Source organism: Phragmites australis, chromosome 1 (assembly GCF_958298935.1).
Source record: "Phragmites australis chromosome 1, lpPhrAust1.1, whole genome shotgun sequence".
Taxonomy (NCBI): domain Eukaryota; kingdom Viridiplantae; phylum Streptophyta; class Magnoliopsida; order Poales; family Poaceae; genus Phragmites; species Phragmites australis.
Genome location: NC_084921.1, coordinates 16,505,517 through 16,575,617, shown reverse-complemented (window position 1 = coordinate 16,575,617; position 70,101 = coordinate 16,505,517). Strand labels below are relative to the sequence as shown.

The 70,101-nt window shown below is 43.7% G+C and overlaps 6 protein-coding genes across 8 annotated transcripts; 3 read left to right on the top strand and 3 right to left on the bottom strand.

The window, feature by feature from the left end:
• Positions 1-30: 30 nt before the first annotated feature.
• Positions 31-8,465, bottom strand: LOC133888109 (polygalacturonase At1g48100-like). The gene is made up of 6 exons (XM_062328238.1): positions 7,196-8,465; positions 6,956-7,123; positions 6,831-6,875; positions 6,547-6,754; positions 6,368-6,449; positions 31-587 (listed from the first exon to the last, which is right to left on the bottom strand). Exons 1-6 carry the CDS (start codon positions 8,435-8,437, stop codon positions 68-70), a joined length of 2,265 nt encoding a protein of 754 aa, XP_062184222.1. The 5' UTR covers positions 8,438-8,465; the 3' UTR covers positions 31-67.
• Positions 8,466-32,390: 23,925 nt separating this feature from the next.
• Positions 32,391-46,627, top strand: LOC133911486 (hydroxyproline O-galactosyltransferase GALT3-like). Of its 2 annotated transcripts, none has more exons than XM_062353753.1 (7): positions 32,391-33,080; positions 36,239-36,488; positions 36,573-36,848; positions 37,752-37,880; positions 45,693-45,869; positions 45,946-46,053; positions 46,150-46,627. In XM_062353753.1, the coding sequence occupies exons 1-7, from the start codon at positions 32,446-32,448 to the stop codon at positions 46,354-46,356; spliced, it is 1,782 nt and encodes a 593-aa protein (XP_062209737.1). In that variant the 5' UTR covers positions 32,391-32,445; the 3' UTR covers positions 46,357-46,627. The 2 variants fall into 2 exon arrangements, with proteins under 2 accessions (XP_062209737.1, XP_062209728.1); XM_062353744.1 differs by having other exon boundaries at positions 36,230-36,488.
• Positions 46,628-47,934: 1,307 nt separating this feature from the next.
• On the top strand, positions 47,935-51,444 carry LOC133911446 (dihydrolipoyl dehydrogenase 1, mitochondrial-like). The gene is made up of 2 exons (XM_062353690.1): positions 47,935-48,347; positions 50,031-51,444. The coding sequence occupies exons 1-2, from the start codon at positions 48,081-48,083 to the stop codon at positions 51,279-51,281; spliced, it is 1,518 nt and encodes a 505-aa protein (XP_062209674.1). The 5' UTR covers positions 47,935-48,080; the 3' UTR covers positions 51,282-51,444.
• Positions 51,445-51,938: 494 nt separating this feature from the next.
• LOC133911470 (uncharacterized) lies at positions 51,939-57,485 on the bottom strand. The gene is made up of 7 exons (XM_062353722.1): positions 57,049-57,485; positions 56,006-56,105; positions 52,741-52,836; positions 52,609-52,661; positions 52,439-52,487; positions 52,304-52,351; positions 51,939-52,206 (listed from the first exon to the last, which is right to left on the bottom strand). Exons 1-7 carry the CDS (start codon positions 57,303-57,305, stop codon positions 52,111-52,113), a joined length of 699 nt encoding a protein of 232 aa, XP_062209706.1. The 5' UTR covers positions 57,306-57,485; the 3' UTR covers positions 51,939-52,110.
• A 407-nt stretch (positions 57,486-57,892) lies between these two features.
• On the bottom strand, positions 57,893-60,847 carry LOC133911455 (uncharacterized). 2 transcript variants are annotated; one of them, XM_062353702.1, is made up of 5 exons: positions 60,668-60,846; positions 59,618-59,686; positions 58,985-59,109; positions 58,664-58,843; positions 57,893-58,355 (listed from the first exon to the last, which is right to left on the bottom strand). In XM_062353702.1, exons 1-5 carry the CDS (start codon positions 60,705-60,707, stop codon positions 57,981-57,983), a joined length of 789 nt encoding a protein of 262 aa, XP_062209686.1. In that variant the 5' UTR covers positions 60,708-60,846; the 3' UTR covers positions 57,893-57,980. The 2 variants fall into 2 exon arrangements, with proteins under 2 accessions (XP_062209686.1, XP_062209694.1); XM_062353710.1 differs by lacking the exon at positions 59,618-59,686 and having other exon boundaries at positions 60,668-60,847.
• Positions 60,848-60,971: 124 nt separating this feature from the next.
• Positions 60,972-61,753, top strand: LOC133911477 (ubiquitin-ribosomal protein eS31z fusion protein). Its single transcript, XM_062353733.1, has one exon. It carries the CDS (start codon positions 61,098-61,100, stop codon positions 61,563-61,565), a length of 468 nt encoding a protein of 155 aa, XP_062209717.1. The 5' UTR covers positions 60,972-61,097; the 3' UTR covers positions 61,566-61,753.
• The last annotated feature ends 8,348 nt before the right edge of the window (positions 61,754-70,101 follow it).

Here is a 70,101-nt window from a genome sequence, read left to right as displayed (position 1 = left end):
CAAAATTGTTAAATTACATGTACAATTCGAAAGAACACCTTTTTTAAAACAGAGAAATTTTGGTTGCTCAGCAGCTCGTGAGCTGATCCTGCAGGGACTCGGGCCGTCCTTCCTGCAAGCAGTACACCGGCGGCAGCGTGAGCGTCTCCATCACCCCGTACGCGTTCCAGCAGTAAGGGTCCGCGAGCAGGGCCCCCGCGCCGCCTCCGCCTCCGCCGGCCGGCAGGAGCTCGACGCCAGACATCGTGATGTCGGTGCAGGCGACGGCGTCGCTGCAGGCGAGGCGGATGGGCGCGACGGCCTGCGGGTTGTACGTGCCGCTGATGTTCCGGTACGTGACCCCGGAGACGCGCACCGCGGAGGACTGGTTGGCGCATCCGCTGCCGAGGCAGTAGTATTGGTCGATGATGATGCAGTTCTTGACGTTCTGCATCTGCACGCCAGCGAACTCGACCGCCGACACCGCGCCCGTGCCACCCTGCCACGTCTTGATGCGGACTCCGTTGTCGGAGTCGAGGATCCGCGCGTTCCGGACCGTGATGTTGGACACGCACGCGCGCGTGTTGTGCACGCCCAGGCTGCCGATGCTGCCGGACACGAAGACCTTGTGTTAGTTAGAATTATAGGAGCAGAGTCTATATAATAATTTTTAATAATTTTTAAAAGTTTATATTGTGGAGAGACAGTTCGTAACAAGTCATACCTTGTATTAATACCATATTACTAATGAAAGTAGAGGTATGAGGTTTTCTACCTATATATATATGCAATGATCTTATCTACTTGGGTGAGAAAAATAAATAGACTGCTAATTAAGAGTAACCTATAAATTAAGATTTAGGGTTTTGCCTCTTTCTCTTTATGTTGCGTTGCCACTATAGTCTACTCTATTCAGACGCCGGCGTGCACTGGCAATCGAGAGAGCAGGTCTCCAAAATTCTCGCTCTTGAGATCCTGCACCGAGAGATGACGAATAAGATTTTTAGAAGCGCTCCACACGACTGCTCAAGTTCTTCACCGCGGCTCGTCTTCCTGGTTGCTTGGGTGCCGCCTGCTGTCATCATCAATAAATTTGGTGCGTCATCAGCAAGATCGATCGTGTCGTCAATATGGTGCAACCAGCATCTTTAGCAACCTCCACAGCGTAGGACCAGTACATAAAACCATGTTACTCGTACTTTATTTTCTGTGATTTATAATTTTGAGTATAGTAGATATAGGCGTATATAGTGCTTTTATACACATGATTAGATTATGCTCTGGTATATAAATATGTTAGTTTATCAGTTTACGTTCATGAATTATTTATGGATTAAATTAAACCTAAAAGTGACATATATTTCAATAAAAAAAAATCTTATTGTAGGCACTTAGATTTATCAATGGCTGGATTTATCGATGCACTGAGATCACACAAGTTTTCTAGTGTGCACTTTAAAATATGGTAAGTTAAGGTCACTCTGTGGCTGATAGCTATGAATGTCTACTGGGTGGCTAATGGCAACACCCGGATGGAATTCTTACTACTGAGTAGGAAAAAGACGTTTACGGATGCCAATACACTCTTTGTAGGATGCGTTCTTAGCATTCTAGGTGACCATCGTTGTGATGTGTACGTGCACATACAAAACACGAAGGAGTTGTGGGATACACTGAATGCTAAATCTGGTGCATCAGATGCAAGAAGTGAACTGTATATTATAGAGCAGTATCATGATTATAAGATGGTTGAAAATCACTCTATAGTCGAGCAGGCTCATGAGGTTCAGTGTATCGTGGTGAAACTCGAACTCCTCAAGATCAATACGGGTTTGTGGCTGTAGACATAGTTGCCAAGTTTCTTCCTTCGTGGAGAAACTTTACCACTACTCTAAAGCACAAGAGATAAGAGATTACTGTTGCAAGTTTGATCACGTCTCTTGATGTTGAGGAGAAAGCTCGAGCTAAGGATGCGAGTCTAAAAGAAGGCAAGGGATAGACTAATGCCAAGCAAAAGCTCTTCCACAACAAGAACAAAGGAAAAGATAATAGGCCAAACAAAACTATCATCTTTAAGAAAAAGAAGATGAACACAATAAAACTACCTTGCCTTGTGTGTGGTGAGATTGGATACTTCTCCAATGATTGTCTAGACCGCAAGGGAAGAAAGGCTCTACAAAAGCAGAACTCAAAGACTGCTAATGTGGTGACCATTGGCGAAGTTGGAAACGGAGCTGCAAGGTATGAAAATTTACCTTCAATGTTTTCAATATTTCAGTCTACTAATTGGTGGATTGATATAGGTGCCGATGTTTATATGTGTGTTGATATCTCAATGTTCTCTTCTTATCAGGTCACCCATAATTCCTCTGTTCTAATGAGAAATGAGTCACATGCTTCGGACCGTGGTGTTGGTATGGTAGATCTGAAGTTTATTCTGAGAAAGATCATGAAGCTAAGGAACGTGCAGCATGGCCCTACTATAAACAAAAATCTATTTAGCGGCTCCCTGCTCTATAGAGATGGGTTTAAGGGTTTAGGTAGTGTTCGAGTCTAATAAAATAGTAGTGTCAAAGTCAATGTACCAATAAAATAGCACTTGGGGAACCTTGGCGAAAGTCAATGTACCAATAACTAAAATGTGCAAGCTCAGACCTAAAATAGTAGATTGTGCCTTTTAGGATATGCTCATCGGAGCATTGCTTATAGGTTTTTAGTGGTTAAATCTGAGGTACCTGATATGCATGTCTATACAATGATAGAGTCTTGTGATGCAATATTTTTTGAGCACATATTTCTTATGAAAGATTTACATAGTATGTTTAGAGATAATTCTTGAACCCACTACACCTTTTGAGATTATTGAACAAACACATGAACAAGATCCTGAGGAGCATGATAGTGATGCTCCTATCAAGAGTAAGAGACAAAGGACTGCAAAGTCCTTTGGTGATTATTTCATTGTATACCTTATGGATGACACTTTCAAGTCTATTTCATAAGCGTTTGCATCTCCAGATGCAGACTACTGAAAGGAGGTTGTTCAGAGTGAAATGAATTTCATCCTCGTAAACGAGACTTGGGAGGTCATAGAATGACCCGATGGTTGCAAACCTATAGGTTGCAAGTAGGTGTTCAAGAAGAAGCTTAGCTTAGGCCCGATGATACTATTGAAAAGTACAAGGCTTGCCTTGTGGCTAAGGGTTATACCTAAAAGGTAGGCGAAGACTTCTTTGATACTTATTCACCTGTTGCGAGATTGATTACTATCCGAGTGCTACTTTTCTTAGTTGCCTCACATGGTCTTATCGTTTATCAGATAGACATTAAGACAACTGTCCTTAATGGAGAGTTGAACGAGAAAATTTATATAGAACAGCCTGATGGGTTTGTAGTAAAAGGTCAAGAAGGTATGGTGTGTAAGTTGTTGAAGTCCTTGTATGGTCTTAAACAAGCTCCTAAGTAATGGCATGAGAAGTTCTATATAACTTTAACATCTGCAGACTTTTCAGTCAATAAGGTAGATAAATGTGTGTACTATCGCCATGGTAGGGGTGAGAGAATTATATTGTGCTTGTATGTTGATGACATACTGATATTTGGATAAACATTGATGTGGTTGATGTGGTCAAATCTTTCATATCTCAAAGCTTTGATATGAAATATCTAAGTGAGGATGATGTAATCTTGAACATCAAGTTAATCAAAGGAGTGAATGATATTACTCTTACACAATCTCATTATGTTGAGAAGGTCTTGAGCCACTTTGGCTACCAGGACAGCAAGCATTCTCCAACACCTTATGATCCCAGTATGATACATCGAAAGAATAAGAAAAGTGGCAGGGATCAACTGAGATACACTCAGATTATTGGGTCGCTCATGTACTTAGCTGGTGCTATAAGGCTTGACATCTCATTTGCTGTGAGCAAATTGAGCAAGTTTACTTTTAACCCAGGTGATGAACATTGACGTGCGCTTAAGCGAGTCATGCGCTATTTACTTGGTACAATGAGTTATGGTCTTCACTATTCTGGGTACTCATCGGTACTAGAGGGTTATAGTGATTCAAACTGGATATCTGATACTGATGAGATTTATGCCACAAGTGGATATGTATTCAATCTAGGTGGTACTGTTGTCTCATAGAGGTCTTGCAAAGACCATCTTGATAAGATCAACTATGAAAGCAAAACTCACTGCGTTAGATACAACCACTGTTGAGGCAGAATGGTTGTGTGAGTTGTTGATGGACTTGCCTGTGGTTGAGAAATCGGTACCGGCTATCCTTATGAACTGTGATAATCAGATGATTATTATCAAAGTAAATAGTTCTAAGGATAATGACAAGTCCATAAGGCACGTAAAGAAATAATTGAAGTCTGTTAGGAAACTAAGAAACTCCGAAGTGATAACCTTGTATTATATCCAAACAGCTAAGAACCTAGCAGACCCCTTTACAAAGGGACTATCACGGAATGTGATAAATAATACATCAAAGGAGGTGGATTTGAGACCTATGTGAGTTATACCATAGTGGTAATCCAACTTATGTGATCGGAGATCCTGTGAATTATGACTTAGGAAGAACAAGCTATTGGTCTAATTGGAGGAGAGTACCTTTGTTTTTGATCCACTCGAGTGAAGATGCAATACTCTTAGAGATCTATAAGGCAGCTTGGCTATTGCCTTAATGTGTTCTATTGACTTTAAGTAGCGAAGATGCTAATCTACATGGCATTCTTAAAAGAACACACCTATACTAGCCTGACTGTTGGTCGTAGTTTATGAGATTTGGGTGATCTTTAGTAAACTCATGAAGAGACCATGAAGTACGACTTATATGATGCACCTGCGGGGTAGCCTACTGGCAGTCAAGTATCAGTTATGACTTTAAGTAAAACTTGTTTGTACAAAACTTACAATTTAAGACGTAGTCCATTGTTCAAGTTGTGAATGAGTGTAGCTTGATGTTCTTGATAGATGTTTAACTTAACAGTCTTCACTGAAATACTGGTATATCAAACAACAATGGGAAATTGGCAATTTTCTATAGGACTTTGAGATTTGGTGGGAGATTGTTAGAATTATAGGGACGGAGCCTGTATAATAATTCTTAATAAATCTCAAAGGTCCATATTATGGAGAGGTAGCCCATGATAAGATCCATCTTCTATTAGTATCATATTACCAATAAAGGTGAAGATGTGGAGTTCTCCCTACATACATGCAAGGACTCCCACCTCATTGGGTGAGAAAAATAAATAGACTGCTCATTGAGAGTTGCCCTTAAATTAGGAACGCTCTCATTATGTGAGTTTGTATAAAAGTTAGAGTTTTGCCTCTTTCTATTCCTGTTGCGCTGCCGCTGTAGTCTATTTCATCCCAGCGTCAGCGTTCACCGACAATCGGGAGAGCTGGTCTCTGAAACTCTCGCTCTTGAGATCCTACACCGGAACAGGGCAAATAAGGTTTTTGAGAAGCACTCTACACGATTGCTCAAGTTCTTCACCACGGTTCGTCTTCCTAGTCGCTTAGGTGTCGTCCACTGTCATCATCAACAAATTTGGTACGTCATCAGCAGGATCGATTGTGCCATCAACACGATGCAACCAAAATCTTCAGCAACCTCCATAGCGCAGGACCAATACGTAAAAACTACGTTACTTGTACTTTATTTCCCGCGGTTTCTAACTTCGAGTATAATAGATCTAGGCATATGTAATGCTTTCATACACACGACTAGATTATGCTTTGGTAATATGAACATGTTAATTTATTAGTTTGCGCTCATAAATTATTTATAGATAAATCTATTACATATATTACAGTGCTAAGATTTGGAGCAATTCTAGGGGTAAAATTGTTGTAGCTACTGTTCATGTGGGTCCCACGTATATGTACACATGTATACAGATATGTATACATATACATATATATACTTGTATATATACATATACATACTTTTTTGTGAAATTCTAGAAAATAGCGAAAGTAATAATAGTTATATTGATAAATCGGCTAAAATAATCTAAAATGCATAGAAAAATATCTAAAACTCCAAAAAAATATGAAACAAATTTAGTTAGGTTCGTATTACTATCGTTTATATGTTAAAATTATATACATAAATGAAAGTATCATTATTTTTATAATTAAATAAATGTTTTAATATTGATAAATTTATAAATAAATTTTGAGATGTCTAAAATTGATAAATCTAATTTTTCTCTTTTTACCATGATCTGTAAATAAATAGACGCGATGTAAACGCGCCAATCCACCTATTAAAACCAAAAATGCCATATATTCCAACGGCGTCAGACATTCTACAAACACTACAGCCATAGAAGACATTGAGCGAAGTGCCTGCTGCGTTGACAAGTACCTTATGCCATGGCCGTGGCCGCATGTTACGTTGTCGATGTGGACGTCGGAGCAGCCGGCGCCGATGGAGACGCAATCGTCGCCTGAAGTGACAGATCGAGCTCAGAGATTAATGCCACTTGATAATACTTGGATTCTTGCCGATGCAGAGCATGTGTGGCCGATCAGTAGCAACTGTACCGTTGTAGATCCTGGAGTTGAGAATCTGGACTGACTTGGTGTTCTCGACGTGGATGCCGTCGGTGTTGGGGCTGAACGCCGGCGAGCTGACGAAGAGGCCGTCGACGCGCACCCTCTGGCAGGCATCGAACTTGAGGTGGAACTGCGGGCTGTTCTCGATCCGCAGGCCTTGCACCGTCACGTCGTTGCTCAGGAAGAACCGTATGAGCTGTAGAGCAAAGCAGAGTGAGGTGATGGGGCTCAAGAAAGAAACAGAGTGCAATCCAAGTGGTCGGCGTACTTACAGCAGGGCTGTCACATGGCCCGGGCAGCGTCGATCCGTTCGGTCCCTGAACATGCACGAACATGAATGTTACGACATGTTCGAGGTAAACCGTGACAAGCGATGTACTATTTTGTAGGACGGTACCCTGTGAGGCTTGCATGGGAGCTCCCACCACTCCTCCCCGTTGCCTTCGATGGTGCCTTTCCCCGCCAGCATCATGTCGTCGACCCTGTAGAACACTATCCACTGCTTCCGTCCGTCGGCCACCGGCCAGCTTGCCGGTCCGTCCGGCGGCATCAGCACGCCGTCAATCTGCAGCGATACGATTAACGATCACACGTAGAAGAAAGAAATGGGTGTAATTGTGGGGCAGCGAAAATTTACTTGGAAGGTCAGCCTCGGCTTGCATGGCCCGGCGAAGATGGTGGAGGTGATGGTGAAAACGCCGTCTGACGGCACCAGCAGCGTCGCGGAGTCGGACGAGCACGCCGCCTTCCACGCCGAGCGGAACGCGCGCGTGTCGTCGCACGAGCCGTTTCCCGACGCCCCGAACGCCCTAACGTCGAACACGTTGCCGCAGGCCGCTGAGCTGTTGTTGCCAACTGGAGCTGCCGGTGGGAGCGGCGGTGGAGGAGCCTTTGACATGGTCGGAGGGAGCGCTGGTGGCTTTGCTGACACGGTAGGAGCTGCCCGTGGATTTTCCGGGGGGAGCCGCGGTGGCTGGGTTGGCGATGGCAATGGCAATGGCGGCGTGGCCGGGGCCAGCCGCGGTGGCTTGACCGTCGTAGGCATTGGTGGCTGTGGCTTGGCCGCAGCGACTCTCGGTGGCAGGGCCTGTGGTGGCTTAGCCGGGGTGCACGGTGGCTGTTTGGCATGAATGGGTGGCGACGACGGTGGCTTGGAAGAGGAGAACGATGGTGCCGGCGCCTTTCTAGGGGAGAGTGACGGTGGCCTCGCCGGAGTTGACGACGGTGACTTGGACCGAGAAAGTGTGGGCGGCTCAGCCGGCTGGAGGGACGGTGACTTGGCATGAGGACGAGATGGTGCCTTGGCTGGCGCAGGCGACGGCGGCTTCGTCAAGGAGGAAGTCGGTGGCCAGGCCGGAGACAATGATGGTGCTTTGGCGCGAGGAAGTGTGGGCGGCTCCGCCGGCGAGGGTGACGGCTGCTTGGCATGAGAACGAGATGGTGCATTAGCCGGCGTGGGTGGCGGCGACTTGGCAAAGGTGGAAGCCGGTGGCTTGGCTGGAGCTGGCGTGGGCTTTGGCGCGCCGATCGGTGCCATTATTAAGGGAGGACGCGGCACTGGGCACGGCTTGTCGTGGCGAGGGCGCGGCGGGGGCGGGTCGCCGACGTCCGGAGGGAAAGCCGGTGGTTCGGCGGGCGAATCGCCGTCGACATCGGGAGGGAGTGCGGCGGGGGGCAGAGAGATGTGGCCATTGTTGGCCGTGTGGTGGTGCCTGTGGTGCCTCCGGTGCTTCCGGTGGTAGTGCAGCGTCCTTGCATCTGCGGCGATAGGAAGGCACAGCAATGAGAGGAGCGACATGGAAACGACCACCGTTACCAATGTCACCCTACGACGCAGCTGTGGTCGCGTGCTTGCCGGCGGCCTCGTCAACGACGACATTGCCAATGCCAGTGTATGTTAGGCTCTAGAGATCTAGCTTGCTATAGTGTTTGGATCAAGGGAAATGAAGACGCTATATATACGTGAGTCGTAGTCGGGCGTACTGTACAAGAGTTTAGCGCATGGAGAGGGATCTAACATCTATGTATGTACGGGTGTGGTCTTTTGTATCTAAGCTTCAACTACCATTGTTGCATCAACGTGAGACACTAGCCTCTCTCACTCCATGACATGTTCGGAAAAGATTGTGTTAGGTAATGAACCTGCGGTAGGAGTTAGAGGAAGGTTTAGGGTTAGCTAAAAAAAATGTGTCGTTTGTTTATGCTTTACTGTGGCTTTAGTACCGCAAAGTGGATCTCGCTAGGCTACCATTTATGTACCAAATGAAGGACACGCTAGTAGCTACCCTGCCATTTGGTTCTTAATTACCTTGCTACTACTAATAAACCAGTGACGGATGCAGGATTTTAGAGATGGATGGTCGGAGTCATCGATGATGACATCGAAACATTGTTCCATATTAAAATTATGGCCGATAATAACAGATATCAAATACAAATCGTTACATACAACATAATGATCTAGATGTATATCAAACAATGAACTAGAAAACGAATTTTACATCAAATATCCATGTTTTTCCTCACTAATATATGTATATATAATATAGCTTCCTAATCAACGTTTTTTTGGCCAAAATTCATGGGTGACCCAATGTAGATCCGCTCCTGTAATCAACTGTTAAAAGCCTCGAACTGATGGTTAACTTGGTCCATATATGAATACCGTACGATTATAACTATGACGTACTGGTCTTTGTTCACATCACTACTAGTTCACGTGAGTCTAAGATCTATCTCAAAGCATCTTGTCACTTGATTATTAATTCTTTGACTCAGTGAGACTGTCACATGAAAACAAAAGACATTAACCGGCTCAGGATTACTTTACTATTGCCAATAAATTCAGTGCAAGTCGAAAAGGAAGCTTCTAGTTGTTCACGAGATCTTCATATAGTGGGGTGCAATATGCGCTTTCAATTCCCTGAACTGAAGAATATATTTTTTTTTATTCCCTGACCCGGAGAATATATATTTTTTAAGGAATCTGTGAAGAACATAAGAATGGAATTCACAATAATGTACTCGCCGGTTGAAATTCAAGTTTGTTGTACTTCATTATACTATGCTGATTCAAATGTCTAACAAACTATATCACGATTCACGCCTAACAGTATCAGTAATTCAGTATCCCTCGTTGTTTTAGAAGTTTTCGGGGTTTGCAAGTACCTGTAGATAGGTTTGGCGTTGGCGTTCCTTTTGCTCAGAATAAACATCTTCCTGTCAGTGAAGGGGAAAAAAACTCTTCCCGTCAGAAAGATTAAAGTGCCCTTCTTGTTGCGGATGAAGCCTCCACGCAAAACGTCACGCGAAAAAGGAAGGCAGTGCAGCCTAGCTATGTGCATGCATGTGACCATCAAGCTAGTGCGACTGCCATCCATCTGCCTCCTGCTCCTGGCTAGCTGAACGCGACACGAGACGGTCCGCTCTCCTGAAAGCAAGAGAATATATTTCACTTTGCACACACCCACGTAGCTCGATCCCGGCCATCTCTGCTGTCTCTGCAATGCTAGTATTTGACAGCAGGCAGACCATACGTGTCCATTTATCAACTTGAGAGTGTAACCATCGTCACCTATATCTAAAGTGAGATGCTGAGAGGCCACCCGTGAACCCTCAACCCTTTTGTGATTGGAGCCGACACCCTTTTCTTAAGTGGAATTATGCGATTCCATTGACCAAAAGACACAGCAAAATTGCTCGCCGCCAAGTCTTGTATACAACTCGGCACCTATCAGGCGTTTACGCCCATACGCCGTCATTGTGTGCGCTACTTTATTACCACTTCTTGGGACAGAATTAACTGAAAAACGAATAAAAATTTGCTGAAGTAGGTTGTTGAGTTCGCATACAATGCCGCCCACCGTAGAAAGATCGTACTCTGAACTCGCCGGTGCCTGTTTGATCAGCTATGCATGGGTCTCCACTCTGCACCACAATATGGCCCATACCACGTTCGATAGCTGCCCTGACCCCTTTCATACATGCCATAAGTTCTACATGGAAAGGATCCAAAGCAAAATCCACTCGTGTCATGGGAGAAAGCTCCATCAGAATTGGTTTTGAGCTGATCATTCACAGGTATTTCCGAACTCTGAATTTTTGCTTCCTTTTCTTGCTAATTCGGCCACTTCCACAGCCTGGACATTAATGATATATGCAAGATCTGCTACTGTCCTTCGCCTATCACCATCCCTGATTTTGTTTCTTTCGCTCCACCAATGCCACGACAAAATGATTACCTTCAACTGCAGATCAAAAGTCTGTCATAACATGGCCCCAACGGCCTCTCTTGCAGACTGTATAGAAGCCAATCCATATTAATGGTCCGTTTAGTAGAGCTCCGGGCTGAGATCTAATTTTTTTTAGAGTTTTTACAATGAAATTAAAGGTCAATTACACATGAAATATACAATCAAATAGGTGAATCGTTACGAAAGCCAAATTCGAAGTTTAAGTCACCCTAACAAAATATTCAATTTAATCTCGAAACCAGTTCGGGATAGATTGCTATCATGTCATTAAAACCAATGTACAGAAAGATCCAACAGACCAATTACCCTCAAATTTTTATTGTAGAAACTAGACAACCATGCAAAACTATTATAATAAAAGTCAAGTCAATCAGATATATAAATCAAGAGTTATGAAATTCACAAGTAGACTAAGATAGATGGTGACAAAAATAAATTAAACACCAAATTTATGATTATGCAAGAATTAAATAAATCAACCAATCAAACTTCTCACAACGTTACCTTGATGCTCTAGAATGATTCTGGATAGATCAAATCAAGATAAATTGTGAAGTACGCACATAAATTAAAAATTGGTATGTAAAATTACAAATCTCAACATCATTTAGCTCAACACTATCACTGTAGAATTTGTGCATGAAGTTACATACATAATACACACATAAATTAGTGCCCTAGTCCTGCCTTGCACACGGGAAGTCTATTCGAACATAGAAATCCTTTTGAATGGGGCGTGTTAGAACACTACTTTTATGATATCGTGCGAACACCTTGTGCGTGATTATGAATAGCAATTAAACTTAGATTCAATCAAATGGAAGATTACTAGAGTAAAAACAAAATGATCAAGTTTACCATTTTAGCAAGTTTATTACGCCTTTAAATTTTTCTGTTGGTTTCCTTAGCGAGTCGAAGACAATGATATTTCCTTCTAATATTTAACTAGATGATAAGGAGGATTCAGTGAAAACTGCACATAGATGTAACCATAGCTAATTAATCGTAACATAATATACACATAATGAGTAGAACAAGCAGGTAGGAAAACACATACTCAAGTTTATAGAGTAAAAGTATGAAGGCCTTGTATTGCAGTTTTAGCATATCGAAATACGTATTTCTCAATCTCTATTGGACTTTTTGGACAAGTTTCACCTTTACAAGTCTCGGGTCGAGGAATACTACTGTGCCAATTGTAACATCCTGAGTTTTAAACATATAGTTTATAGCAAAATTCACTCCAAAATTAATTTTTTTTATAATTAATTAAACTAACTAAAATCAAGAAATATACAATTGAATGTGTATATACCTTGGTGTATATATACAAATACAATTGTATTATTTTGGCTAAGTATTCCAAAGTGCACTAAATTTATTCTAAATTAATCCATGCATTGAATTGTTTCATATGCATTTGGTTTATTGCTCTTATGATTCTTTGAGTGGAGATTTGAAATTGAATGTCTCTCAATTTCAAATCTATTCTTAGATTCTATTTAGCTCAAATCCAATTTGAATTCAAATATTTTTATTCAGATCACCTTCCAAATCTCAAAGCCTTACTATCTGTTCATAATTCAAATATGCTTATTTGAATCTATGCCAAGACCAAAGTCAAATCCAAATTCAAATACTTCATTTGAATCTACCCCCAATCCTTTATCTTTTTCTTTTTCCTTTTCCTCTCGGGCCACCTTCTTCCCTTCTCTTATGTTCGGCCCACACACAACTAGCCGGGCTCCCATTCCCCCCCCCCCCCCGCACCTCATCGGCGTGCATGCACCACGATCTCTCTGGCCCAACCCGCGCGAGCCCAGCAAACCAGCCCGGCTGACCTCCCGGGCAGGCCATCCAACAGTCCGCCCTCGTTCTTCTCTGGGCGCCACGCGACTTTGGCGAGCGCCACCTCCCTCCTCCAGCGTGACGACGTCTCACTATCCCTGCCAAGCCACCACGTCCGGTGCATTTAATGAGTCGGCAACTTGTCTGGCAACTTGTCTGTGCTCTCGCTCTCTCTCCCTTTCTCAGATCTCTCTCTCTCCCGCTACCCAAGCATCTGACGCTGCGACTTACGCGCCCACACACTCTTGATCGGCGTAGAACCGCCATGCCACGGGAAAAAGGGTGGGCACCATCACGCCGCAGGAAATATCGCCACCAAGGACAGTGTAACATGAGTGCCGCACCGCCTGACTGCTCCCTCTCCCTCTATAAATAGAGCATCAACCACCTTTTTCCCGTTTTCCCCATCTCACCGTCGTCGCCCAAATTTTTACAGCCACCACCAAAATCCGATGAACTCAAGCACAAATTGACCGAGCCTGAGTGCGTGGAGCAAGGAGAGGAGTCGCGGACGCCATCCCCAACTGGATTGGCGTGCCTTCCCCACCGGATTGGAGCTTGCGCCGCTTTCTTCCCCATCTCTGACCACCACCCAAAGCAGGCGCACATCAAACCGCTGTTGCAGCATCCCTCCCTGCCAGACAAACACGCGGTAAGCTTCCTCTCACCCTTCTCCTTGTTATTCACGTGCTACTTTCCCTTCGGCCCGTCGCCAGCACGGCTCTTCACGATGACCAAGCACCTCCGCGCCTCGACCGTACGCTGCAGTTAGGCCGTGGCCAGGCTATTGGCCCCTGAACCCTCTATATAGACTCCCCACGACGTGCCACACCTGTAGGAACCCTTAGCCAGTCGAATCCCCCTCTCCTCCGCCGTCGATCGAGCCGTCACCCTTATGGCCGCCTTCGACCATTGACTGGACCCGCTCCAGTGGTCGCTTGCCTTCACCAACCTCTAATATGGATTCATGCGCCCGCATAGACCATCGGTCCTAATACTTTGACCCGAGCTGCAGCCCTACTGAATCGATGATGAGTTTTTCGGCGCTTATCTGTTGCCCTTGCTCGCTACCGCTCCTCGCCTTCGCTGCTCTGCCCAACCGGCGATCCCACGTGCACATACGCACGTGGTTGGGCTCGGCCTCACCCATACGACCGGCAAAATCCGCCGTAGCTCGGCCCACAGACCGCTGGCCCGTTAAGGCTAGCCCGGCCGTCAAAGGCCATGCCCCAGTGGTCCGGCCCAGCTTCAATAGCCTGTTAAAACTAGCCTGCCCGGCCGAGATACCCGAGTACTATGCAACCCAAGCCCAGGCCCAATCTAAACCCATTCGGCCCAACCTGAGTACTGTACACGTGGGTCCCACCTATGAATAGTATCATTTTATATTTTCTTGATTTAATTTTATATTAAATCTTCTGGGAGTCATAACTTCTCCATTCTAGTTCTGATTTCGGCAATTCTTCCACCAAATTAATCTAAATTTGACATGTACCTATCTATCACATTGTGGTATCCATTAGGACTCTTATGGCTTTCCATTTGGAGTTATTTAATTCTTCTCTAGTATAGTTTGTTATTAATCATAGTCGTGTTTACATAACCAACGTAGTTTTGTGAGTGTTGCATAGGAAGTATCAGAAATCCGGAGGATCCTGATTACGACCAAGGCTTGGAGGAGAACTTCAGAGAAGGAAAGTCCTATTTCCTTGATCATATTTAACTCATGTTTTCAGATAATCTACATGATCAACTAAAACTTGACTTATTATTGCATGTGCTATGTATTGTACTTTTACAAACTACTTATGGTAGTTACGCCTATCAAATACTTGCCATACCTTAAATATCATCATCCAGAATACATATCACCCTAGGATTTACCTGTCATTATCTATATTAACGTTGGATGACACGTTGATATCTAGTATGCTTAGGATTGAATACATCTCCTCGGAGATGTCGCTTTTAAAAATACATCTATTTGGAGATAACAATTTATTGTTATCAATGTTAACTCATATACCATGAATCTTTGATGAAAAAAAATCTTTAATGCCGTGTGGGATATGGTAGGAGAGGTGTAAAAAATGGATGAAAACTACTTTGGTGGGGGTAGGTAGAGTAGTACTCTGGTCATGGACGCTTTTGGGGGTTTGAGTTACCTTTGTGGTATTCATTGCAAAAAGATACCTGCCCTGACCGTTTAAGCACCGAATCCTGCATTGTCATGCTTAGCCACCCCAGTGCAACCATGCGTTCTAAATGGGCAGGTCTTGGCTTTCCTTCTCCCAACCGCACACTACTACAGAAATGGTCATCAATGTCGGCTCAAAAATATTATCAGTGGTGCTTTTTTAAACCGACACTGATAGTCTCAGACTAACAATATCAGTGCCAGCTCATGACAAAAAACCAGCACTGATACTCTACTATCAATGCCAATTTTTGGTACAAGCCGGCACTGATAGTCTTCATATCAATGACGGTCTTTTGTCATGAGCCAGCACTGATACCCCACTTCTACTACAAAAACTATTTCTAGAGGCGGTTCATAACCAGTTTTCACAGGCATTTAGCGCAACCGCCTATGATCAAAGATATGTGAAAATGAACGATTTTCACAGGTGCAAATAGACCGCTTGTGAAAATAAATTTTCACATGCGGTTCCTTAAGGGAACCATATGTGGAAATGGTTTTTACAGGCAGCGCACTTTAGTGTCTGCCTATAGATAGATAGATTTCGACAGCGGGTAACATAAGGACCCGCCTGTGGTACTTATTTCATTCAAAATTAATAATGAGCATATATTTTATTCCATCCAGATTTCAACACATTTTCAAGACATATTTCAAACATCAAGGATTTCAACAGCATTTGAATCAACACAAGTCCAATATTCACAAATACAATAGTTTTACATCACAAGCCAACATTGCTAAGAGTCTTTCCTCTCCTACTCACAAAGCCTCGGATGGCTAGCTAATTTGCCTCCAAAATCAAAGAATATGCCACTTTTGTTGATGACTTCATGCATAATGAACCGGCACATGTCACGTTGGGTATTTTGGATATCTTCGTCTGTGAGAGAGGTGTTGGTACGTTCGATCGTCCATGCCTGAAATGAAAACACAACTAAAAGAGTTAAAACACTACTGACAACAGAAATAGAACCAAAAAAATGTGCAAGTGCAATGATGGCTTACGTCCTCAGGGTTCATTTTATACCTCCCGTTTACCCAAAGAAACTCGCAAACATAATATCCACAAAGAACGGTATCGAAACCTTGCTTATGGGACTTAAAAAAAATGCAACATATTTGTTAGTTTAATAAGACTCTTCATCATAAATAGTGAGATACAAGCATTAGAGGTGTGTTATTACCAAAAAGTGTGTACGAACGACCATCGTATCTGACTTGGTCGTGTATCCCATCTTTCGTGGCGTACCACTTGTAGGCCCTATTCGAATGCCAATAAGTAATTATGAATTCATAAATAATTTATAAGAATTTAATATATGGGAATTTCTTTACCTCTGTATAACGTTGATAAGATCTTGGTAGGACGTAGGTGTCGGTGTATCAAGAAAAGGGGTACCTCGGCTAACAGGCCCCACGAAGGGTGTAAACAGTCAAGGGAACATGCTTCCTAAAAAGCTAATAGGTCGATGGGTTGCCACGACCAGTGCAAGGCCTCCAGCGACCAATCTCGCTACGCCTTCACACAAACCCACGACCAACCCCCCTGGTCGTGGGACCGGATTGGGCGTAACCCATCCGAAGCGCCTTTATTGGGCACTCGCTCGAACGCTTCCCTTCACCCGGCATCGGCTCCGACGGATAAAGTCATGGGCGGTGCAGGGGCGTTGTCCCATCCTGTAGCATTAAAGGCTATGGAGTGAGACTCTACAGGCCAGCGCAGCGCCGCACGACAGATAAGACGTTGCCAGCCACCCGGCAGGGCAAGTGGACGGAGATGGCGCAGAGAGGAAGGTGGACGGAGACGGCGCAGAGGCAAGTGGATGGAGACGGCACAGAGGCAAGTGGACGGGGACGACGCGGAGAGGCAAGCGGACGGGGACGGTGCAGAAGGGCATCATTCCGTCCCGTCGCATTAAATGTAGCAAAATAAGGCTCTACGAGCTAAGCAAAGACGATGCATGGCAGCACGATATACAATGTCGTCAGAGCAAGTTGGCATGCCTGGTACTCCGTAATGATAATTTGAGTTAGATATTAGAATGAGCAGATGCCATCTGTGTAGGGCCCGCATGTAAGTTCTCCCTCTCCCTACTATATAAAGGGATGAGAACCCCGTCTATATCCAGAGAGAGATCAATTCTGGCAAACTGCTAGAACACCGTCTGCGACCAAGTGAGATCTACGATAACACAAACACAGGACGTAGGGTTGTTATCCTCCGAGAGACCTGAATCTGTATAACACCTGGTGTCCTGAATCCATCATATACACACAGACACACCCAGTCTCTGAAACACCGTTCACGCACCCACTGTCCAACATACCCCGGAATCACTGTCAGGGATTTACCCTCGACATACCCCGGAAGTCATCTAGCTTCTTCTCGAGAATCTGTCCCGGTCGGAGTCTTTGAAGAAAGACTCTCACGGCCATCCACCGCGGTCTCGGGCCAAGGTGAAGGGGATGCTCCGCTCAAAAATGGAGCACTCGAGGCAACACCTTTGGAGGCAATGACTCCTTCGGTGCCGTCGACCTTGGGCAACCATCATGTGGTCGCCCTGCTCGATTCGGGTACGACCTGGATGGATCAGATCTTGGACTACCTTCAAAACTGAGCAGTCCCTGACGATGATGCGTCAGTAGAAAAAGGTCTCGCGGTAAGCCTGCAGATACTCCCTGGTAGAGGGACGCCTCTACTGCTGAGGGAGCAACAACCTCTTATTGAAATGCATCACTCAGGAAGAGGGGAGCACAGTGCTCTCTGATATCCATGGAGGCATATGTGGTAGCCACACTTCATACCGCACCTTGGTCGAAAAAGCGTTCCGGCAAGGATTCTATTGGCCCACTTCCCTCCAGGATGCCCGCGATCTGATGAAACGGTGCGAGTCGTGTCAGTACCACAGTCGAAATACCTACCTACTAGCCAAGGCACTGCAAACCATATCACTCTCTTGGCCTTTCACTGTCTGAGAGCTCGATATCGTGGGATCGTTCCCTAAAGCCCCAGGCTGTTTTGAGTTCCTGTTCGTGGTAATAGACAAGTTCACTAAGTGGATCGAGGCCGAACCCGTCAGGAAGATCACTGCCGCAGTAGCGATTAAGTTCATACAAGGGCTAGTAGTGCGGTTTGGCAGTCCAAACCGCATAATCACGGACAACGAAACTCAATTTGCCAGTAGTGCTTTCCAAGACTACTGCGAGAAAATTGGGACCAAAGTTAGCTATGCGTCTGTGGCTCACCCCCAAAGCAACGGACAAGTCAAGAGGGCAAATGGGATTATACTGCAAGGGATCAAAACCTGGGTCTTTGATCGGCTTAAAAGCTATTCAAGACATTGGGTGGACGAACTTCCCACGGTACTCTGGTCGCTGCGGACAACCCCCAGCCAGGCCACGATCGAAACCCCCTTTCTTCTTGGTCTTTGGCGTGGAAGCCATGCTCCCCTCTAAAATCGCCCTCTAGTCACCCCGAGTCAACAAATACTCGGGCGACGACCAAGTGGTGCAACGAGAGAACGACATAAACCTAATCGAAGAGTTCCGCAATCATGCTCTGATTCGAGCTGCCTGGTACCAGCAGAACCTTAGACACTACCACGAATGAAGGATACGACAACAAACACTGGTCGTAGGCGACCTCGTCCTTAGGCAAATTCAGAATAAGGCCTGTTGAAATAAACTCTCCCCCAAATGGGAGGGACCCTACAAAGTGGTCGATGTCACTCGACCTGGTGCGGTCAAGTTAGACATGGAGGACGGCCATGAATTATACAACTCCTAGAACATTGCCCTGTTGCGCAAATTCTATGTGTAGGGCCGCTCGAAAATGGGCCTATTTTCTCTATTTTGTAGGACCTTCTGGACGAGCGTGGAATATGACCTGTAAGTTCTCAAACTCAAAAAACCAGACTCCCTGTTTTGCAGGACTTCCCGATCAGCAACGGACTCCCCGCAAATTGGTCCTCCAACCACAGCGCGCGACCATGCTTGACGACCACTATCAAACCTGGTGACCAGGGCAACAAACAACAAAGCGTCCAGAGACCCCAGAACGGGGTAAAGCCCCAACCTGTATGCTCACACGATAACAGGGGTACGAGCGGCCGAAAATACGATGACAAGGCCACAAGTCCTCACTCGGGCCGAGCGCTGGTCGCCACCGACGGACTTGTCGAGCTATGGCCGTTCTACCAGCCAAAAACCTCATTAGCGAGCAGGATGGGACAAGCTAAGCCAATTCTCCATATCAACACCAAGAAAGTTTTTCCGAAAAACTACAAGCAGTGGTCCAGGCCAATCCATCCGAAAAGCCGTGGGACTCCATTTTTTATCCTTCGACCATCGCCAAGGGCCAGGGAGGGGGCCAGAACAAAGACGGACACCACATGACCTTAGCAATTTCTATTTATGAGGAGGATAGCTTACAAGTCAACTAGTTATACCCAATCGAGCTAACTATCCCAATACTTACCCACCATATCCTCCCTAACTCTAGTGACTAGTGTGAGGTTAGCATATAAAGCCCGCCGAACCCTCGCCTCTATCTGCTCCTGAACGAGTCAAGGAACCTCTTATACTCCTTTCTGGGACAGCAGCTCACCACTACAAGGATCGGACGGTGACCAGCGTAAGGGCCACGATGTGCGGCCGACGCAAAGGCCCTGCTGGAGCTATTGACCGGCCCTAGCGCGCCTTGAAGACCTCTCTTTCGCTTCTCCAACTCTTCCTCTTCATCAATCTCCTTCTCCAGAAGGCCCCAATCGATCCCCTCCTAGTCATCACAAATATCGATGACATCAACCGGGGATCCGCCCGGGCAGGAGAGCAGGACGGCCCTACAGAGGACGGCTTTCTATAGAACGGCGTAAGCTTGATGGTCGAGAGTGCCATTCAGGCAAGTATCGGCTTTGATCTTGCGATCGCGACCGCGATAAAAGCCTCGTCTGGAAGCACCGCGGTAGGCGGATCGTGGGTGGGAGGTAAATCCCCCTCCGCTGGTTCATCCAAAATCATCAACCTCTCCAATGAGAAGGGAGGGGAGCGCGCCATGACCTCAAGGTCTGTCTACACTACGGAGCCGAGCGCGAGACGGGATAAAGAACTGGACTCTAGGCACAAAAGGCTTGAAGGAAAGAAGGAATGCAAGAGGAGGACTTGAAGGACCCTCAAACACCCATCCTTTAAAAAGACTACAGTGGCATCCCAACCAACACAGCATTCGAACCGCTCGAAACGCGAGGAGGCACGCAGAAAGAGCCAAGAGTCCTTCAGGTCCAACGGCAATAAATGTACCTCCCCCTTTCTTCTCTCTCCCAGGACACTTACACCTCCCCCCGTGATGCGGAACTCAAAGTTGAACTTTGAGGACAGACGGCTTCAAATAACCACTCCTGGGGCAAACTACGTTTGGCCTAGGACCCAAGTGGTAGGGTCAGGCCGAACCGTGATCATGAGGGAACTTAGGGGGCTACTGTCAGTGTATCAAGAAAAGGGGTACCCCAGCTAACAGGCCCCACGAAGGGTGTAAATAGCCAGGGGAACATCCCTCCTAAAAAGCTAATCGGTCGATGGGTTGCCACGACCAGTGCAAGGCCTCCAGCGACCAATCTTGCTACGCCTTCACAAAAATCCATGACCAACCCCCTGGTCGAGGGACCGGATTAGGCGCAACCCATCCAAAGAGCCTTTATCGGGCACTCACTCGAACGCTTCTCTTCACCCGGCACCAGCTCCGACGGATAAAGTTATGGGCCGTGCAGGGGGCGTTGTCCCATCCCGTAGCATTAAAGGCTACGGAGTGAGACTCTACAGGTCGGCGCAGCGCTGTACGATAGATAAGATGTTGTTAGCCACCTGGCAGGGTAAGTGGACGGAGATGGCACAAAGAGGCATGTGGACGGAGACGGCGTAGAGGCAAGTGGATGAGGACGGCGTGGAGAGGAAAGCGAACGGGGACGGTGCAGAAGGGCATCGTTCCGTCCCATCGCATTAAATGCAGCAAGATAAGGCTCTACGGGCTAAGCAAAGACGATGCGCGATAGCACGATATACAATGTTGTCATAGCAAGTTAGCATGCCTGGTACTCCGTAATGATGATTTGAGTTAGAAATTAGAATGAGCAGAGGCTATCTGTGTAGGACCCGCATGTAAGTTCTCCCTCTCCTAACTATATAAAGGGATGAGGACCCTGTCTGTAACCAGAGAGAGATCAATTCTGGCAAATTGCTAGAACACCGTCTGTAACCAAGTGAGATCTACGATAACACAAACATAGGATGTAGGGTTGTTACCCTCCGGGAGACCCGAACCTGTATAACCCTCCCGAATCCATCATCTACATACAAACACACCCAGTCCCCGAAATACTGTTCATGCACCCACTGTCCAACATACCCTGGAATCACTGTCAGGGATTTACCCTCAACATGCGCAAAATACCCAATCAGAGGGGGGTGAATGATTGCGGAAACCAAATTCAAAGATTAACTCACCCAAATCAAAACTCGATTAAAACTCGGTGTTTCGCTCAAAATAGATTCCACTCGCAAATTAGACCTAGCCTTAGACTTTTGTTTCTTTTGTGGTTTAGCTAGTCTAAAACAAAAATCTACTAATTGTCCATCTCTACCACAATGAGTGCAAGTGTACTTAACCCGATATATGGATTTTGAAGAAGAAGTAACATTTGCATTCATTATAGAGGATATAAATCCAGCAGACTTAAAAACAACTTTCTTAGGTTCAGATTCAGCAAAAGTTTCAAATTTGCCACAACCAAGAGTTCTAATAATAGTGGGTGTATTTATCTTATAACGAGCATAGGGATCAAAACCTAAACTTTGTTTACATGTACTTGACTTAGATGAATCTAAAATCAGGTTTAGATTTTTCTTTCCCTTAGAAAAACGTTCTACAGTTCCTTTCAAATAATGAACCTGTTTAGAAAGAGCTAGACACTTATCACAAGCAACACTTATGGGTTTCTTTTGTTTACGACAGTTAGAACATGAAAGAACCTCATGAGTAATTATGTCATTAGCTATTTGAGTAACTCTAGTATTAGCATCATGCAACATCAATTCAAGAATTGAGCAATTAGAACAGGAAATTGAATCATGCAAATCAGATGCTGAACAACTTGCATTTTTAACATGTTTGCAATTCAACACAACAAGTTTCTTATTTTTCTCAATTTCTTCTCTAAGTTTCTCAAGAGTAGAAGCATGAACATCTCAAAGAGAAGTGAACTCAGAATAAATTAAGTCACATGACTTGCAAGCATCATCATCAGGAATTAAAGTCTTAAATCTTGCAATTTCAGAACTAAGAGATTCAATTAAAACATCATATTTCTTAATTTTCTTGTCACTTTTCTCTAAGAGTGTACCAAGATGAACAATAGCATGAGATAGATCATCATAAGTAGGTAATACCTCATTACCGTCACTGTCAAGTTCATCCTCGGTTGAGCTTTCTTTGTTGCTTGCCATGAGACACAATCCAGTCAAATCACGCAATGTCTTGCTCTTAGTTGTGTCATCCTCGCTGCTCTCTGAATCAATGACTCAAGTTGACTTGTTCGAGCGTTGAAAGAACTCGATGCACAACCTTGTGGTTCAGAAAGTTCTTTTTCTTCTTGTTGTTGAATGATCGTTTCTTTTTCTCCTTCTCCTCTTTTGATGCTTTATCTGCAAGCTTAGAATAATTAGAACGAATATGGTTGAGATCACCACATTCATAGCATCTTTTAGGACCTCCACTTTCTCTCTTCCTCATACTCACAATCTACAATGCTTTAGAGAACCGAGTAGAAAGTAGTGCTAAATCTTCTTCAGGAATCAACTCAAGCTGATCATCAGTTAGTGAAGATATAGAAGATAATGAAAAACTTGATGAAGAAGATTCAATATGAGACATGCTGGGTTGAGAGACCAAAGCAATTGATTTATTAATGTTCTTCCTAACAAAAACATCTAGCTCATGAGTTTTTAATTTAGAATAAATTACATCTAATGTAAGTGAACTCATGACAGTAGACTCTCTAATAGATGTAACTTTCATCTCTCACACTGACATATCTAAAGCTCCTAGTAATTGACGTGCATTCTTAGCATCAGTATATATAATATTAACAGCACACAAATTACTAAGAATTTTATTAAACCGAGCAAAGAAATCATCTAGAGACTCACCAGGCTTCATCTCAAAACGCATGTAATCTTTCTTAAATAAATCTTGACGTACCTCTTTAATAGTATTTGAACCTTCAGAATAATCACAGAGTGTTTTCCATACCTCGTACGCCGATTTGAGATGGATTACTCGATCGAAGTCGCTCCTTCCCAAACCTTGGATGATCAGGTTCCTTGCCTTACTATTCGCCTCAACATGAGACATGTTCTGTGCTGTCACTTCGTTATTCTCAGGGACCACATATGGCTTGTAGATATTTTCCCAAATTGCAAAGCCCTATGCTTGAATATAGGCCTCCATCTTCGCCTTCCAGAACTGAAAATTAACTCCGTCGAAAACACAAGGTTTTGTGGAATACTTATCTGAAGCCATGTTTCTAATTACCGATTAAGATCAATTAGAAATAATTAAGGCTCTGATATCAATTGTAGGATCAAATATGTGCAAAATACCCAATCAGAGGGGGTGAATGATTGCGGAAACCAAATTGAAAGATTAACTCACCAAAATCGAAACTCGATTAAAACTCGGCATTCCACTCAAAACAGATTGTACACGCTCTAGTAAAAATGATGTACAGAAAGATATGCTGGTCGAATTGCTCTCAAATTTGGTCAGCAGAAACTAGATTGAAATACGAAACTAACCCAACAAGTATCGAGTAAATCGGATATGTGGATCAAAAGTTATTCCTAGTTGAAACAGACTGTGTCAACCAGTATCGAGTAGATCAAAACTTAGTCGAGTTGACAAAAAGCTACTCGAAAACAAACCAAATCCACTCGAAATTTTCTCAAATCAAACACTAGATATTCTAGAAAGGTTTTGGATGGATTAAACCAAGATTAAACTTCATAGATATATGAAACTAACTGAAAACCAAAACCAAACATACAGAATATAGAACATAGAGAAAATTCCGAATTAACAACTCATCAACTTACGAAACTTGATTTTCATTACATAAATGAGTTTACAAGATGCCTCTCCAAAGAATCCAATAAGGATTTTCATGAAATCCCAAAATAGCTCTCTCTTGAGTTTCTCTATCTCTCTGCTGAGTTGTTCCGCGCCCTTCATTGTGCTCTACCCAATACAACAAACCTCTCTATTTATAGGGTAGCCACACGCACAAACGTGACTGGATCGAGCTACAACTCCCTGTCGTATTCAATCTGGTCTCTATCCTCATATAATCACAAGAGGACAACCAACTTCCGCTAATTAATCTAATTAGCAAACTACTCTTACGTAATCATGCATGCACATCTCCCATGCACACATGCATATACGTAACCAACTTAGAGTCCGTCTCCAACACCAACTCTTGTTTCGAGTGCAGCCACCACACGACTCCCTCGTGGTTGCTTTGACTCGATCAGGAATTCATCTTCACATCCTCTCACGATCAGATCGCCTCCAACGTCCATCGTGAAACCTTGTCTCCATATGTATTGTTTTCTCAGCTCGAACGTCCCGCATGACATCCTCAATCACCATGACCTCAGTCCTCTTGAACCTAGTCATCGAACCTCAGTTCCTCCCTGAACTTAGCTCATCGATCTGTCATTGATCATGTTCGCCTTCGAGCAACACCTGCACATGAATCAAACAACAATCGAGTACGAGCACAAGTCCTTCCCGACTTGACTCAAGATCAGTTCACGCAACACCACGTAAACTCTAAACCAACACGCTAACATAAGCATACCCAACTAATGATAATGCATCAAACCAACTATACTATCCAAGCATATCTTAGCAACTCATGAACATCAACCAAATGTCATTATGCTAAATCACTTTTCTCTGCCAATTTCATCAATCAAACCAATTCTTCATCACATGATCTCACATAGGATTTTTGGGGGAGATCGGCTGAGTCAAGGACCACGAGTTTGCTCGACTTCGGCATCAGCATTATACAAATAAAGTGGTCGCTACATGAATCTTTATGTTAGGTTCTTGATCAACTAATTAATTTGAATACTTGTGTTAGTTTCTTGACGTATCGCACTTACTTAAAGTTGTAGAGAGCTATGGCGTAGTCCTTGTCTTGCATTCCAGCATAGCCTTTCCTATGTAGGCTGACATTTCAAACCTGCATGTTTTGGTCATTTCTCTTATGACCCTTGCTTTCTCCTTGTTACTCTTCCCCTTAATCTGAGGGTCAACAATCCTCAACATTATGACCAAGTGGGCTGGGAAATTTGTTGCGCACTAATGAAACCGACCTGTAACTTCAACTTTTCTGCATCGTAAATTTCATCCTATAGAATAAGTCACTAGTCATTAGCTTCTATAGCATACATTGGTAGGTATATGAATGTAGGGGTAGATTGTAGGCACTTACATGCACCACAAGCTTATGAGATTGATGTCACGTTTGTCGTGGCGGAACAAAGTCTACATATCCTTAAAATCCACCATGAGATAGGAGTTTCTGCTTAGAAAAAAGTTATCAGGGCAGAAGTAGTTATTATGGAGAACCCCGCGCGACATGCCCTCCATTCGTGAAATCTCTTCCTCTCCCATGGACCTTCTTGGAGTTGAAACAATAACAAAAATGGCTTGAAATTCTCATATTTCTCAGGAACATTCGGTGTAGGCAAGAAATCCAACGGAGGGGTACTTAATGTTTTGCCAGTCTCTTTCGCGAGATCGCCCTTCGCTGGAGATTCCTTAGCGGATGATGCCTTTGCTTTTGAGGACAGAAGCCACCTCTTCATTGGTGATGTTAGAGTATTTTCGTGTGCGGTAACCATGATAGGGACTCTCTGATGTTTAGGTGAATGTGACGGAGGCGAAGATGCTAGAGGCGGAGATGCCAGAGTCACAAACACTGGAGGCAGAGGTGCCGGAGTCACAGACAGTGAAGCACGATGCGAAGATGCTTGTGGCGGAGATACTGGGCACGGGGGCGAAGGTGCATGAGGAGAAGAGGCTTGGCTCTAGGGTGGAGGTGCCTAAGGCAGAGATGCTAGGCGTGGGGGCGGTCGTGACACTGGCGATTATGACTGCTGATGGCTGAAGATTATATCCTGTCTAGGCCACAGGATGAAGTTTCCAATAGCCTCATCGAGAATCTCGATACCCTCAGGTGTGTTGATGTCTAGCTTATACTTCATGAAAAGTAGTTGTACTGAGTCCACTTTGTACCTTGGTGTAACCGATCGGAATGTCTTGATTGTGAAACGCACGGCCTGGAATGGCCTGGCCTCTGGCAACCTCAATAATGAAGTCTCCCTTGCCGACTGGAACATGTAGCATGCAAGGGGTAGCCTCTGTGATATCATCCAGAAGATATCTCTAGTTATCGACCTGCATGGATTTGACGCTGGTCCGAAAGCTTGGGCTGGTTGGTTGCTCTATCATCCGGGATGCCTATCCCGACTTCTTCCTCCACTATGCCACTTGACGGACAACCCCCCTGCTACGACTTCATGGTACCTAAGTACCACAAGTTGTCGTTCCCCACCTTCAATGGCAAGGATGACCTGCTCGCATACCTCAATAGGTGTGAGCACTTCTTCATTGGGCAACACACTCCGGATGTGGAGAGGGTTTGGATAGCCTCTTTCCACATGACAGACGTCGCGCAGCAGTGGTACATGCGCCTATCCAAGGACCACGACCCACTCACATGGGAGTCTTTCTCTCTCCTCATCAACATCCGCTTCAGCCCTCTAACATGCCATAATCTGTTGGGCGAGCTTGCTGCTCTGCGGAAGATGGGTTCTATAGATGAGCACACAGAGAATTTCCTTGCGCTTGTTTCTCGCGTAGGGAACTTGGATGAAATACAACAGGTAAACATCTATACCGCATGATTGATGGAGTCCCTGAAAATGGATGTGGAACTCTAGGAGCCCAAGGACATGGAGGAGGCCATGAGCTTGGCAAGTGCATATGAGAGGCATGCCCATGTCATAGCTGAGGCTGGGCAGCATTCGACGACATCCAAGTTTGTTGCCTATCCATCTTCTTCATGGTCTACACCCTCGACGATCAGGGCCGAGGGAACGACGATGACTGAAGGTACCCTTGGGGGTGGTGCCTCAAGCTAGAGGTGCCAACCCTAGGGTCTTCAAGAATCTCACATCCAAGGAGATGGCAGAGCACCACCCACTCAAGCTGTGCTTCAACTGCGACGAGCAGTTCTCCAAGGGGCACAAGGCACTTGTTCCTCCTGGAACTCATCGACAGCGACACGGGTGCAGAGGACGAGAGTGCAGCGTCCCTCATGATGATAAGGGGCAATCAGGAGGATCGTCTTCCCTGTAGTTGCACAATGCGGCTCTTGGCAGCCCAACGTGAGGGTAGACTCCGTGTTCTTGTAGACACCGACGCGACACACAACATAATCAACGAGTTCCTCGCACTTCGATTGGAGCTATCACTACACCGTATTCAGATGTGGATTACTGTTGGCACTGGCGATTGCATTATCAGTCATGACCTGTACCGCAACCAATCGCTTGCCTTTGAGCGGGTGTTCTTCAACATCGGCGACTACACCTTCCCTTTGACGAGCGACACCGACGTCATCTTGGAGACTCCATGGCTTTGCAACCTGGGTCCTATCCTTTAGAACTTCGCTCGCTTGGAGATGAGTTTTCGTCACGGCAACCGGACCGTCTGTTTCCTCGGCATCGACACTACTTCACCTCCACCTCCTAAGGTGCCATTCCGGGTGGCACTTGTCCCTGTACTACAATCACCAACATTTGTGCTGGCCTTGCCTACTTCCTCCTCAGCACCATCGGGTGGCCGCACGGGCTCGTTCTCTAGACTAGGTGGCAACCGTACTTTAGCAACAACCATGGAGGTTCTCTCACAACACTCGGATGGTGATTGGCAACAACCATGGAGGTTCTCTCACAACACTCGGACCTTCTTGACGAGATCCGTTGCATGGTCTGGGCTGACCCGGAGCTAGCTGACCTCAGGGCACGCATATGACAGAAGGAGGTCACACAAGCTTGGGTAGTGGTCGACACTGTCATCTTGTTTGACCATTGCCTCTACATGCCACTTCGTCATCACTTGTTCACCGTCTAGTACATGCTCTCCTTGGCTCGGGCGATGAGGTCTTGGTTCATCACTTGGCTATGGGCATTCATATGCCTTCCTTTGTGGGCACCCATCATGTTTTTCTGAAGAACGTCTTGCTTCTTCAGGAGATGCCTCGTTCTTCCGTGCCTACTACAGACTTAATTTTTTTTCTGATCATACGGGTTGTGAGTTTATCACAATTGCCCAAGTCGTTTATAGAGTTTGCAATTCTTCTAGCGTCCCGGCTCTTGCACCACTCGGAGATGCTGTTTGGTCATTGCATTGATTTGATTGTCAGCCGTCCGACTCCGATAATTACATTCCTCTTCGGCTTGGATGTGACTCTATTGCCCAGTGCCACTCTCCGTCACCAACTTTATGATTCTCCTCCATCGACAGACGATCTCTACCACCATGTGGACATATGGCTTTACTTGGTGGATGTGCCTGGCACCCCTGCCATGATGGGGAACACCAAGTGCCCGATGCCTCAACGTTTCACTCTTCGTGGCTACATCGGTAATGTGTCCTATGAGTTCACTTTGTGCATCAGCCACACCATCCGCAATCTCACTAATGCACTGGTGTTGGGTGAATTGTGCTCAGGGTGTGGCTTCGAGATAACTCTTCATCAGCACCCCAGGAGGACAGGACATGCTGGAGCATGGATGTCCAGCGTGAGGACACACTGGAAATCAATGGCGGAGGAGATGTCATGGGTCAGGCCCATTGGGGCCTGTTCGGCTTGCCCAGCAGGGCGACGGCAACAGCCAGGGCTAGGGCTGCCGCCGATCTCTATCGCATGTGAAAGGCATGGTAGCTCTAGGGCTGGTTGCAACCGCCGCCAAATCATCAAATCAAGTTATGTTCAGATTAGAAAATAAATATCTTTTGAATAGGAATAGTTTATTTATAATTAAGGAATAGTTTGGATTTAAATTAGAAAGGAGATTATAGTTTGCTTAGTAGTCAAGATAGGTCTTCTCTATATATAAAGAGATGTATCGTATCCTTTAAGAATTAGGGTCATCTCCAACAGGATCGACAAATCACTGTGCCACCGTTCTCCAAAACACTGTGCCACAGATTTGCTTCCCCCGGCGTCCGCAATATGCTCCAACAGCATTGGCTTCTGGCGCTACAGGGTTGCCGACGGAAATCACTAGCTGCAAATTTGCGGATGGAAAATGGATGCCGCATTACTGTAGCTAGTGAATGATTGTGGGTCCGAGGAGAGATAGAAATTAATGGAAGGTAGGAAATATGATAGTTATTAAAGATGAAAAAAATAAAAAATACTGTAATAGTATTAGTAGATGTTATAATAGTATTAAAGGAGATAAATTTTTAAATATCTATTAGAGATGACTAAAAAGAAGAGATGATATCTTTCTCCCTCTCCGCTCATTAGGTACTGTTCACCGACGGCGACGGTTAGGTGGACGATGCGTGATGCAGCTGCAAAGAGATGTGCAGGCGACGGTTCGCTTCTCTGCGCAGCCTCCTTCCTACTGATTTCGGCGACAGTTACTCTTCTGCTGTGCAAGCCTAATTCCTACTGATTCAAGCTACCATGTCTTCAGGGACACGGCATCATCACCTACCATATTGATAGCACTGTTGGTCCAGCTTGTTCCCTTTTCCTAAAAGGAAAAATGCAAAAATCCTTAAAAGTCATTTAGATTTTGATTTTCTTCTTAAAAGTTATTTTTGCTGCAAAAAACTCCTAAAGGTTTGGTTCGTTGTAAAAACACCTCCAAAAATTTTAAAAAAAATAAACAAAATAAAAAAAATCTAAAAAACTAGAGACAATTCTAAGACCTTTGGTGAAATTTGTTTTAAAAAATAATATCCTTTGCATCATATTTCATGGGGAGTAAGTTTGAGAAAAAAAGAAAAACATGTAGCTCATTTATTAATTCGAGTTAAATGCATAGTTAATTATTTACTAATCCAAAAATTATGAAACAAATTTTTTTAATCTTCTTACATGATCCTCTATCTTCTAAAAATACATGAAATTTTGAAATAGTTATTATAACGTGCAGGATTGAGTAAATGTGTTGTATATAGATTAATTCATAACTAATCCATAACACCCCTAAAATTAGTGAAACCACTTTTATTAGTTTACTTAAACAATTATTTGTGTAGTAAAAATAATGGTATACATGACAAAGTTAAAATAACATGAGTTAATAAATGAGCTGCACATTTTTCTTTTTTTTTTCCTAAACTTCCTCTCCATAAAATATGATGTAAATGATATTATTTTTGAAAACAAATGTCACAGAAGGTCTTAGAATTGTCTCTAGTTGTTTTTAATTTTTTTTAATTTTTGGAGGGTTTTTTCAACAAAATCAAACTTTTTGAGGGTTTTTGTAACAAAATAACTTTTAGGGTAAAATTAAAATCTAAGTGACTTTTGAGGGGTTTGTATTTTTCCCTTTCCTAAACTTCCTTTGTGTAGCAGTAGAGTAAGCAAAGATGTACGACGCCTCTTGCATCTGATCACATAGGTTGACTTGGTGGATACATATAATCTAAAATATATATATATATATATATATATAGTCTTATTCTGACTGTACTCATACAGGCAAGCTCACTAGTCAGTGTCACAAAATTATCTTAATTCATACAAGTAACTAATTACAATCTTAATTATTGTATCTGTCCATACGATCTCAGATTCAATCAACTAAACAGAAAATTAACTCAGACTATCTAGACAGATACAATTAACAAAACACCCTTTTTTTTTTACACATATAACTCTATTCAGTCTGTTTATACGATACAACTCTGAAAAAACCCGTCCGAGCAACTAAACACACTAAAAGTAGCTGATCCGTGATTTGGATTTTGCTTTGAAGTAGCAGCATGCAAAGAATTTGTGCTTCCATGCCCCATGAGCTCGCCAAATAGCATGTGTATCAAAAAACATTAAACGACCCCTAGAATTAGATCCGGTAGCGGACTTTGCTGTATACGCTCCATGTTCAGTCCATTTTCAGAATATCTCATCCTCCTGATCCGAAACTTTTACTTGCTCAACAAGCCCCTAAAGCAGCCCGAATTCAGCCATTTGGTTTGTGGTGGCCATTTTCATCACTCATTAATCCCTGGTCCAATTATGGTTAGTAAGATCCTGTTGGGCGGTATTTTTTTGCGCCATGCTAGAGGGAATAGGCTGGGAGCGATGTCCATAGGTGCCTGTCCATTAAGCCAATTATTTGAGCGTCAAAATTTGCCTTTCTTCCATGCATCTTGTTCAACTTGGTGCATGCTTAGAAGAGGTGCTTGTCAACCTCATCACATGGTGGTTTTGTGCCCACCCATGGTCTGCTTGGTTCTTTTCGTTCATACCACAGCCAACGGTTGAGGATTAAAGCCCCTTCTGAACACTTCCAGATTGAGAATTCCTACACCTCCCAGCTTCTGTAGGCGGCAAACTCATGTCCAGTCCACTGGACAATGCCCTCTATTAGCTTCTTCGGATCCTTTCATTGGAAATTCCTTCTCACTCGGTCTATCTTTTTTAAAGTCCGCTTCTCAAAAACTGTTAAATGGTAGGTAGGATGAAAAGAAGGATAAAATTTACCAGAGTGAAGCGGCCCCTTTTAAGTTGGTAGTTTTGCATATAGGATAAAATTTACTAGAGTGAAGCGGCCCCTTTTAAGTCGGTAGTTTTGCATATATCATTGTCAAAGAGTGTTGGACTTTAATCCTTCTTAATTTCTTGGTGCTTACATGGAATATTTTTATTTCACAAGGAAAAGGTTGCATTATGTCTTCCCTTTCAAACTGATAGTTTTGCAGATATCATTGTCAAAGAGTGTTGAACTTTAATCCTTCTTAATTTCTTGTGCTTACATGGGAGATTTTTATTTCACAAGGGAAATATTGCATTATGTCTTCTAAGTTGCGACGGATCAGATAGACTACACTTAGTGATACAAATAGATACCTAATAGGTAGTTCTGATTACTACGTAGTTTAATTTTTGTTTAAATTAATTAGACGGAAGTGAATCTCTTCATTTTAAGTTTTAGATTAACTTAATAAAAAAATACAAAACTTACCTCCTAGCTGTACTTTTGCTTAAGTTTGCTATTAGGCCTGTAGCTAGCCCAAAGATGTGCATGATTTCCTGAATTTCCTTGATTTTTTCCTTAATTTGGTGGACGAAAATGGCCGAGTTACGATTTCATTTTCTGTCATCAGATAAATAGCGAAATAGTTTTTTTATTTGAGTGAAAAAGCACTTTGACTTCCGCGTCACAAGGTCCACTGTTCCACAGTCCTCGTCGCGACTCCCCGCTGCAATGAGGAAATGCTCCGGCGTGCTCCTCATCCTCACCCTCGCCGCCCTGCTCCTCCTCTTCTCGCCGTCGCCCTCCCCCACCCCTCCGCCCGCCACTGCCGCGGCCGGCCCAGTGGCCCACCTCCTCCCCTCCCTCCCGGGCCTCTCCGTCCTCTACCCTCCCCCCGCCAACTCCACCGCCCACCTCTCCTGGCGTCTCCTCCGCCCGCTCCTCTCCCGCTCCGACGCGCTCCCAGGAACCGCCGCTGGAGTCCTCGAGGCTGCCGCCGCCTGGCGCAACCTCACCCTAGCCGTCGCCGAGGAGGGGCAGCGCTCCCATGGATCCCTCGGTCGTGGCGCAAGCTGCCAGGCGTCCGTGGAAGGGGATCTGCACGAGGGGAATGCCAGGATCCCTTGCGGGCTCGCGGAGGGCTCCGCGGTGACGTTGGTCGGGGTTCCCAGGATGGGGGCGGCTAAGTTGCGGGTGGAGATGGTGGGTGCGAGCGGCGAGGTGGTGGTGCGCGTCAATGTGAGCCTGGGAGCCGCGGGGATGGTGGTGGAGCAGAGTTCTTGGACGCCCGATGCGGGGTGGGAGGATTGGGAGCGCTGCCCGCCGGTTGGTGATGTAGGCAGCAGCAATATCAGCTTGCAGCCAAGGTGACTGTTGTTTTTATTATCTGCCTTAATTTTGTTTTAATCCGCATGTCTGATTAATGCAATGATTTCAAGTGTAGTTCGTCTTGTCTATGATTCAAGTCTGAAACTTGCTTATGCCTGTACTGCTTGCTTAGGAATGTAAGGTACTGATGAGTCTCACTCTCAGTCTCAGCTCCAGTGATTGTCAGTTTGTCACATGTTTCATGTGCAAGAATATGCAACAGATTAGTATTTGTGCCAGAAGGAAAGTAGTGCCAGTGTCACTGTGGCATGGTTAGTGCTTGGTTCAGGACTTAGTTGGTCTGCTTCAGGGTTTAAGAGTCTACAGAGCTGAAGTGGGTTATGGAAGTAAACTAAAAAATTCATGAGTGTAATGAGGCTTGATATTTTACTTCAGAGCTTTTGACCAATAAATCCAAAGAATAAGAAGCTAACTGGTGACAACAATTTGTAAATCACATACTCACAGTCAAATGCTATAATCAAAGAAAGATTCATGAGCATGCAAATTACAATCTATATGATACATCCTTTCCTATAATCACACTGTTGTCAACTTGATGCTCACACCAGCATTGGTGGGCGTTCCCTTTGAGGAGCAAATGAAGATATTGTCATGATCTGCTTTTGATCTAGGGATGATCCTGGTATCATGGTTAAGATACTTGTATTCCATGAGTTAATGAATGATAAAATAGGTAAATTTACTTAAGGTACATTTGCTACTGATTAAGCTTTGAGTACACAAGGTTATCATGTGGAACTTTCGATGATATCATCCTGCATTATACATGCCCTCTGTTGATATGGTTAGCAACAGACTACAGTTAACACTCTTGATGACCAATGTTGTGATACTTGTGAGTAATGTTGTGTAGATCACCATAATAACATGTGTATGGCTGTATGCTACCGTGACCAAGAACAGGGTGTTGTTGGATTCTTTGTGTACTAGGTATGTTACAAGCCATTTGGTGTCCTGTGGCAAGTTTGGCATGATCAGCTCCTAATGATGTCGGACTAACATGGTGAAATGTAGTAGAGGTCTATTGTAGTCCTATTGGAATCCTACAATATTGGGGAAGAAGTGGTCAACTACAAATTTGAATGTGTGGACTGATTTATCAAAGTTAGCAATCGTGAAGCTTTATGCTTTTTATTGGGGGTTTAATGGTGCTTCTTTAGTATTTCTATGTGCGTGAGATCCTTAAAAAAATTGCAGTTCAAACCAAGGTTATTAAGTCATAAAGTCGAGTCGCCACACTACCAACATCTCGACTAGTCGGGATTAGTCATGATTAGTCGTGACTAGGAAAGGCTAGTTGGCCGGCTAGTTGACTAGGCGAATACTAAGTTTTAGAAATGTATTAAGGATATTAACATCTTGTAAAGCACGGAATAAGAGAGAAATGCAACTAGATCATCATGAGCTGGTCACTTGTTTTGAGCCTAACATATAGTTGTTCTTGGTGAATTTCTTTGCTTTAAATGTGGAAGCAACAACCTGCAAGATGCAAGAACAAAGTAAGTTTGCTGGGCAACATGTGAAATAAGTGAAAGAGGTAAAACTACATAAAATTGCTGGACCAGCAATCCAGCATCAAATTTCACATCTCACATATTCTGGACAAGTAAAAGGTAAAGAGAAAAGGAAGAGTATAAAGATATCAAGATAGAAAATAATATGCCACTTGGCAACCACTAAGCATTGATCAAGCAAGCTGAAGTGCATAATTAACTAAACAAGTTTTCAAATCTGAAAGGCCATGATGGCATGATGATAACTAATAAACTAAGATAGCTTGACAGGTTTGAACTTCTAAGTTAGAAAGTAGCAAAATAACTAAGGCACCAAAAGCACCAAGCCCCCCAACACATCCTAAAGCATCAAATCAGCATCCAGCCAAATCCAATCAGCCATCATGTTCATCTTCATGGACAAGGACAACTTCATCTTCAGCAACCCTTGAATTACTTTTCAAGTAGTCATCCATCTCTTTCCTGATTGCTGCACTTGCTTTCTCACATTTCTCCACGTCTCCATAACTCCCAGCAAGGTGCTGCTTAAATCTTCCAATTCCGGCATGGACTACCTTGTTGCAGATTTTACATTTCACCATATCCTTCGATAAATCAGGCCAGAACCCATATTTCCACCCTGGGTCTTTGGATTTAGCCCACCGCTTTGGATCATCTGGATTGATCTCATCAGCGGCAGGGGCTGCAGCTGCGGCCGTGGCTTGTTGCTGTTCCAAGTTAACCATGGCACCTGCAGGTGGATAGATGGAGATTGGAGATGGTAGAACAGAGCAGAGAAACAAAAACTTAGGAGAGGAGCATAATAAGGAGTGGTGATGATTGGAATACTCACTAGAAGAGGGAGGAGGAGGTTGAACTGCAAAGTTGGCTTGACCTTGCATCGGTGTCGAGGGCCACATGCAGCAGTGACAGAGGCAAGTCGAACAGCTTGGAGGAGGTAGTGACTGGGGGAAGAGGAGCATGAGCCTTGAAGGGTGGCGACAGGAGGCTAGAGGCAGCAAGCTAGGTATGGGAGGAGCCGAGGAGGGTGGCTGAACTCCGATGGGAGGCCAGAGCAGTGACAGACAGCGCGCGGCTCCAGTCAATAATTGGGGCTATTGTTTTCACTGCTGGGTGCTGGCTTTTATATGGGGATAAGTTACTGTGTGTGGGGTGTGGGCTTGCTGGGCCAAAATTCTACCCATGGGCCATCCAAGTCGAGCGTCCAGGCTTGGGCGGCTAATCGTGTTTAGTCACCAATTAGTCGTCCGACCGGTTGACTAGCTCAGCAAGTCAAGTCGCCAGCTCTAGTCGGTGCCCAGGAACTGACCAGATGGCTAATCTACGGTTAATCTACGATTAGTCGTCGATTTAATAACAATGGTACAAACTTTATGTGTTATTGAGTAGTTATAGTGATGCTGACTACTGACAGGAAGGTCCAGTAAATATAGATTGCCCATTTGATGATTTGATTGTCTGCTTTTGTTCTAGCATCCTTTATCATGAACCTTAGCATCTAACTCTTGGCAACTAAATATTCATCTATAGGTTTTTAATTACTAAACATCTATCTTGTTATTTATAGTCTCTGCTGGTACTGATAAAAGAAAAATGCTTTTTGCTATGAGTTTGACCAGTGCAGTTGATGGGCTTGTTCGTTGCAATGAGAAAGTGAGTGCCAGCATCATCCAGGCGAGTAACAATACTGTGATAAATGTAACTGGGAACCAGCCTGAAGATGGGAAGAGGCCAAATGGACGTGCTCATTTAAGTGACAGTTCCTCAATTGTTGAAGGAGAGCCTTTTACAGTAACATTATGGGCCGGTGTAGAGGGGTTTCATATGACTGTAAATGGGCGACATGAGACATCATTTGTCTATAGAGAGGTGAGCTTGTGCAAAGCAATAAGACTGCATACTTCAATTTTCGTGAGTACTGCATAATTGTGAAACCTATTAGGTTTTTGATAGAGGTTGGAGCCATGGTCGGTAACAGAAGTCAAGGTTTCTGGTGATTTGGAGCTCTTGTCATTCTTAGCAAATGGATTGCCAGTTTCAGAAGATATAGACATGGCTAGTGTCGCACTTCTGAAGGCCCCACCTCTACCAAAGAAGCGATTTTTTCTGCTGGTTGGTGTTTTCTCTACTGGAAACAACTTCAAGCGACGAATGGCCCTGAGGCGAACGTGGATGCAATATGAGGCTGTCCGCTCAGGCGATGTGGTAGTCCGGTTTTTCACTGGTCTTGTAAGTTCACTTGATTTTCCTTGATTGTTGTTACAATGTTTCTTGTTCTTTCTTTTGCACTAGTGTCTCTGTTTAGTTGAGACAACCTATTGGTTGACAAAGAACCACTTGCTTATTCTCGCATCTTCATAACCCAAATTATTTCCCAATTTTCCCACTAGCTTCACCATATTAGAACATAAACTCCACTGAAGAGGGCACCATTGTCGAAGTAACTCCCATGTTGTTCAGAATAGTAGTAGAGAACACAATATCACAACCTGCTGGATTTCTTACTGTATTTTGTTTTTGGACTAAGGAACACTTAGTTTGTGCATTTTAACCACAAGGTTGTAACTTAACTTCTTACTTAAGAACAGATTACTACTCTAGAAAAGGGCTAAAGAAAAGGACAGGGATCGCATAATTTGGGTGATCTGCTTTCATCGCTTGCTGCATCTTACATCTTGAAATCTTATGTAGCCTTTGTTATTTCAAAAATTCAAAATTTCTGAAGAGAACTGAATATCCTTGTCAATGTCCCAACATGATAGCCCTCTTTCTTCCTTTAGTTTAATTTGTAAGAGCAGACAGGAAAATAAGATGAAATTTCTACAAAGAATAACTTATAAAGGATAAATTGAAAGAACAAATATTTTAGGCTCCTTTTTACATCTGACGCATGTATTTTTTCACCTTTAATCCCGTTCCTGAGTATGTGAGCGCATCTGCTTGCATTACAAATGCTTGTGAGTCGTGACGACATGAGTCATGTGTGTCCATTAATTTTCTTTAAATGTGAACCTTCTCTCCTTACATACAAACTGAGCTTGTTTTCTTATCAATCTTCCATATTCAGTTATTTTCGATGTGACCTACTCAAGGTTCATTCTGACATCATCTTTCTTTATGCCCAAAATGCAGCATAAGAATGAGCAAGTCAATATAGAATTATGGAGAGAAGCTCAATTGTATGGTGATATCCAATTGATTCCATTTGTTGACTACTATACTTTGATCACTCTAAAGACCATTTCAATTTGCATGTTTGGGGTATGTTCTCGCCTTGTGAAAACTTCTTTCCTTTGTACTCTGTTTATCATCATAAGGGGATAGTGGATTTATAATTAATAAAAAAAAATGATAGTATCCTGAAAGCATGCATTGCTGCATTGGTTTTATATATTTTATTTGCATGATTTAAAATAACAGTTGGCCCTTTATTTGTGGCATTGTTTTGTATCCTTTTATTTTGGTAGTCTGACTTGAGGATGGTTCATATGGAGAAATTTTGATTCTGTACAATTTTGGTCACTTAATTGTATTAAAACTGAGATCCTTATCTGAACTATAGTTTTGCAATATCAATATATCACAGCTTAGTCTGTAAACCTAGTGGTGGATGTACAGTTTCATATAACTAGCAGTCTGTCAAAATCCTCATTTGTCATGATTGCTTCATTTGGTGTAGAAAGGATGTCTGCCGCTCTCCTCCCGCCCCCTCCTCTACCTGGCGCTCCCCACCTCCTCAGCCCCACGCCGGCGCCTGTCCATGGCTCGGCGGCCACCTTCCTGGCCTCCTCTCCTTTGAGTTTGGCCTCCTCCCCTAAAGCCCGAGCGCCAAGTTCCCCTGTATCCCCGCTGGCCGGTCCTTTAATCCACGCGGGTCGTCCAAAGGAGCTGAGGTGGTGTGATGTGAGCCCCTCCTCGTCTGACTCCGACGGCTGCCTGGCGCGGGGAGGGGCTTCTATCAAGTCCTTTCGTGACGTGGTGCGCGGGAAGGCTCCCAAGTCCTATCGGGACGTGGCTGCTGTGTGGGCGGAGGTCCCTCCGGCCGCCCCACTGGCCTCGTCCGGCGTGGTGCAGCAGCGGCCGCCTTTGTCCCGTGGTCGTTCTGCCTCGGAAGCTCCTATCCTGTGCCGTGTCCCGGACGCGGACGGGTGGTTGCGGGTGGAGTGCAGGAGATCTCGGCGCAAGTTTGTTCGTCCTCCTCGTCGGCCGCGCAAGCATGTTCCTGGAGACCTCCGTGGGCGCTGCTTCAATTGTTTCTCCGTGAGTCATTGCGCGGCTCAATGCCGGAATCGAACTCGGTGCTTCAGGTGCTTGTCTGCTGGGCATCGGGCTTTTGAGTGCTCGCGCGGGGGTCCTCGTCCGGCATCAGCTTTCATGGTCCGCCGGCAAGCCCTTTCTGTGAATCGGCGTTCCGGATGGCGCCGCGTCTCGCCGCCTGTTGCTCCTGTTTCGGGTGAGGTCAATGCTATGGCTGGTGGCCGAGGAGCGGTCTTGGCTGGTGTTCCGCATTCCTCGGGTGCGACGTCCTGCGTTTATCCTGGGGCGCCGGGCCAGCGTGGTGGGCAGGGTGGTCGTCGTCCTCGTCGCAGGCCTCGTCGGCGTCAGCCCTCCGTCGGGTCTGGGGCTCCGCCTCCGCCGTCGTCCTCTGGAGATGTCCCTGGTTCGCGTGGTTCATCTCCTGTCCGGGAGGTGCCGGTGGCCAGTGCGGAGGACTTGGTGGGTTCTCGGCCAGGCCTGTCTTGCGTGGTGGAGCGTTCGGCGAGCGTCTGTAGGGCCGAAGAGGACCTTCGTTGTGCGGTGTTCCTTTCGATTGCCTGCCCCAGGCCGGCGGTCACCCCGGCTGAAGCGGCGGAGGCGATCGCAGATAGGTTCGGTTTTCCAATCGAGTATCTGTCCATCCATTCCACTGCGCCGGAGGACTTCCTTCTTCTCCTGCCGAGTGAGGCTTCAGCGGCGGTGGTGCTCAATGGGGGTTTGCCTATCTACACCCCCCGTTTCACGCTGTTGGCTAAGCGGTGGTCTAGGCTGGCTCATGCCACCGGGAGGTCGCTGCCGTTCAAAATTGAGGTTGCTCTCCTCGGTGTTCCTGCACATGTGTGGGATTTGGCAACAGCAAGGCGGCTGCTGGGCTCGTTTTGTTGGGTTCAGGAGCTCCATCCGGCAACTGCTGACCGCTCCGACCTCTCCGTCTTTTGTCTCACGGCTTGGTCTCAAGATCCGGGTTTAATTCCGGCTGTCTTGGAGCTTCTGGTCGCGGAACCGGCCGTGGCTGTGGCGGCGGAGGGTCCGTCGGAGCTGAGGACTCTTGTTTACAAGATTTCCGTCGTGGTCTCGAGGGACCAGGCGGGCGTCCTTTCCGTTCCTGGTTCGCCGCCATCGCCGGGGGCTGAGGATGATGAGCCTCGGCGTCGGCGCCGTCGTTCTGGCTCTACGCCGGAGCGGGGCATGATCGGCGATCCCAACGCCTCGGGTCCTGTTGCGGATTGCACGTGGGGCCCGGTGAAGTTAAGGCTGGGGCCCACCTGCGTTGGAAAGGATCACGGTGGAAAGGTTCTCGTTTCGGCTGTCTTTAATGAGGGCGTTTCGGGCTCTGAAGGTGGTATTGATGGATTCTCCGCCGCCTTTGTCGAGCTCTCCCAGGAGGTTGCCGCGGATGATGCAGAGGTCGAGGGAGACGGCGGCCTTAATGGGCTTGAGTTGGCTGAGGGTGGCGGTCAATCCCGGGACGCATGCGATTCTGTCCCCCCCATTCTTCGGGAGGAATAAATCCTCCTCGTCCGACTGCATTGATGAGATGGCGGTTGGGGAGATGTGTACCGCTGCCCCTTCGTGCATAGTGGGGGACCAGATTTGCATGTCTGCCTGCTTTGTTGAGGGCGATGTGCCTATAGCGGAGGAGATGGTTGGGGCGCTCCCTGGGCCTGGCTCTGATGAAGTGGTTGGGGTGCTTCCTGGGCCTGGCGCCGCCTCTTCTCATGCTGGGCCGGCTTCCGTTCACCTGCAGGTGTATTCCAGACAACGGCGCCGTCCGGTGCAGCCTAGTGCCCCTGTGACTGGCCCGGTCTCGGATGATTTGTGTATTTCTCCTCATTCCATTGCTCCTCATTCCCTGGCTGATGCTCGTCTTCATGGGTTCGTCCTTCGGATGTCCAAGCCCATTGATAGTATCCTGCCTCTGCCTAAGGTGCATGTTAGAGGAAGGAAGGGCCCCCCGCCCAGTTCCTTGCCTCGGCGCAGCAGGCGTTTGGCTGGGGCGGCACCCTGGTCTCCAGGTCGAGGTGTTCAGGAGACGCAGAGAAACATCTTGAAGAAGCTGGGGTTATCTTCCGACAGGGAGCAATTTTCTCTTCAAGATCAGGACACCTACAGTAAGCTCTTTGATAGTGTTCTCTCTCGTGCGCACTTGTCTGCCCTTGCTGCCATTTTTGGATGGTCTCCTGATGAGGCAGGGCAGGTCAGATCAGCAGAGGATGGGCAAATGCGGTGTTAATATCTGCTTTCAGCATCTTGGTCGTTTCTGCTCTTGTTTTTTCAATGATTCCAGCAAACATTTTGATTTGGAATGTACGCGGCCTTAACAAGAAGGTGAGGCGGGATGCGGTCAGAGAGATGGTATTCTCCTCTAAGGCTGATATTGTGTGCATTCAAGAGACAAAGGTCGCAAATTTTTCTGTCCAGCTGTTGCTTTCGGTGCTAGGCTCTGAGTTTGATCATCATGTTACCCTGTCTGCCAACGGCACAAGAGGGGGTGTTCTCATTGCTTGGAAAGGTTCAGTATGTCAGGCCTTGGGTTCGAGGGTTGATTGCTTCTCTACCTCGGTTCAGTTCTCTCATCATGCTGGAGATAATTGGTGGTTCACTGGGGTGTATGGCCCCCAAGAGGATTCTCAAAAACTGCTGTTCCTGCAAGAGCTTCGCGATGTCCGTGCTTTGTGTGCTGGACCGTGGCTCGTGGCGGGAGATTTTAATCTCATTTGTCAAGCGGATGACAAAAATAACAGGAATTTAAACCGGGCTATGATGGGTCGCTTTCGCCGCCTTTTGGATGATATTGAAGTCAAGGAAATTTCTCTTCATGGCCGAAAATTCACATGGTCTAATGAGCGACAATCTCCGACTCTGGTTAAGCTGGACCGGGTCTTTTGTTCGGTTGATTGGGAGGGTGTTTTCCCGGATTCTTTTTTGCAAAGCTCAGCCTCTGCAGCCTCTGATCATTGTCCTCTTGTTCTTGGGCTCAAGACGAATATTCGTGGTAAGCGCCGCTTTCATTTTGAAAGTTTTTGGCCTTCTTTGCTTGGGTTTCATGATGCTGTCCGGCTTAATTGGGATGCTGCGGTTGCGGCTGCATGTCCTGTTGAGCGATTCTTTGTCAAATTGAAAAGGTTGAGTAGGGGTCTTCAAAGTTGGAGCCAGAGGAAGGTGGGCAGTATTAAATCTCAGCTTGCTATGGCTAAGGAGATCCTTCACCGTCTGGAAATTGCAAGGGATTATCGGGTTCTCTCTCTGGAAGAAGAGTGGCTGCGGAAAAAATTGAAGCTTCATTATCTTGGTTTGACCTCCTTTGAGCGCACCATTGCGCGGCTGCGTTCTCGTGTCCTTTTTCTAAAGGAGGGGGATGCTAACACTTCATTCTTTCATCAACAAGCAAGATATAGAAAGAGAAAAAATTTCATTCCCAAGCTCCAAGTGGCGGGTCAGATAGTGACGAGCCAAGATGAGAAGCATGCTGCAGTTTTTGAGTTTTATTCAGATTTGCTGGGTACTGCTGTCCAGCGAGGTTCCTCTCTTGATCTCTCTTCCTTCCATCAGCAGCATCACGATCTGGGTTCTCTTGATGAGCTGTTCTCTGAGGAGGAAGTGTGGGCTACCATCAAAAACCTCCCTCCGGATAAAGCACCGGGACCCGACGGCTATACAGGTCGGTTTTATAGGTGCTGTTGGGCGATAATTAAGGAGGATTTGATGCAAGCTTTATTGGCCGTTCAGCTTGGAAGAGGCGCCAAAATGGGTCTTTTAAACACAGCCTTCATCTCTCTGTTGCCTAAGAAAGTGGATGCTCTGCAGGTCTCTGATTATCGCCCCATAAGTTTAATACACAGCTTTGCAAAATTAATCACAAAGATCATGGCTAACAGATTGGCTCCGAGGTTATCTTCCATGGTCTCGGCTAATCAGAGCGCTTTTATCCGTGGGCGTTGTATTCATGATAGTTTTATGCTTGTCCAGCAAACAGCCAGGCAATTATACAAGCTGAAGATCCCATATATTCTCCTCAAGTTAGACATTTGCAAGGCATTCGACTCGGTCTCTTGGTCCTTTCTCTTGGAGGTATTGCAGAGCTTGGGTTTCGGTCGTCGATGGTGTAATCTTCTGTGCACCCTGTTATCTTCATCTTCCACCAGGATTTTATTGAATGGGGAACCAGGGGAGTTGATTGTGCATCAGAGGGGTCTTCGGCAAGGCGACCCTCTTTCACCCATGTTATTTATTCTTGTCATGGATGTTCTTAACTCTTTGATCGGAAGGGCTGACCTGGATGGTCTTCTGCAGCAGCTTCCTGTTCGAGGTCTTAAGCACCGGGTTTCTCTTTATGCTGATGACGCGGTTCTGTTCATTCGGCCAGTAATCTCTGAATTAGGGCTGATCAAGGACATTCTTAAGATTTTTGGCGAGGCTTCTGGGCTCAGGACCAATTTTTTGAAATGTTCTGTTTCTCCTATACATTGCCAGGAGGGGGATTTGGAGATCATTCAGGGCGTCATGCCGTGCGAGATAAAGCAGTTCCCTTGCATGTACCTGGGTCTTCCGCTGTCGGTCAGAAAGCCTTCTAAGGCGGTTCTGCGGCCTCTCGTGGACAAGGTTGCTGATCATCTTCCTGGGTGGAAGGCCTCTTTGTTGAACCGTTCTGGGAGGCTAATCATGGTGCGGGCGGTTCTCTCGGCGACTCCTATTTATAATATGATTGCTATGGATCTTCCGAAGTGGGCACTTAAGGAGATTGATAAGCGCAGAAGGGGGTTTCTTTGGAAAGGAAGAGATCAAGCTAATGGCGGCAACTGCTTGGTTTCTTGGCCTCGGGTGTGTCGGCCTTTCCAATTTGGAGGGCTGGGTATTCACGATCTGTCGACTTTTGGTTGGGCTCTTCGGATGAGGTGGTTGTGGTTGCAGAAGACTGACTCGACAAGGCCTTGGGCTGGGTTGCAGATCCAGGTGCACCCAAATGTTAAGGCCTTGTTCTCTATAGCGGTTAGCACTGTGGTTGGAGACGGGGGTAACACAAAATTTTGGACTGAGCGCTGGCTTCATGGCCGTTCCGTGGCTGAGGTGGCTCCTCACCTTGTTACCTTGGTGCCCCGGCGAGTAATCAACCAAAGAACAGTTCAGCAAGCACTAGAGAATCGACATTGGGTGGCCGATATCAAAGGCGCGCTTTCTGTGCAGGCTATTAGTGAATATCTGCAACTTTGGGTTTTATTGGAGGACTTTGAACTCCATCAGGGTGTTCAGGACCATCATGTTTGGAGATTTGCTGAATCTGGAGACTATTCGAGTAAGTCTGCATACGGCGCTTTTTTTGTTGGATCCATCCGGTTTGCGCCTTGGAAGCGCGTTTGGAAGACCTGGGCGCCGCTTCGCTGTCGTTTCTTTGTGTGGCTGGCCATTTTGGGTCGTTGTTGGACGGCGGACAGATTGGCTAAGAGAGGGCTCCCTCATCCAGTAGCCTGTCCTCTTTGTGATCAAAGTAGTGAAACCATCCATCACCTGTTGGTCTCTTGTGTGTTTGCTCGACAGGTCTGGGCTGTTGTTCTTGCGAAGGTGGGGATGCAATCCATCTCACCTCAGCCTGGTTTGGCTTCTTTTTCTAATTGGTGGGGCTGAGCGCTCAAGATGGTCGACAAGCAAAAAAGAAAGGGTCTTAATACCCTCATCATCCTTGTTGCTTGGGAGATTTGGAAGCATCGCAATGCTTGTGTTTTCAATGGGGACTCGCCTAATCTGGCAGGGCTTTTGAGGTTGATTGCTGATGAGGGGGCGATGTGGTGCATGGCCGGAGCGGCAGGGCTCCAAAGCTTGTTGGCTGGGTAGCCTAGGACCCTTCCTGGGGTTTGTTAGGGTCGTTCTTCCTTTGTGAGTGGTGCGTTTGTTTGTTTTTGATTGGCTGTTTTGGCTTTGTATTTGTATTTGTAATTTTATTCTTCTTCTTTAATGAAATGACACGCAGTTCTCCTGCGCGTTCGAGAAAAAAAAAAATCCTCATTTGTTTCATAGATTCCTTGACTCGTCCATACCATACACTATTCTTTAAAACAAGTGCAGTTGAGCATTTTTACAAGGCAGTTAACTGACTACAGTTACACTATACTCCCTCCGTTCTTTTATGTCTGTCCTTATTGACTTTTCATGGTCTTAGAACTGTAGCTTTGGCTACGGAGTACTTTCTCTAACTTAATATATTTTTTAGCTGAATCTCTAACTTAATATCATATAAACTAATAAAATTATCCTTTTACTAAAGCATTTCTAAAGACAAATCGAGTAATATAATTTTCACATAGCTGATCTTGATAGTTTTGAACATATCAATGGTAAACTTTTGACAGTTTGACCACACGGATTCTAAAAATAGTAGGGGTTACCCAGCTCCTTGAACCTCTGATGCTTCTTTTATTGCTGGCAGACAGGATCCTTTGGAAACTGTTGATTTTTTATGCCAAGATATTTCCTTGAAGTATAAACCATAGCTATATCTTTCCAGATTTTGTTGTTTTTTACTTTCTACTATAATTGCAGCATAACTATGTAATATGTGCAATAATCAGATGGGATAATCGATGTGCAACTTGTAAGCTTCACCATTTGTTGTGTAGTTACAAAATTTCACAAAATTTGAAACTGAGGAAGTTGAGGCAAATTGTTGGAATTTAGATTGTCATGATTTGCTTGTTATGTTATATATGGTGTTGTATTGATTTAGCACATTTTCAAATGCCACATATGATATGAGCAGAGCTAAATAAATGTATGCACATTCTATTAACAAAACCTTATATTTTGCTCATTGCAAATTTGCAGACCAAAATTGTTCCTGCAAAGTACATCATGAAAACAGATGATGATGCTTTTGTTAGGATAGATGAAGTCATCTCAAGCCTGAAGAAGAGCAACTCCGATGGCCTTCTATATGGTCTTATTTCTTTCCAGTCTTCACCACACAGAGATAAGGACAGCAAATGGTTCATCAGTCGGAAGGTATTGTTAGCTCCAATTATACTACACCAAGATTCAATTTATTTTGGCTGCTTTTTCTCACTCATGAGAAACACAGGAATGGCCTTTCGATATGTACCCACCATGGGCTCATGGTCCTGGATACATAATCTCACGTGACATTGCAAAGTTTGTAGTCCGAGGTCATCAGGAACTGACTCTTCAGGTAGGACACGAACTCACAACATATTCACAAATTTCCTTCTGTATTATTTTTTTTACGCTTGGATGCAGCTCTAGATTGATCTTGTTGTTGCCTCAGCTATTCAAACTCGAAGACGTGGCAATGGGGATTTGGATCCAACAGTACAAGCAGAGCGGACAGCAAGTAAACATTGTGACCGATGACCGCTTCTACAGCGAAGGATGTGATGCTGACTATGTCCTTGCCCACTATCAGACCCCGAGGCTTATGATGTGCCTGTGGGAGAAGCTTAAGACGGAGTATCAAGCTGTATGCTGTGAATAATATCCACATCAACATTTGCAAGTAGGAAAGTGATAGAGGAAGTGCTAGGGTTAGTCTTGTTGTACAACACAGTTACTGGGATTTTGACGCTTGATGGGAAATTGGTGGGAATGCGTGTACCACTTGTAACATTGGATATCTCTCGTTGTTTTGCTCTGGGTCAATGGTCTCGGTTTTTTGAGCAAAATGTTGATCCACACAATACGTTTCTAAATGGGAGTTGTAAGACATATACTTGAGAAATGATCGCAGTCTGTTGTCCTTTATGCTATGTTTACCATACTTATTTAGGAATTGAGTTTAGCTCAGTTAGTCGAGAATGTGGATTTTGATATCTAGACTATCTAAATTTGAGTTCTCTTTAACTGTTGTTGTTTATGCTATTTATCATACTTATTTACGAACTGAGTTTAGCTCAGTTGGTCAAGGGTGTGAATTTCGATATCTAGACCATCTAGACTCAAGTTTTCTTTAACATGAATTTCGATGTCTATTTTTTCTTATTTATAATGTAACTTAGATTCTCTCATATCGGTTGAGTTTTTATTTACAATACTTATTTACCAAGATGTGAATTCAAACCCCAAACAAAATGCTGATGATAAATGATAGAATGAGAAGCTTTTGGTATTGGATGGTTGTGAGGAAGTGCTATTGACATGTGAGGGCACCAGGGCAGTGCCTCCTCTAGGATTTCAGTGGTGGACAAGGACCGGCAACATATCCTCCTGGATTGGGTGTGAAGTCTGAGCCAGCAACTTCACTCTCGTCCCTCCCAACTTCAGAAAGCTACTAGTAGTACTATGAAGAAAGCCAGCAATGTGTGTTGCTGCAATGTACAGCCGAAAATGAAAATTACACCAGTAGCAGGGTGGAATTTTTACATTTTTTGACTTTTTGAAAACATATTTTATTAATAGACCCTTGTGAAAATAATTTCTGAAAATTAACCCTTTTGCATAGCACCGTGACATTTGACGTCATGCTACCGATCGTCTATTTTGGAGTTAAAAGATCATATGCGATAGCTAACACAACGCTAATTATCATAATATTGTGCTATTCAATCACAACGCTAAATGTCATATTGCCATAAAAAAAGATTCATTTTTCGACATTATTTCTCCGTAGATCAATGCGTAAAAAAAGTTTTTAAAAAGGGCAAAATTCTAAATATTCCACTTGGTGACTAGGGTCCATGATCCAAATGTATATACAAAATATCTTCACAAAAGTTGGCAACTATTTCATTTTTTCTAGTACAAAAAGGAACAAGTGATAACATTATAGTACCCTTGCTTACATTAGCAACTAAAAGTCCTATCACACGTAGGGTAAGCTACCTAATTCCATTTTCTAGAGGCCAGAGGCTTGCTAAGCTGGTTCCAATTATCGTAGTCAAATTCAGCACAAAAGTAAATGAGAATAAGAAGAGTTTCAAAGTTTTCATCTTCTTTTCTTTTTTGTTTTTGTTTTTTTGTTGGAGCGGGACGAAGTAGCCCTCGATCGTACGGCCAGGAGGAGGCGAGCGCGAACCCTATCTGATCGGGCCCCACCGCCGCGGCGATAGGCGCTTCCCATTTCGCTTCCTCCCACGGTCCCCCCTTCTCTTCATCCTCTTCTCCCTCTCCTCTTTTCCAGAGCAGAAGAAGGATTCTTCTTCCAAAGGAGAGAGAGAGAGCGAGAGAGGGGACCAGGAAGCCCGGAGCGGAGAGGAGAGAGATATGGCGCTGGCGATCTTGGCGAGGCGGCGGGCGGCGGAGGCGGTACTGCGGCGGCCGCACGCGGCGGCGGGGGCTGCCGTGTCCGCGTGGAGGGCGTTCGCGGCGGCGGCGGCGGAGGAGGAGAGCGATGTGGTGGTGGTTGGCGGCGGGCCCGGAGGGTACGTGGCGGCGATCAAGGCGGCGCAGCTGGGGCTCAAGACCACCTGCATCGAGAAGCGGGGCACCCTCGGCGGGACATGCCTCAACGTCGGCTGCATCCCTTCCAAGGTGGTGCCCTAGGCCTCCCGCTCCCCTCTTCTCCTCTCTCCCATTGCCGTGCCTTCTCGATCTCTTTCTTTCCTTGAGATGCGATGCTGTATGATTGGGGGCGTTAGATCTGTGAGAGTCGCGGGATTTGGGGTAAACTAGGTCATTTGCGGTTTCTGTAACCTGTTAGGTTCTTGCTGCTGCTGTTTGTTGCGCGTGTTGATGAGTTGCGCGGTGTTCTGCTGCGTGGACTTTGGTAATGCAGAGGATAAGGTGCTGATTCGGAGAGCCTTTTTGCACTGTGCTGCTAAGGTTTCAGTTGCAGTTTTGTTTGGCGGTATTAGTTGTGCAATAGTGTGTGCGTGCGCGCTTGCTTCCTTGCACGTGGGTGTGCGTGTGTAGGTGGCACGCAAATTTGGTGCTACAAATCTACTGTCAAATATTGTTATACGACTCAATCTGCTGTCATGATTAGAGCTGTTCTGCTTTCTCTCTTCTGTGCATTTGGAATTTCGTGCAAGACAATATTGTAAAGTGTTTGTGAAATTTTATCTCTTCGAATTTTGCTTGGTTAGCATCCGCTTGGTTAATAAATCTTAAAAAAATTATTACAGTATTGTTCCAAGCATCATCGCCCTCTGTTCCGCAATATTTGTTGTGTGCATGGCAGTTACGAACTAATATTTTGAAATGTAGTGAGTACTTATTTTGGTTCGATTTACTGGTATTCATCGCTAGGATCAACGTAAGGAACTCATCAACAATGTTATATTATTTGGATTCTATGTGTAACACTTCTTTTTGTGTTGGAACTGAGCCTTTTGGCAGCATTTGCGATTTATTTAGTCCATGGACTATTGGACTGTATCTTGGTTGAAACGAATATTAGGAGTCATTGTCATGGTATCTTCCACTTTAGTCGTAGTATTTCCAGTTAATAGTTTTAAATTTATTAACTGCCCTCCTAATATTCGTTTTTTTACAACCCTTTGTGATTTTGTGTGACAATACCCCAGATGACCCTAATGAGTTGCACTACTGAGATTTAGAAGCTATTCACACTTTCACAATCTTGTGTCTTTGAACCTTCTTGTACCAGGCTTTGTACTCTTATTTTCGTATTCACTTCTGGGGGTTATCATTCATGAAAAGAATTAAATGGGTGTACAGCTTCAACCTGCTTAACTATGTAATACATCATAAATGGTCAAAGGGCTTTGTGTTGTTCCTCTTCTTCTTTTTTGTTTACACTAGAGTACTACTCCTGCGCTAAAAGTGTTGAGTGTCTTATCTTTATGTGGGAGGTAAGCACCTCGCTTATAGATCTGTAGGTTGACAGTATGATTTAGGTTCGATTATTCCATCAGATCATTGTCCAAGCAGACTTTTTTTTGGTTGTTGTTATGGACACAAGCTAAACATCATTGCACAGGATCTGAACTTCTTGCTTACAGGCCTGTCCTTCCTATAACTCTAATGTAAGATTTCTACTGTAGTATTCCCTTGGATTATCAACCTAGTGACATGGATTTCCTTTTTTCTAGATTTAAGGTGAACATTATTTATCTTGGATCTGCACATCTTATTCTAGTTCTTTCTGTATCACTGCACCTAGAGAATTATCTACTTTGGTGATATATGTTATGAATGTGCTTCATTGAGGACACTTCAAATTCTACCCATGCTCCCAATTTCATATTTCAGGCTCTTCTGCACTCATCACATATGTACCACGAAGCAAAGAGTTCTTTTGCACACCATGGAGTTAAGTTCTCAAGTCTTGAAGTAGACCTCCCAGCCATGATGGCTCAGAAAGACAAGGCTGTGGCAGGACTAACAAAAGGGATTGAAGGGCTCTTTAAAAAGAATAAGGTGACTTATGTTAAAGGCTTTGGGAAATTAGCTTCCCCCTCAGAAGTGTCAGTTGATTTGGTTGATGGTGGTAGCACTGTTGTCAAAGGCAAAAACATAATCATTGCAACTGGTTCAGACGTAAAATCACTTCCCGGAATCATAATTGATGAGAAGAAAATTGTTTCATCTACCGGTGCTTTGTGCTTGTCAGAGATCCCAAAAAAACTGGTGGTAATCGGAGCGGGTTATATTGGCCTTGAGATGGGTTCAGTCTGGAACCGCCTTGGTTCAGAGGTCACTGTTGTTGAATTTGCGCCGGATATAGTCCCATCAATGGATGGTGAGGTCAGGAAGCAGTTCCAACGCATGCTGGAGAAGCAGAAGTTTAAGTTCATGCTCAAAACAAAGGTAGTCGGGGTTGATAGCAGTGGAGATGGTGTGAAGCTGACACTTGAGCCTGCAGCTGGTGGTGAGCAGAGCATCCTTGAAGCAGATGTTGTCCTTGTCTCTGCTGGCAGAACCCCATATACTTCTGGGATCGGGCTGGAAACTATTGGTGTTGAGACAGACAAGGCTGGCAGGATCCCTGTTGATAAGCGCTTCATGACCAATGTGAAGGGAGTCTATGCAATTGGGGATGCCATCCCTGGGCCCATGCTTGCCCATAAAGCTGAAGAGGATGGTGTCGCATGTGTTGAGTTCATTGCTGGAAAGGAAGGCCATGTTGACTATGACACAGTTCCTGGTGTGGTGTATACACATCCAGAGGTTGCATCTGTTGGCAAGACTGAGGAGCAGGTGAAGGCTTTAGGAATTGCCTATCGTGTGGGCAAATTCCCGCTGTTGGCTAACAGCCGTGCGAAGGCCATTGATGATGCTGAGGGGATAGTCAAGGTGGTGGCTGAGAAGGAAACTGACAAGATTCTTGGCGTGCACATAATGGCGCCCAATGCTGGTGAAATCATCCACGAAGCTGTGCTCGCCTTGCAGTATGGAGCATCGAGCGAGGATGTTGCTCGTACCTGCCATGCGCATCCCACCATGAGCGAAGCCCTCAAGGAGGCTTGCTTGCAAACCTTCGCAAAAGCCATCCACATATGATTTCTTGTTTTTTGTTTCTTTACCACCCGATTGTCATTTTGTTTTGTCGGCGATACTGTGAATTGACCCTTTGCCGGTTGCCCACAGCTTATAGCACTTTCTGTTTCCTTGCTTAGCTGCAATATCTGTTCCAATAATTACCCTGATACTATATTGCTGTGTATCTCCATGAGTCAATGCTCCATTTATTTCGTACGCTTTAGCACTCGTGGTACATGCAGAGGAATACGATTGTACCCCTTGCTTCATCTGTTTTTTAGATTGCGGTCAACCATCGTGAGTTGTATTCATGCGGTTCTTTTGCTCCATTCCTGCATTTGATTCTGAATCCAGCTTGAATCTGAACGTGTTTTTGCTGCATGGCCAAGTTGAATCATCCATGTGCTTGAATCAGTCTGTTCTGGGACTTTGGTCTTGCTGTCAAGTACAATTCTTCTTTTTTTAAACTAAATCGGCATGACAGCTGCCAATTGTAGATTACAATTTACAAACTACAGATATGAGGTGATTACAGAAAAATGGGTGCTTCATCTTCGATCTGTTACACAAGATTAACCATACTGAGTTCGTTGTGATACCGAGTTCGTTGTGATGGCACGTGATTTGCTCCCAAGAAGCGTTCATTACCACGATAAAATGATCAATAACATGACAGCAAGAGCCGAACTTAGCTTTCTATTAACCACAATATTCATCCTCTTCTTGTACATTATTTTCACCACATCCGGAATGACAGTATACAATCTTTTCACCTATTGTGTCCCGAGGCTTCACTAGAATGAAACTGGAATTCTTGAAAATGAGTGTTGAATGCAAATGGGAATGATCGTCACGGCTGAGGGATCTTGCTGTGACGCTCCTTCGCATATGCCGCAAAGCGTTCTAAACCTTTAAGAAGTAAGCCTTCCATAAATGGTTTCAGTGCCTGGTGCATGAATGTTAGATTGATCAATTCAGAGATTCGCAACAGTTGTAGAATGCATCAATATTTCAAGCATATGATGTGTGCATATGTTGCTTACCGATGCAACCGGGGCCAAAATTTCAGGAATTTCATACGCCACAGTCAGCTGCAATCAATAATAAAAGGAATATCATGTATTTTTTTATCTTTAGTTAAAGATGGGTGTTACAAATTCACGAGGCTGAATGTTCACTTGTACTCTACAAGAGGATGAGCTTTTAGGAAAGAATCGGACAGCGCCCCTGCAACAAGCGAAATTGGTTATGTTGGCTTTCAAGGCTTTGTAAAACAAAAATAGTTGAAACCATGGATGGCTCAAAAAAATATTGTATGCAACAACTGTAATTTTTTTGAGAGGTTTACCTATTAGGAAGGCCTTCAAGAGATCGCCAATGTATCTTTTGGTTTTTAGTAGGCTGAGACGCAGAAGTGATGTCACTGATACTGAATATTGACAGCTAAACTTAGAGCAGCCTTATCATAGCAGATACTTACCGTCATGTTTCGAGCAAGCCAAGAAAATTCTACATTCCGACCAAGTACCTCATACTTCAAACTCCAGCGTGAAAGTTCTGGTTTATCTTCAAGGATCTGTAAATTATCATTTGCATAACCAGGTGTGTTGAAACTGAAAGAAAGTAAAGCAGCACAATCTATGCAAAGCCAAGCTAATGAAAAGGAAAGAGTGCACAAGACAATATTAAAATATAATGGCTTTAAATATAGTGAATGTTAGTAGATGCTGTTTGACAGCAGCAGGGCCAAGAGCAGAAACTAAGGACGTCTAAGGATCTGTTTGGTAAAGCTCTTCTTAATTCAAATTTTTTGCGAAGAGTGATTCTCTAGGAGAAGTGATTCTGTGGCTGAAAGTGATTCTCTAGAATAAACTATATGGAGGAAATGATTCTATGCGGAAAGTGAATCAGGGGAAGCTGCTTTTTTCAGCTCCCCAGCTTCTAGTTCATTTTAGAGAATCACTCTCACGAATTCTACTCAGGGAGCTAAAAGCTGAAAGCTGCTATTTAGCAGAGCTCTACCTCATTACAGCCGGAAAGCTGCTCTGAAAACTCTACCAAACAGGTCCTAATAATACAGCCAAGAGAAAGTTCTGCACATCATACAATCCATCTAGATTTTCTAGTCTTAAAATAGTATGTACATAAGAAAAATCTTATTTGCATGTGTAAGCTTATAGCAAGGTAAACAGGACATGCTTCTGCAGTGGAAGAATGATTTTTTAAAAAAATAATTAATTTCAAAGAAAATTGCAAAAAAATATTGGTTTCAGAAAAATTGTGGAAATAGCATATTGTCACCAGGCTAGTCGGCGACTAGCGACATGTCGCCATACTGCCTGGCGACATGACCAAGTCGCCAAATTGTAAGGCCTGTCGCCATGTGTGTGTGACGAGACGACCTGTCGCCAATCCATATGGCGACATGACCGTAACCTTTGGCGACAGGAAGACCTGTCGCCATATGGATTGGCGACAGGACCTTTACCATTTTTATTTGGGGTTGAATGATTTTGTTTTGAAATTTTTGACAATTAAAAAAGAAGATGTAATTGTACTTAATTTTTCAAACTGTTAACCAAAATATTATTAAGTCAGCACTAAGAAAAAAAGAAAATGTACATGGTAAAATTTTCAGAAACGTGAGCGTTTTGAAACATACACTTTTTAGGCTTAGCCTTTTCAGACATCTTTTGGTATTTTCAAAGTATTTAAAAGTCTATCGCCATTCATTATATATGTGTATGTGTGTGTATGCAAAATTACACGGCCGTTTAAAAATATTGCAAAAATAGGCTTAAATCCCGAATTATTCAGAGTAACAGTCAAACCCCAAAAATTGCTTAAATCTACCCCACTATCGCATTGTTGAACATACCTTTCACCATAATACACACTAAAAACCACTCCTGACATCCTTGATCCAAAATCATATTATTATCCATTAAATTGTTGACATTAATGAAATTATCCCTATTTTTTGGTAAACTTATTCACAAATGACGTTTAAATTCCAAGATTTATTGCTACTAATATTGTTAATATTATTCCTAAATCAAGCTATAATTATTCCTACATCACGCTTACATCCCAAGAATTATTGCTAATATTTTTTTTAAAAATTATTCCTAAATTATGCTACACTTGTACCTACACCACACTTCAATTCAAACATTTATTGGTACTATAATTGCTAAAATTAATCATGCACATTAGTAAATAACACACAACTCAATCATAATCACGCTAATATGTTAGTAAAAATATTACTACCGTTTCAAAAAAACATTACTAAAATGTCTAAATTATTTCATAAATCATGCTATATATTACAACTATACTAATTTCTAAACTACTCTAAATCTAGACTATTCTAAAATAATTTCTAAAATTTCTAATCTACTCTAAATTCCCTAGACTATTCTAAAATAATTTCTAAATTTCCTAAACTATTCTAAAATAGTTTCTAAAATTTCAATCTACTCTAAATTTCCAAGACTATTCTAAAATAATTTCTAAAATTTCTAAACTATTCTAAAATTTCTACAAACAAAAATAACAAAAAAAAACCTATCATTTCTTCTTCTTCCTACCTCCTTCATTCCTCCTTCTCTCCTCCTCCTCCTACTCTACTGTTGTCGGCCCAGCTCGGCATCGAGTGGTGGCACAGCGTCGGCGCGAGGCTGCGGAGGGCGACGGTATAATGTGCATGGGCGGTGCGGTGCGAGAGGAACGGCCGGCTCGTGCGGTTCGATGCCTTAAAAGCATCATGTCACCACATGGTTTGGCAAGAGGAATCCTATCGCATTGGGTTTGACGACAGGAGACCTATCGCACCTGCCAACAAATTTATTGTCGTGACCCACATCATGCCGCTAGGCGATTTAGCAGCTTGGTCATGTCGCCAGACGGTATGGCGACATGTCACTAGTCGCCGACTAGCCTAACTACAGTATGCTATTTCCATAATTTTCCTAAAACCAATATTATTTTTGCAATTTTCTTTGAAATGAATATTATTTAAAAAATCATGGAAGAATCATATTTTGGACAAAAAATTAGGACACTTTATTTTGGTTCTCAAAGTTATATTTCTTGTATTATGAAAACTTAGCTTCTACATACAAATATGGTTGCTTGGATTTTTTGAAAAGGTAATTCAGGTATAAAGTAAACTTTTAGTAATTATATATTTAATTAAAAAGAAAGGAAAAGGATCTCCCCACATCAATAATATTTTCGGTAAACATATGTTTCAGAAAATAGCATTCTGCTCTTAGATTCATGCTATTTTCAGTTGTCAAATTGTTCTGGCGTGTCTAATATGACTAGTTGGTTATGTGACTTAGATATGTCACACAGTGATTCTTTCTTGTAATTTCATACAAAAGCTTTTTTTTCGATACGAAAGGTATGTTGCTTATATCACCATTGAGCACAACTAATGAGACACTGTCAATAAGGACAATCCAAGCATTATGTCCACTACAATTGATGGAAAGTCCAAGATCTAGATATTACTGAGAGAACCTTTCATTCGAAAGGAAAATTGGACTGTAATACCCATAAGTAGGTTCAGTTATTGAAAGTTAGGTGTGAAGTACTCCTTGATTTATGATTACTGTCATTGTGCGGTCCTATTTATTTTGGTTTTGTAAGAAAATACATCATTGTCCATCCCTAGCAACGCAGTGGTAAAAAATTGGTCACCAAGCAAGGTATGCTGACTAAAGCACAACAATCACCTTGACGGATGAGATGAATGGCATCCACTGAGGGATGGTCTCACGTTCTGAGTAACACTGATAGGCCACTGAACATGGAACATCAACTTCAAGCTCAGTGCTGTTGTCAAGACAGTATTCAGTCATAAAATTCATAATGTAGGAAAAGTTGATGAACAAATTTCTGTAAAAACTATTGCAGCTAAGCAGGTTATTGTATATTGCAGAACAAAGTTAATGAGCAAGCTGGTTATTGTACAGCAATTTCCTATTTGACATTTATCCCACTTTTCAAGTGCATACAAAATTATAGAGTGATTCTACTATTCTGAAGGAACAATAATGTCTATACAGAAGAAAACTTTATGAAGTCATGCATATATGGGACAAGTTAGAATGACCATCTTGGTGTAATCTAGGATTCTGTATGTTTAAATGGTGTTTAGACTTAACATGATCATATCTAGAAGCCTTGTCTATTGCAAGTACATGTCAACATTTATTGCATCCAGCCATAGAAAAATTGTAAAACTTTGCCCCACAACAAAAGAGCTTCTGCCTCATGATGGGAAAAAGCTTTCTCAGTCAAACATATACAGATTGGATAAATAGCATCCACAACCTGGGGCCAACAAAATCTAGCCCTATCCAATGCAAGCCAGCATCTACTGAGCCTTATCCATCTCAAGATTACAGAAGCTATTCGTTGTTGTTTCCATGGACCACCGTTTTATGGCTGTTAACTCTGCATTTCACCCTAATTAGATCTACGCACAGCATAAGATTCATTTAACATCAGAAAGTCCTACTCCTTTTCAAGTAAACATTGGCTTCTGGCTACCAATCAGCAAGCAAAGCAAGCTCAAACAGCTAAGGAAAGGGGGAAATTTTCTCCAAGCCTACCAGAAGAAAGAAAGAAAAAAAAATGCTAATTTCCATTGGAACCAGAAAGTCACAGCAATTCTAACCAAAAACTCATGGCACTTCACATGGCATGGATTGGATTCCTAGCACGGACATTGCATTGCAAGGAATCAAAGAAAATCAGGAGGAAAGAAGCGTACGTGCACTCCTGCCACTCCATGGCCACAGGAGAGAACAAGCCGGGCCTCACCACAGGCCTTGCTGTTGCCCTGCTGCTGATGCTGATGCTGCCCGCCTTTCCCTCCCGTCTCCTCCTCATCCACCACCTGCTGCTGCTGATAAACAACACCTTTTTCTGCGATGGCCTCAGGCCCAGAGACGGCGATAATGCGGCGACGGCCTCGAGCCTTGCCTTTCCTGCGGCCGAGTGGTAGTACAAGGCGGTTCCTGCGGCCATGACGGCGGCGGCTGCTGCTGCTGCTGCTGCTGCTCTCTCTCTCTCTCTCTCTCACTTGTGTCCCCAGTTGTATGGTTGAGCAGCTACTGCATCTTGGCGAGTGGTGGCCACAAGAAAATGCAACGCAACTGGCGTACAGGTGTGAGGGTGGCTCAGTCTGAGCTTTCAGGTCTCAGTAGTACGCTGTGGCGCGAGCAATTTTGAGTGGAAGCACGACATGTTTTTCTACCTATATATTCTATTCAATCAGTACATTTTTTTTAGATGCAATCAGTACATTTTCTAATGATCCGTGGTGGCGAAACCATCGCATTCTCATGTATTATGTTAATTTCCTTCCTTACACGCAGAAATAACCTTTTTACATGGTACTTCCGAACTTCCTCCTGCAGTTTCTGCGAAAGTACACTAATCCTCTAAAACTTCTAATAATGTCACAGTTTCCCAATTTCAGAAACGTTGGAAAACCCAGCCTCGCCAATGGCAAATGGACAGATTGGCATATGCGCATGCATTAGAGCAGTATCAACAGGTACTGCATCTTCTTCAGTCACATTAATCAACAGACTGAATGAGACGAGAACGCATTGACAAATTGGGGTCTATCATTATCTCAAAAAGAATGTCTACAACAAAGGGGTGGAGAACGATCTCCAAAGACGATACATTTCAAGCCTACACATCATCCTCCTGCATATTGCTCTTCCGTTTAGCCATCATCGACAGCCGGGCATCCCTCTCGCGCTCAAACTCTCTGTAATCGGCTCTCTGCAAGAACGATACCTTGTCGAGATACTGGTTCGAGCTCTTCTTGTACGCATCCAGCTCTTCCTCCACGCCTCTATTATCTCCTTTGTACTCTCCCCAGTCTTTCTTCGTCTTGTCCAGTACACTCAGCTTCTGCTTCTTCTTTATCTGCTCAAGAATGTTGTCCAGAGCCGATGGGGAAGCACCAGCTGCCTTGGCCTTCTCGATTGCTTCCTTTGAATCAGCATCCACCAACTTCTTGATTTCAATGTCCTTGCCAGCAAAGTCCCTTACCTCAGTTATCTGTTGGATCATACGAAAGTAAAAGTTTAGCATTGTCACAACAAATTGTGCAAACTGTCAGAAGTTTGCCATCTATATCCCAATTATGATGCTATAGGGGAGTGGCCACACTTCTATGCTACTCCAAGTTTTGAGCCAGTTGGATTCAAAACGATTCAAATAAAATGGACATGAAATAGCACAAGATATGTGAAAAGACACTTAGCTACAGATATGCCATAATCCATTACATTTTTCTCGAGATATTTTATGTTACATTATCCAATAATAAAAATAAAGGATGTGTGACGTTGACAGTTCAGAATTACCTCTACTTTTCCTCTTCCAGAAGCTGCAGCGGTGGCATCTTTGACAGCTGCAAGAGCATTTGCTGCAAGTTTTTTGGCATCCTCACTCATTTCATGTTGTGTCTGTTGTTTCCCATTTTGGGGGCCTTGATCAATTGTAGAAGCCTTACTTGGTGCAAGACCTAGAATGGTCATCCAATTCTATGGAAAAAATATCCCAGAAAACAAAGAATTGTCAAAATTCCAACCATCAGATAAGTCATAAAGCCTTGAATAGAAGTACAACACATCATATGACAACAACAATTTGCTACTGTGGTTAATAGTGCAAAGATTACTCACATTTCTTGGCTTACTTTTCCCTTCTTTTGCTGCTGTACTGAGTTTGGTCATTGCAGGTTTGGGCATCTTATTAGGCAACCCACTGTTCATTTTCTTCCAAACATCCTCCACACGTGATTTTGTGTCTATCAGAGAAAAAGGTTCAGGCTATGTGTTTAATTCCAAAGAAGCATTACTTGAAATAATAATAACAGAATGTGCATAAGGGCCAAACATGCATAGTGCGGTTCAGAAAACTAAAATACAGAGCATGTATACCACAAGTTCATTGACATATATCAGAAAATGCCAACTTCTGAGTTACTCCTATACTAGCTCATGTAGGTTAACACAGAAATAATTTAGTGTTTACTTTTTGCACAGTTATCCTTAAAATATGTTTTATATACCCATGGCAGCTTGTCAGTAACAAAACAAACATCTAGCCGTAACCGCTTCAAGCATTACTCCAAAAAAAGATAACTAAGATATCATAATAAACCAGTTTGTCAGGTGGTTGGTTACTAGTTACTACATAATATCTAGTAAAAAGAGCCAAAATCGCCAAGAGGCCACAGCCTGTTGAATTTTGCAAAAAAACATCAATCATGCATGACAACTACAATGTGCTGGACGAAATAATAGTATACACACCAGCATCATGGGACTCTTGATGTGAGCTAGAAGCTGGCAGCATTTCATCTGCAGCGACACCTTTTGCCCCTGGTAGTGAAACATAAAAGATGACTTACCTTTGCAGAACCTCTAATAGGAAAAAAAATATGATAGATAAACTACCCGTACGAAAAATGACTGGGGGTCTGATAGGCCTTAGTTGCACTTTTAACAAGAAATCATTGTACATTCTAATGATTTTTTAATCTTTTCAGCATGCTTTCAATTCAAATACCATGCATAAACAAACAGCTGCTTCTCTCTAATGCAGGCTTAGTGAAAAAGGTATGAAGGACATAATAGGATTAGTGCCGAGTACTGGGCCATATATTACAATTTGCAGCAGAGAACGTGGAAACTGTCTCCTTTTCTGCATAAAAAAGATCAACCGTGGAGGAAGCCTTCTGTGATGGAGCAAACAGTTCTCACGGGGCAGAATTATAATGAACTGCATCTCCCAACAGAACCCAATTGCAAGATCCCTCAAAGAGGGAATTTGATATGTTGCACGTTCATAATATTCAGGAACACTGCTACTTCCTCACTCATGAGCCACGAACCGAATCAGTTCCCATATACTACGCAGTACGCAAGTCGAACTGCAAACATATCCTATGAATAAAACTCTGTCTGCATGACTGCATGAGCTCAAGTATCAAAAGCAGGATTACTACCAGGAAAATAGCAGTGGAACGTATTACTTCAGATTTCCCACATGCATGCGCAAACAAAGGGCTTCTTCTCAACCTTTAAGCCTCTAATGCTAGGGCTTGCGCATAGATTATCCAAAGGCCCATCAAACCAGGAAAACAAACCATGAACAGTAGGCTTCTCAAGAACCGCTGCAACACACAGCGGACAGATACATCTTACGAACTACGCACAAGAGGATCCCTAAACTAACGGTGGAATTGGACGCGCCAATCTCACAAAGATCCTTGTTCAACTATAATCCCCCTTTTTTTTTCGCGGGGAACTCGAATCCCATCTTGTAACAAGAAAAGCACCGAGATTTTGGGGGCTTAGTACCTGAGCCGCCCACGCCTCCGGCGGAGCTGCTCGACGCCATCACCGAAGTAATCACTCGCCTCCTTTGCGGCCCTGCAGCGTGGCTCGGTCAGTGGTTGTTGGCTTCGGCTCGGGCGGCGGAAGCGGAGCTGTCGGCGAGGGAGAGGGAGAGGGAGAGGAGAGAGAGAACACGAGAGCGCGAGGCCCAGGCCCAAAAGGCCCAACACCTACTCTTTACCGGCCCATGTACACCGTCCGATCCAAACCCTCCCGAATCCAACGCCTGACACCGCCTCACCCCAGCTATAAAAACGTCACCATTCTCTCTCTCCACCAAAACCCTAGGCGACCACACCGCACCATACCGCCGCCGCCGGCGAGAACCACCGCCTCCCTACGCCTCAGGTAAGGTAGGTCGGCCGCGGCGCCGCCGGAGGAAGCGCCTGCCAAGATGCAGATCTTTGTGAAGACCCTGACGGGGAAGACCATCACGCTGGAGGTGGAGTCCTCGGACACCATCGATAACGTGAAGGCCAAGATCCAGGACAAGGAGGGCATCCCCCCGGACCAGCAGCGCCTCATCTTCGCCGGCAAGCAGCTCGAGGATGGCCGCACCCTTGCCGACTATAACATCCAGAAGGAGTCCACGCTGCACCTGGTGCTCCGCCTCAGGGGCGGCGCCAAGAAGCGTAAGAAGAAGACCTACACCAAGCCGAAGAAGCTCAAGCACAAGCATAAGAAGGTGAAGCTTGCCGTGCTCCAGTTCTACAAGGTAGATGACGCCACCGGCAAGGTCACCCGCCTCCGAAAGGAGTGCCCCAACGCCGAGTGCGGCGCGGGGACGTTCATGGCCAACCACTTCGACCGCCATTACTGCGGTAAGTGCGGCCTCACCTACGTTTACAACCAGCAGGCGTAGGATGCTACGCTATTCCGTTGGGAGGAATGGAATGACAAGTCTTGTTAGATGATACTCCCTTTTTGCCGTATGGACACCTGCATCTGTCATGGCGATTTTTACTTTTTACTTTTTTGTTTTCATGATATCATGTTGTCGATCCTAAAGCAAGCACTGTTGAATTCGAATCATGTTTGAGTTAATCTTTCCGTTCTGTTGTTATGATCTCGGTCCTCGAGTTACTGTGCTTATTTCAGGGAATTATCGTTTGATATCATGTCATTATGATAAGCGACATGTAAGATACTTGCCTAGCTTATTTATGTTAGCATACGTTTTTTTAGTTCTGTGCCGCTTCAGTTGAGGATTTTGGATGGATTTTAAATCCTATGGAAAGGCTATCATACCAATTGTTCTATCAATGTGTCAATCTTTATAACATGTGAGAATTATTGGATGTGTCAATTTGTTAAACATTTGAGAACTATTGTGATGTGAATCGATGAGGCCTTTCGTTTTTCTGTTTTGTGCGTTCTCCTTGCCCCTGACTGAATGAAGGTTATATAACTCAGTAAAACTGTTACTTTCTCGTGTCGTCTCACCTTGAAGTGAATAAATTAAGTCAGATCAGCTTACTTGAATTTAGGGCCTGCTATGCTCATTGATATAATCCGTGTATGCTGCTGCTCTACAGTCTACTGATATCAATGCTCCCAAATGAATTGTCAGTAAACTTTCTCTAGGAAAGGAAATCGCGGAGGATGCATCATTTTCTGCATATGCTTGCACTTTTGGAGCAGTGTTTGCTGCACAGCCATACGAGCGATCCTAATTTTAGTTATGTAACCCTGGGTCAAGCTACCAGCATTTACTGATGTTTTGCACTGGTCCTATGCTCATGGTTTTCATGACGGTAAGCCGAGGTCCGGCGACCCACGCCTTTCAACCGCCGGCGATTATGAGCGTCATATCCAACCTAGAAACAGAGAAACTACATCCACAGGAGGATAAAAAGGGTGAATGGAGGGTCTAGCCCAACCCAGTCCACACCTTTTTCCTACAGTAATGTCTTGTACTAGCCCAGTCCAGTGCTGCCGATTGCTATCCTTTTCTCGTTCACTACCCTTCTATCTCTGTTAGCTAGGGAACGGGCTCTTAAGACCATCTTAAACAGAAATTTTAAAAATTTATCTTTTATAACACTATTACAGTATTCTCTAATACTATTACTGTATTTTTTATTTTTTTCATCTCTAACAGCTACGTTATTTCTTACATTTCATTACTCTCCTCTTTCTCTCGGGCGCACATGCATACTCTAGCTACAGTATTGCAAGATCCTGTTCTTGTCACAAATTTGCCGATCCTCATTTTCATCCCGTTTTACTGTAGCAGTGAAAATGCAGGTTTGGAGTAGCTATTGGAGAGGAATACGGGAACTATAATCGACAAAAGTACTGAGTATAGTTTTTTTGTCCCGTATTACTGTAGTAGTGAAAATGCAGGCTTGAAGTAGCTATTGGAAACAAATACGGGAACCATAATCGACAAAAGTACCAAGCACAGTGTTTTGCGGATGGTTTGTCGACTCTGTTGGAGTTGGCCGTCAGCACATTATTTCAGACAGTGCATGTTCATTGCAAACTGCTGTCCATTGTCTCACAAATTACTGTTCACTATCTCACATAGGCCGTCGGTCAATCGCTGCTGCTGGCCCCTTCTTAGATTGACCGTCGTCGTCGATACAAGTAATGGTAGAGATGAAGTAGAGAATAGAGTCATTATTGTATTTATTAAGAATATTTATATATTTATATATGTTGAATGGATATGATGATATGACATATTTATTAGGGAGACTCCTTTTCAATAGACATAATTTTTTAAATTAACATCTAATTAATCACATAATATTTATTCTTAACACTCTCTCTTGATTAATTATTTTAGTTGTAAACTTTTGGTTTAAACTCTTCTAAAAACTGTAGAGAAAAATATGAGAAGAAAATAATATATTGATATGTCATTAAAACTCTTTTAAAATTCAATAAAAATGTAAGGAGAAAATAATATGATATATATATTGATTATTATCTTATCGTAATCTCATATGAGAAATAGTTAAGAAAACTCATTGATAGTTTAATAATTATGATCAATTGATCATATTAAAACCTATGAAAAACTATTGGGAAAATAGAAGTAATAATGTAAATATTGCATCATAAAAAACCTTATATGGAAAACTATATAGAAAAATATATGAGATTATCATATGATTTAGTTTGCAAGATTTATATCTCCCTATTATTTTGTAATTTATGAGGATAAAATAATTTAGAGGTAATATATTTGGTTATATTTTTATAGATAATAGTTGGTGATTCAATAGAACCAATACAATATGATTGTTGTATATAGTTTATCATTCTGTAAAGTCATACATATACATGATGTTTTAGAATAATAGATAGAAGTAGTAACTGGAATTTATTTTGATAGCTCATATGAGAGGCTATGTCACTATAAAATCAGTATGTGATTTGACATTATGGGAATCTGTTATATAGGTAGTATTTAAATACCTCACTATATTGATATCGTGATTTTCTGATATAAAAATCAAGATCTTTAGTTCCACAAAGATATCTTTGGATATTTTTTTTAATTTTCGTCTACTAGCGTTGTTAGAGTTGTGCTATTTAAACTAGCAAATTATTTTCGTCTAATCAGGCTTATTACGGTTTACAAGATATATGAGCATTTTAATGGTACTAAGATATAGAATTTTATCTTTTCATCGACAACCTAATATATGAATTGATCTTGATTCATAGTTAGGGATTGAATGATCGTAAGTGTTTCGATGGATATGATTGTTCAATATTATTTGAATATTGGTGAACTGATGGATAAATAATTTTAAAGAAATATGCTCAAGTTGTAGACTTAGCAAAATTTGGTTTTAACCAAATCATTCATCTCAAATTCTGTCATAAGATGATTACATATTTTGTCGTGTGTAGTTTGAAGATGATATAAAATCCAAATGAAATTTCATTATGAACACATATACGATCGTTGGAGTAATCCTTTTATGAAAGATACTCCTTTAGTTAGTTGTATCATAATCAAATTAACTGTTTGAAGTTATATAGTGTCTTTAAGCTATACATAATATATATTACGATTTATATTTAGATTCAGAATACGTAGTCTATTAGGGACTTATATGTCCAAATCTATCAAAGTTATTTGATATGCTAATGGTATTGAATGTGGGAACATAATTTTTATATATACCATAGGGTATGTAGTATCGTAAGTAATGTTGGATTTTTGTGTGAACTCTTATGCTACACGTCTCACTATTTCTTCATCTTATGAAATAAAAATTTATTGTTTCTGTAGGGAAGACATTGTGTTGTCGAGCGAAAGAATTTTCTTCTTAATTACCACATTTGGTTTGACCAAGTTGAGTGTTGAAGCACTCTGTCTAGGACTTTTGGTTTGAATCCAATTGAAGGTGTATGGCTATTTTGAGGAAAAATATATATATCCATAATTTGTAGTCTTTGGTGTTAATTGATTATATGAAATAAATAGTTTGTGAAAATATTATCATATTTAACTTCGTGTATTTTCTAAGATAATGTAGTTATGGTGTTCTCATCATCCAATACCTGAATTTGAGTAATTTGAGTACATATTTGTGTTGGATATTTGGATGTTAAACATCCATAGGCGTTTGGATGGTGAATATCCATAAGACGTCTATCAACTTAATGTTGATTTGTATTTACTGTTATGGTGAATTTCTCCTCCTATTTCTGAGAATACTTACAAAAAGTTATATTCTTTATGATCATATTTCTCCCCCTCTTATTTTGGTTTGGAAGTTGAGGGATTTTGTTAGTTACCTCCACTCTTTATAGCACATTAATAGCGGTAATCGGATTTGATGACATCTTATATGACGAGTAAACGCTTCTGACAAATTATTTGCAATATGTTACAAATATAAGATATTCTGAATAAGGATTCAGATTTTTAGTACGTGAATATGAGGACCGAAGGTGAATGTGTATGTCATTCTTTTATGATTTCTAACATTCTTTGTGGTATCAATCTCCTCCTAATACTGAAATTGTCCTCAAAATGTAATGAGCATACGGGCCATGAATATGTCCCCTGTGAGGGACTCGATGTATTATATGATTAACGGATAATTATATCTCATATAGATCATCAATGTCCTTTGATGTATGCTGTAGGGTGGTAATATCAGTATGGGCAGAATGTAACCGATTCACAGATGGGAAATACTTGGTTGAGGCTAACTTTGCACGTTTTAATTGCAACGAAGGGAGCCATATGATTACAGTTGGATGAATTTGGTTTAATGAATCGGTGTGTACATCCGCATGTCACAAGCAGCTTAGGGTGCGGACGCGACTTCTAAGACTATTCTTCATCCTTGCTTTCACCTTCAGCGAAGTTAGCATCGGCTTCCTTATTTGAATGACTGCAAAAATGAGTACGGAAGGTACTCAGCAAGCCCTATACTACTTCAAGTTGTTTGATAGATGTATAAATAGGTGATTCAAAGATAAGGCTTTACGGTTTAGTTTTAAGCGTAAAGTAGTTTATGCAGGTATCCAATTATATCATCAATGATTGACTTTAAAACAGTTTAAATAGTTTAAAACCAGGTAACAAGCTATATCTGGGGTTTTCTCGGTCCTGGGAGAGGCTACATCTCACTCTACCTACACGTGATTTCCTAGCCTACGCATGATTTCCTTGCAAGAAAAGGAGCCTAAGGCTCCCTGGACTAGACAGCACGATGGCCAGACCACAAGCAAAGGCACAAGCACACCGACGGTGAGCTAAAACACGGCGGTGGAGCAAAAGCTCGGTGGCACGCAGCTACGCATGAGAAGGAAGCACGGGGGCGATGACATACTAGCTAGGGGGGTTGCGTGGGGGGGGGGAGCTCAATGAGCTCGGAAATGGTGAGAAGCTAGATGCCCACCGGTGATGTGACGGAGAGGTGGCGACAGAGGCAGCTCGGCTACCGGCGCGCGCGGGCTTCCGTCAGGCTTCTGGTGAATGGACGGCGGCACAGGGATGGCGACGTCGTCCTCGAGCTCCTGGGCAGCACGTGGTCGGCTGATCAATGACGGCGAGCTGCAGCGACATGCAATGGCGGTGGCAGCGATGTATGGGAAAAAGGGGAAGGAGAGGGGGCCGGGGCTATGCTATTTATAGAGGGGGAAGGGAGCAGCGAGGCGGTGCGGTTGCTTGCGTCACGCGATCGTCGGTGAGCTGAGAGGAGGTGAGGTGGCGAGGCGGCACCCACCTTATTTTCGCGGCATGGCCGGACTGCGTTGGCCACGCGCGTGCGCGGGCACGGAAGTCACATGACATTGGCGTGCAAACATGGGTGGAGAGAGAGTGAGAGAGAAAGGAGAGAGCTGGAGAAGCGGAGGTCGGTCGGGTGCGCAGGATATTTTTCCCGGAGAGGGGAAAACGGCGGCCGGTGATGGCCGCATCGCGCTGGAGGGACGAGAAAGGGGGGGAGAGGTGCGAGCGTGACGCGTGGACATGCGGACGGCCGAACGGCGCGCGGAGCACGGGCGAGCGAGTAGGCCAGCACGCGAGCGAGTGGGCCGACTGTGCGGGAGGAAAGGGAGAAAGAGAAAGGGAAGGGAGGCCGAGCCGGGTGCCGTGGGTCGCGCAAGGGAGAAGTAAGTGGAGAGTGAGCCCATGAGAGAAAATAGAAAAAGAAAAAGAGAAGGAATTTTTGGAATGAATTCAAATGAGGTATTTGAATTTGGTTTTGACTTTGGGTTAAGATCAACTCAAACGAACATATTCAAACTTTGATTTGGATTTGGATCAAGATCTTCAGAAGAGGATTTGAATTCAAGGGATTTGAATCCAACTTGATTTGAGTTGAGGGAAAACTAAGAGTAGATTTGAAATTGAGAGACATTTAATTTCAATTTTCCACACCAAGAACCATAAAAACCATAAACCAATGCATAAGAAACATTTTAAACAAGGAATATTTTGAAAATAATTCTAGTGCACTTTGGAACACTTATTCAACTAGCACATCTAATATACATGAATGTATATATACTGGTATATATGCATCCACATATCTATTTTCTTAACCTTAGTTAGCTTAATAAATTTATATGCTAAAATTCAGGATGTTACAGACCTACCCCATATAAACAGAATCTTGACCCCGAGATTTGGTAAGTTCGTCGAAGAGATTTGGAAATTCTTTCTTCAGATCCTCTTCGCGTTCCCATGTAGCTTCTGCTTCTGTGTGATTGCTCAACTGTACTCGGTAGAACTTGACTGTTGTTCTTCTGGTCTGACGTGTTGCCACATCTAAGATCCGGATGGGTCTCTCCTGATACTGAAGATCTTGTTGTAGATCCATGATTTCCAGGGGAGCATGTTCCTCTGAAACTCTCAGGTATTTCTTTAATTGTGATACATGGAACATATTGTGCACATCGGATATTTCTGCAAGAAGTGCTAACATATAAGCCACTACTCCGATCTTTTTGAGTATCTCATATGGTCCCACATGTCTAGGTGTCAATTTTCTGTGAACCTGAAATCTCCGGATGCCTCTTATTAGAGATACCTAGAGGTAGACATAGTCCCCAACCACGAAGGTTAAGCTCCTCCTTTGGTTATATGCATAACCTTTCTGTCTACTTTGAGTTGCTCTTAGATTCTCTCTTACCTTGACAACTTGCTCCTTTGCATCTTTTATTATTGCTCTCCTACTTCTGACCATAGCAGAGGTGTTCTACATTTCTGTCCATACAATACCTCAAACGGTGACATCTTCAAGCTAGCCTGGAAACTGTTATTATAAGAGAATTCTACGAACGATAGATTTTTCTCCTAGTCTTTTCCGTAGGTAATCACACAAGTCCTCAAAAGATCCTCCAGGATCTAGTTTACTCTTTCAGTCTGACCATCAGTCTGTGGGTGGTAAGCAGAGCTGAAATCTAATTTAGTTCCCTTAGTGGTATGCAAACTCTTCAAGAATCTAGAGGTGAATTGGGGGCCTCTATCGGAGATGATCCTGCTTGGGATTCCATGCAATCTCAAGAAATTGTCAATATACAAGTCAGCCAACTTGTCTCCACTATAGGTTGGCTTAACAAGTATGAAGTGAGCCACTTTAGTCAGAGGATCCACGATAACCCTTATGGAATTATTACCCTTTTGAGTTCTGGGTAATCCAATTATGAAATCCATACCGATTTCATCCAATGTCCAAGTTGGGATCTGCAATGGTTGCAGCAATCCTGTCGATCTTTGGTGCTCTGCCTTGACCCTTTGGCAGGTGTCACACCGAGCAAAGAACCTTGCTATGTCAACCTTCATTCCTGTCCACAAGTATTTGGTCCTCAGATCCATTAGCATTTTGGTACATCCAGGATGAATAGAATATGGGGAGTTGTGGGCTTCATTCATGATCAACTCCCTTTAGGTTTTCCCGATCTGGTACACATAATCGATCCTTGTACTATGCTATTCCTTGCTAATCCACCCTAAACCCTGGTTCTTTATCTAAACCAATATTCATTTTATTTTTAGAACCTCTTCATCTTCTAACTGGGCTTCACGAATTTTATCTTCCAGTGTTGGATGTAACACTAGGGTGTGAACTTGCCCTTGTGTTATGTGCACATTCAATTGTTGCATTTCTGCGAGAAGTTCTGATCTTAACTCTGGTACTGGAAGACTACTGCAGTAAACTTTTCTACTCAAGACGTCAGCCACAACATTAGTGTTGCCAAGGTAATATTGGATACTTAGATTGTAATCTTTTATCAGCTCTAACCATCTTCTTTGCCTGAGATTTAACTTTGACTGAGTGAAAATATATTTCAGGCTCTTGTGATTTGTATAAATCTCACACTTATTTCCAAGAAGATAGTATCTCCATATTTTAAGTGCATGTACAACTGCTGCCAACTCCAGGTCATGGGTTGGGTAATTTTCTTCATGCGGCTTCAGTTGTCTAGATGCATAAGCTACAACCTTGCCTTCTTGCATCAATACACAACCTTAACCTTGGCGTGAGGCGTCATAATAGACCATGAAGTCCTTTTGGGTATCTAGCAACTTTAACATCGAGGCGGTAGTTAGTCTCTTCTTGTGTTCTTGGAAACTCTTCTCACAGGCTTCATCCCATTCAAACTGGCATCTTTTTAGAGAAGCTTGGTCATTGGCTTAGCCAATTTTAAAAATCCTTTAATAAACTTGTGGTAATAACCTGCTAGTCCAGGGAAGCTTCTGATTTCTAAGATATTGACCGGTTGAATCCATTCAACCACTACTTTAACTTTCGAAGGGTCCACTGATACTCCCTCTATCGTGAGGACATGTCCAAGAAATACCACTTCTTGAAGCCAAAACTCACATTTATTGAATTTGGTGTAGAGTTGGTGTGCTCTTAGCTTTTTCATAACCACCCTTAGATATCGTTCGTACTCTTCGGCACTCCGTAAAT

Excerpts from the sequence above, each read along its gene's own strand:
- LOC133888109 (XM_062328238.1), bottom strand. The coding sequence starts at position 8,437 with ATGTCGTCGTTGACGAGGCCGCCGGCAAGCACGCGACCACAGCTGCGT. Across the intron at positions 7,124-7,195 it reads AGCCGAGGCTGACCTTCCAA|ATTGACGGCGTGCTGATGCC; the intron begins GTAAATTTTCGC and ends GTATCGCTGCAG. Across the intron at positions 588-6,367 it reads GGCCACGGCCATGGCATAAG|CATCGGCAGCCTGGGCGTGC; the intron begins GTACTTGTCAAC and ends CGTGTCCGGCAG.
- LOC133911486 (XM_062353744.1), top strand. The coding sequence starts at position 32,446 with ATGAGGAAATGCTCCGGCGTGCTCCTCATCCTCACCCTCGCCGCCCTG. Across the intron at positions 36,489-36,572 it reads CATCATTTGTCTATAGAGAG|AGGTTGGAGCCATGGTCGGT; the intron begins GTGAGCTTGTGC and ends GGTTTTTGATAG. Across the intron at positions 46,054-46,149 it reads ATCAGGAACTGACTCTTCAG|CTATTCAAACTCGAAGACGT; the intron begins GTAGGACACGAA and ends TTGTTGCCTCAG.
- LOC133911446 (XM_062353690.1), top strand. The coding sequence starts at position 48,081 with ATGGCGCTGGCGATCTTGGCGAGGCGGCGGGCGGCGGAGGCGGTACTG. Across the intron at positions 48,348-50,030 it reads TCGGCTGCATCCCTTCCAAG|GCTCTTCTGCACTCATCACA; the intron begins GTGGTGCCCTAG and ends TTCATATTTCAG.
- LOC133911470 (XM_062353722.1), bottom strand. The coding sequence starts at position 57,305 with ATGGCCGCAGGAACCGCCTTGTACTACCACTCGGCCGCAGGAAAGGCA. Across the intron at positions 52,837-56,005 it reads CATTCATCTCATCCGTCAAG|ATCCTTGAAGATAAACCAGA; the intron begins GTGATTGTTGTG and ends GATAATTTACAG. Across the intron at positions 52,662-52,740 it reads GGCTTGCTCGAAACATGACG|CCTACTAAAAACCAAAAGAT; the intron begins GTAAGTATCTGC and ends TCTGCGTCTCAG.
- LOC133911455 (XM_062353702.1), bottom strand. The coding sequence starts at position 60,707 with ATGGCGTCGAGCAGCTCCGCCGGAGGCGTGGGCGGCTCAG. Across the intron at positions 59,687-60,667 it reads CGGAGGCGTGGGCGGCTCAG|GGGCAAAAGGTGTCGCTGCA; the intron begins GTACTAAGCCCC and ends TTTCACTACCAG. Across the intron at positions 59,110-59,617 it reads TCAAGAGTCCCATGATGCTG|ACACAAAATCACGTGTGGAG; the intron begins GTGTGTATACTA and ends TTTCTCTGATAG.
- LOC133911477 (XM_062353733.1), top strand. The coding sequence starts at position 61,098 with ATGCAGATCTTTGTGAAGACCCTGACGGGGAAGACCATCACGCTGGAG.